The 72089-nt window shown below is 34.1% G+C and overlaps 1 protein-coding gene across 1 annotated transcript; it reads right to left on the bottom strand.

Moving 5' to 3' along the window:
- Nucleotides 1-58350: 58350 nt before the first annotated feature.
- Nucleotides 58351-70942, bottom strand: LOC143238690 (uncharacterized). Its single transcript, XM_076479150.1, has 4 exons — nt 69890-70942; nt 63170-63403; nt 60734-60992; nt 58351-58819 (listed from the first exon to the last, which is right to left on the bottom strand). The coding sequence occupies exons 1-4, from the start codon at nt 70247-70249 to the stop codon at nt 58758-58760; spliced, it is 915 nt and encodes a 304-aa protein (XP_076335265.1). The 5' UTR covers nt 70250-70942; the 3' UTR covers nt 58351-58757.
- Nucleotides 70943-72089: the final 1147 nt, after the last annotated feature.

Genomic DNA, 72089 nt, shown 5'->3' with positions numbered 1-72089 from the left:
AAACAGACAAGAAGGAATTAGATAAGAGTTTTATTAGCTAGAGTAAGTTTCTAGTTTAGATAACATTTACATTTAGACGTAAAGGTATAATTAAATACGTATGGGAACTACAGATTTTTATAACTGTTTTCTTTAAGTAACAAAAACATGAATTTGATTCACTTATCAGTTCTTATTCAAGTCACGTAACATTTAACTCACCAGATTAACAATAGAATTGATACTGAATGTAACTACAACAATAAACCAATGTAGTAAATTAATAGCTCATTCCCTGCTTTTGGATGGGGGGGGGGTGAGAGGCTAAAACGTAACAGTAGCGAGACATCTGGTTTTGTACAAATCTGATGCTGTGTTAACATCAGTGAACGGGTTTATCAACTGGCCAAATTTCAAATCCAGGTTTAATTTAAGTGAAGCACAAACTGCGCTTATAAGTACCTTACGGGTATCTATTTGTTTGCCAGATACTTCAATATATAGGTTTTTATATCTTTAAAGAAGTAATTCAACATCATGTGAAAAATTTTTGATCACAAAATATGGTCAAGAAACTGAAAACACAGACTTTTTTCTCAAATTTTCATAACATTTTGTAGCTCTGCGCGAAATTCAAAACAAACCATTACATTGAAATAATGTTTGTTTCTTGTTTTGGAATTAAGCACAAAGTAGTTCTCGAATTTTCGAAGAGCTAACTGGCCTTCTTTTCAAAGTCGCATTGACATTACACTTCAGGAAATTATTTCCAACATCTTGTATCTTCCCTTCGTTCTGCTTGTTTCCAAAACATTCCAACTATTAACTATTCTCCACACAAATCACCTTCGCCTCTTAAAGCTATTTATCTGAGAATTTCGACATTCCAGGGATCCAATGATCCCTTGACAACGTAAGTGTCTTCAGCAAATTGCTTGTAATATTTTTGTTGCAACAAAGAGACTAGAGTGACAGAAAAATACGTTAAATGTGTGACGATTCCTGTTTTCTCATGATACTGGACTCAAATTAAATTACTAGTGGGCCGATTACAGTTTTATGTTGATGTGACACATGCACAGGATTTTACTTTCACATATAGAAACATTCCATCCCTTGATGGTAAAGCGTCAAGTCTACGGACATATAATTCCAAATTCCAGGATTCGATTCTACATGGTGGACGTAACAGATAGCCCATTGTAGCTTTGCCATTAAATAAACAAAAAAATACTCCAAGATCGTTTCAATTCTTAAGTCCAGTAACCTCCTTCACTGATGACCTGTTTTTCACCTTATTAGTCATACCAGTGTTTTTGGTGAGACATTTGAATTTGAGTAACCTGCCTATCCTGAAAGAAGGGGTCAAGATTGTACCTGAACCTTCTAGGTGCACCCAAAAGATATAAATACCGACAATTAGAAACAATGTACATCTCTTTCAATATGAAGATGACTAAGCCATTCTTGCTGCTCGCCCTACTATCTTCAAGAATATGTGAATCGGTTTTTTCACGGGTGTAAAAATTGGTGTCCTACAGCGAACGGTTCTAAAACTAGAGGTATGGTCCAAGCTATAAGACATTTAGTCCTTGTTTCTTAGACCACTGGTTGGCCTGAAGATGACCTAAGAAGGTGAAAACGTTGTTCTGTACTTTATTTTAATTAAAGTTTTAATATCCTTATCAGCCATCTTTAAAATACATTTTTACTTCAAGTGGGTTTCTCGTCATCGTGAAGTTTAGTCCTTGTTATGATCCTCGATTTTTTCAGTTTCCGTGTTGATCATTTTTTCATTCAGCTTTAAGGATCTGTCTCATATCTCACCTGAATATCTCAGTCTTACTATAATTTGCTCAAAAGTTCGTTAAGTGAATCAATCTTGTGCGATGCCTCTTATTGATTTTTACAAGAGGGCTAGCTATCCCTAATTTAGCAGTGTGAGAATATAGGGAAGGCAACTAATCATCACCACCTACCGCCAACTTTTTATACCAACGAATATTGGGATTGACCGTAACATTATAACGCCCCCACGGCTAAAAGGGCGAGTATGTTTGGTGCGACCATCGGATTACGAGTCGAGTGCCTTAACTAACTGGCTATGCCGGACCGACCTCTTTTCGAATCTATTGGGTATTGAATTCACCTTTTTTTACTCTATACTTAGAAATTCTCTTTATGGCCATTTCTCATACTTCATAGGTAACTAACTCCCTTTATATATTATTATCGCATGATGTCTCTTGTGTCTCTGATACTTATGGTAAGCCTCGCACTTCACAGGCGGAAGTAACATGGCGCCATGACACACGATGGAGGAAGTTGAGCAGGTCATATTTCCAAGTTTTACCACTAGAGGTTGTGTCGTTAAAGAAGTGTTACTAGTCTGCCATTACAGGCAGCCATAATATTAAAATTGTCACCAGAGGGAGAGTCGTTTAGAACGAGATTTTCGGCCGCCATGACAAATGGCCATGACTCGTACAATACGTGCTTCATCATGTCGATAATTAATAATTAATTTATTAAAACGTCCTATAAAGTACGCTTAACAATAATTCATTGAACCATTTATATTAAAACTGTTATACGAAAGGACAATTAAAACTAGTTAATTCATTCTAAAGAGGTCGCTAGAATAATTAACACTTATTGTTTAAAGATTTTCAGTGATAAATTATTAGTTAATGAATAATTATAATTAAATAGTCCTAAAAAGAACATAACGATAATTAAAACTTAATCAATCAAGAATTTAAATGGCATGAAATATTATTTATTGTGACATGATCTCAACGTACCTTTTACCAAGCACACAATACATGTCTGTAGGTTTAACTCGATATGATGCACTAATTAAAACATATACTTTTAGTATTTTGACTTTATGTAACAAAATAATATACACGTGTTACTTTATCTCTTGTTTTACAAAGAATGAGTTATAAAAATTGTGGGCAGAGCACAGATAACCCATTGTGTAGCCTTATGCTTAATTCTAAACAACAACAACATATCCTAAAAATAGACATTCAGTTTCCTTACCATTAATTACTCATACAAGAACAATAGAATAATTAAAATTTTCATTTTGGTTTTATAGAAAAAAAATTACATCGTCAATAAAACGTTTATTATCTAATAACACTTTAATAATTTGTGACAAAATAATACTATGTGGACTTTCACATATAATCACTATTATTACCATAAGATTTTAACAAATATACTGTAACATTACTTCTACAAGTCACCAACGTTTAGATTTACTTGTGGTAAAACAATTATTTTGCATGTTTTAACATCTGCACTAATATAATTTGCTACAGCTAAAAATAATTTTCTAAATAACCAATTATTTCTGGTAAATGTACACAAAACTTGTGAAAGTATGGAATACATAAGTTATTTCAATGTTCCCTATGACACTTACTGTTTCACTAATCACACCTAACCAATAAACGCCCCACAATTAAATATAATAAATGAATGGTATGCTTGTTATTATTATGTATTACACCATACCTTATTTGTTTATTTGTTTTTGAACTTCGCACAAAGCTACACGAGAGCTATCTGCGCTAGCAGTCCCTAATTTAGCAATGTAAGCCTAGAGGGAAGGCAGCTAGTCATCACCACCCACGATCAAATAGTGGGAGTGACCGCATATTATAACGCTCCCTGGGTTGAAATGGTGCATATATTTGGCGTGACGAGAATTCAAACTCGTGACCCTCAGATTACGAGTCGAGCGCTCTGGTCACTTGGCCATGGCTTAAAACAGAATGAAAGTTTTGTTCTACTTGAAGATGAGACATTTACAGTATATTTACAGACATTTACAGTATATTTACAGAAATTTACAGTATATTTACGCAAACTTTTATTAAAACAGAAGATTATTATAACACAAAATTGCTATCTACGTGCCCCCCGCCAGTATAGCGGTAAGTCTACAGACTTACAACGCTAAAATCAGGGGTTCAATTCCCTTTGGTGGGCTCAGTAGATAGCCCAATGTGGATTTGCTGTAAGAAAACACACACACACGCTATCTACATACTTATAATATACTTAATGTTTACGGGAAAACTTTCATTAAAATAAAAGTTAATTAAATCTACTGTCGCTGTCTATATTTGTTTTGTTTTTGAATTTCGCACAAAGCTACTCGAGGGCTATCTGTACTAGCCGTCCCTAATTTAATAGTGTAAGACTGGAGGGAAAGCAGCTAGTCATCACCACTAACTCTTGGGCTACTCTTTTACCAACGAATAGTGGGATTGACTGTCGCGTTATAACGCCCCCACAGCTGAATGGGCGAGCATGTTTGGTGCGACCGGGATTCAAACCCGCGACCCTCAGATTATGAGTCGAACGCCTTAACACGCTTGGCCATGCCGAGCCTGCCCTATCTATGTATTTACAATATATTTAAAATGGATGGTTCTCTATAAATGTGTAGTGACACATATCAGTAATTTAGTTTTATATTTAATTAAACTGTACCTTTCTGAAATGATGAAACACTGTCAATCCAATAGAAGTTTCATAACGTAGTCATACAAAACACGAGCTGTGTATTTTAGTTATCTCGTGTTTAGAAACATTGTTATATAGTACACGAATATTCCAAATCATTGTCAGTGACCAGTTTTGTTCTACCTAACATAAGCGATAAGTTTAGTTTACTTTTTTTTAAATCAAAAGAAGATAAAGTTTTTGTTTCCATCAGGATGTATTACACTCACAATCAATGTCATAATAATTACACACAGAAAATATCAACTGTCCAAAATATCTTTGGGAATACCAATCACCTCCGAAATTATAAAAAAAAACAAAAAACATACACTTTCACCTTTGAATCATTTGTCTAATAATTCCCTCTTGCTACAACTAAAAATAATAAATCAATGAATTATTGGTTATCCGTATATTTTCTATATAAAATTTACGAAACATTGAAACTAACTTATAAACGTGGCTCGAACAAGTGTCAAAGATGATGTCGTGGTCACTTATGCTGTGAACGAAGGATGATGATATATTTATCTTAATGACATTATCATTGGTTAGAAAGAATAGGTTGTAACTATTTTAAGGGATCTTCATACATTATTCTTTGGACAATTAATTCACTGATACTTAAGTAGCAAAAGTACCATTTCCATTAAATAGATTCTTCTATTTAAGTTTAAGTAATACCATATCATAAATGTAAGACGTAAAACTTTGAAGCCATAATTCTATGTCAATAAAATTCACTAAATAAGTGTCAAATCCAAAGCCCTGATTGATCAACAATATTTCAATTAAACAATGACACTTCTCTATTGTTAGGTTGTTACAACAATTGAAGATTAGATTGTTACAACAATTGAAGATTAGGTTTCCCTTGTGTCCAGTAAGTGCTGTAGATACTTGTTTTATAACACAGATAAATCACAACATTATCAAAAAGTTAATAGATAATCATGAACGTAAACTAATCTTAACTTATAAATCAAGTCATTATTCTTCGACTGTTACAAATCAGTTAATCTTCTCAAGTGCATTTTAAAGTTGTTACTACGACATGAATTATCTTTCGTTAACACTTTATCAAACGTATAAAAATCACCACAGTTTTATGATTTTCTCATATGAAATTCATTTCTTATCTTAGACTAATATACTATCTTTAACACATATGACTAAAATGTCGGACTTAAGTCTCACACTTATCAGAACATTTTTTAATAAAACTACAAAATACACAATGATAGTATTCACGAAAATGTCTTAGTTTATAAATATATGTCAAGCTTAGTCTTTCATGGTTAAGTCACACATCATTAGTATTAGTTTCTAGCAGCCCTCTATTTGATATAGAAAACGCGTGTTTCATAACCTGACTTGAAAGTGTTGATATATATATGTCAAAATCAGATATTTAACAAACATACCGAAACATTTATGAGCAAAAATTTCAAGATACACTAGTATGTTGTTTACTAAGTATATCTGCAAAAACGGCTCGTTTGGGTTGAGAAAATATTTTACATAGAAGAGCGAACAACGTTTCGACCTTCTTCGGTCATCGTCAGGTTCACAAAGAAAGAAAGAGCTAACTGATCGGAAGCTGACCACATGTTTGAAAGGGGTTGTGTAACTGTGTGTCGGAATGTAGAGGGCGGTGTTACATGTTTAAATATATAATTTATTTATTTTATTATATTAATATAGGTATAAAGGCGTTCCTTTATATTGGTTTATTTTGGGTTTAAGTTGTTGTATATTGCGTTTGTTTATGTTTGTTTCTTTATTTAGTATCTGGGTGTTTTCTATGGTTATGTTGTGTTTATTTAACTTGCAGTGTTCGAAAACGTGTGAAGGTAACTTTTTATCTTCTTTGAATCTGGTTTCCATTTTTCTTCTTGTTTCTCCAATATAGAAGTCGTGGCAGTTATCACATTGTATTTTATAAATAATGTTGGTGTGGTGTTTGTCAGTGTAGTTTTTACATAGTATAAACCTCAGTTTTGTGCCTGATTTTTGAATAAATTTGGTATTAACTGGAATGTCATATTTTGTTACTAGTTTTTGCCAAATGTTGGTTATTTGTCTGCTGATGTTGGGAATATACGGTATGTAGCAGTATATGGTTTCGTGATTTTTTTAATTCGTGGGATATATTTACTTTTGTTGGTTGATTTTGCTTTCTGTCTAGATGTGTGCGTATAATGTTTTCTACGGTTTGTGGAGGAAACTTATTGATGTTGATGAAGCATTGTTTTATTTTGTCTAATTCATCGTTAATTTTATCTGGTGAGCAAAGTTTTATGGCTGTGTTTATTTGGTTTCTTAGTATGTTGAGTTTTTGTTTTGTTTCATGTGCTGAGTCCCAAGGAATGTATAGTCCAGTATGGGTGATTTTTCGGTGGATTTCTGTTTTGAATTGTGTGTCGGTTCTTGTAATTTTGAGGTTAAGAAATGATATTTGATTGCTTTCCTCCTGTTCACAAGTGAAGTTAATGTTGGGATGTATAGAGTTAATGTGATTGAAAAAATTAAGTATGTGTTCTGTAGATTTGAATCCCGCAACCGTGTCATCTACATATCTGTACCAGTATAGTGGTGGATGTAATGCTGTGTTAATTGCTTGTGTTTCAACTTGTGTCATAAAAATATTGGCTAGAACTGGTGATACTGGGTTGCCCATGCTTAGGCCATTTGTTTGTATATAGGTGTGGTTGTTGAACATGAAGTTTGTCTTTATCGTGGTGAATTCTATGAGGGTTGCTAATTGGTTGCTGGGAATGTCTATAGTTGGGTTAGGGTCTCGGATATAGAGTTCTAAGACTATCTTGCAGGCTTCAGTGGTTGGAACTTCTGTAAAGAGGGATATAACATCGAAACTGGCCATTAAGGCTTTATGATTAAGTTGATTAAGATTAGACTTGAAATTAAAAGAGTCTTTGATGAATGAGCTGGCTGATGTTACATATTTGGAGAATGCCCATGCTATGTATTTACCAAGATTGTAATTAAACGATTCATATGTGGACATTATTGGTCGTAATGGACAATCTGGTTTATGAGGTTTGGGGATGCCGTATATTTGTGGTGTGCGTGAGTCGGTTTTACGTACGTAGGAATAAAGTGTTTGTGAAACTGTGTTGGCTTTTTTCATTTGTAGTAGTAATTTGTTCAGTTGCGTCTCGTGTTGGATTTGTGTGTATTGGTTTAAATTGTTAGTGTCTGATGGGATCTTATTCATTTTTTGGATGTATTCATTCGTGTTCATTATGACTATAGTGTAACCTTTATCTGCTTTTAGAATTTTTATGTTTTTGTCTTGTTTAGGTTTTTAATGGAATTAATGTCTCTTTTTGTAAGGTTGTTTTTCAGTTTTCTGTTTTGTGAAATTATGTTGGTTGTTTTGTGAGAAAGTTCTTTGAAAAAATCGTTTAAGATGTTGTTTTTAGGTGTTTCTGGAAAATATAAATTTGTAGTTTTACCTGGAAAGTTTGGCTGTTGGGTGTCAATAGAATTGTCAAAGTTGTCTTCTTTCTGTTGGTTGTTTTCTTGTTTTTGTTTTCTGTGGAAAGTACCACAAGTCTCCTGGCTAGGTCTTCCAAACATGTTTTAATTTCTAAGGTTGGAATGTACCTAGGTGATATTGCAAAGTTTAGTCCTTTGTTAAGTAGATGTATCTCATCTGTGTTTAATTGTCGGTCGGATCTGTTAATTATGAGGTTAGTCAACGGTTTGCATCTTAGTTTTTCTAGTTTTTTGTTGTGGCAGATCTTTTTGTCTCTGTCGTTCTTAGTATTGATTTGGTTTATGTTTCGTTGTACAAGTCTGTAAATCTCTGGTTTGATGCAGCATGCCAGTTGATGGTCTAGGTTCATTTTTTGTTTTTGTAACTCATGTAGTTCTTTGTATTTTGTGTTCAACATGGCTTTAAGTAGTTTTTTCTGTAAATTTTGAATAATGTTTGTGTATTTATTAAAATTTTTGAAAGTTTTACATTTACAATTATATATTCAAACATCTAACACCGCCCTCTACATTCTGACACTCAGTTACACAACCCCTTTCAAACATGTGGTCAGCTTCCGGTCAGTTACCTCTTTCTTTGTGAACCTGACGATGACCGAAGAAGGTCGAAACGTTGTTCTCAACCCAAATGAGCCGTTTTTTGCATATATATTTCTCTACCAGTGGATGTTCTCGACATCACTGGTTGTTTACTAAAACTCCTTAGTTTATAGAAAAAAAATAAGTCCACGGATGAGAGAGCGGCAAGTATTCCGATTTATAACGCTAAAAGTAGGGGTTCGATTACCCTTAGAAGACGCAGCAGATAGTTCGATGTGACTTTGTTATAAAGGAAACACACGCATTATAACATACTGATGTACCCTTGAATGTAATAATACCTGCTATATATACATTTTTGATGTAGATAACCATAGACGGCCCTGTATGGCCAAGCCTGTTGAAGCGTGCGACTCGTAATCTGAGGGTCGCGGGTTCGCATCCCCGTCACTCCAAACACGCTCGCCCTTTCATCCGTGGAGGCGTTATAATGTGCCGGTCAGTCCCACTAATCGTTGGTAAAAGAGTAGCCCAAGAGTTGGCGGTGGGTGGTGATGACTAGCTGCCTTCCCTCTAGTCTTACACTGATAAATTAGGAACGGCTAGCACAGATAACCCTCGAGGAGCTTCGTGCGAAATTCAAAAAAACAAAACTTACCATAGATAAAACGTAAGGGACAAGTAATTAGTTTATTTATTTTCGAAACGATACAAAACATTTAAGATCCGAACTGCCTGTCCATCCGACGTGCTGACCTTGACATACAACTACCGCACGACTTAAAACAGATGTATGTTAAGCATCACACCTACATATGTTTGGTGTCTATTATTACCTAATAAACTAAAATAAAATGTATGTCAATTATACATTATCTCTGACAATAGTATTGTATCAAAACGAACTTGTATTTATTACACATTACGTATCATCACACAAAACTAAATGCATGTGTATTCACAATGTTTGATGATTACACTTTACGTATCATCACACAAAACTAAATGCATGTGTATTCACAATGTTTGATGATTGCACTTTACGTATCATCACACAAAACTAAATGCATGTGTATTCACAATGTTTGATGATTGCACTTTACGTATCATCACACAAAACTAACTGCATGTGTATTCACAATGTTTGATGATTGCACTTTACGTATCATCACACAAAACTAAATGCATGTGTATTCACAATGTTTGATGATTGCACTTTACGTATCATCACACAAAACCAAATGCATGTGTATTCACAATGTTTGATGATTGCACTTTACGTATCATCACACAAAACTAAATGCACGAGTATTCACAATGTTTGATGATGGAACAGTAAGTTACTTTTTACTTCTAAGTTACCAGTAAACTAAATCCCCGCCACACCAAACGTGCTCGCCCTATCAGCCGTGGGGGCGTTATAAAGGACGATCAATCTCACTATTCGTTGATAAAAAAAAGTAGCCCAAAAGTTGGTAGTGGGTGGTGATGACTAGTTGTCTTGCACCTTCCCTCTAGTTTTACACTGATAAATTAGGGACGACTAGCGCAGATAGCCCTAGAGTAGTTTTGCACAAAATTCAAAACATACTCTTTTATCCATTGGTTATATTATCATCAAAAATCAAATGTTTATTTTTTAACTTATGATCATCTTCGCCTTTCGTTCATGTTTTCGTGCTTATCCATTGTGTATGAAAACAATAAAAACAAGTAATACAGTTCTATATTACGTACATCACGTTCAGAAGTTTTATAATGACACGTTCTAGGTTTATTTAGAACACCAGTATCTATAGATTTCTAGACGCAGTTTTCTATCTTTGGTTTATGTGTTTTGTAACATAAATCAGAATATTTAATGATTGAAAGCTTCTAAAGCTTGTCAGTGTGCTTTTCAATGTTTTAGCGCGACGCATTTTTTTGTGAATAAAGAACAGATCTGATATTACATGACACTGTATCATTTTCCATCACAATATAATCCACTCGGATCCAGATTTTAAAAGCAACTTTTATGAGGCTTAGCAGAACATCACCATGCAGTAACAAACAAAAAATTCATGTACTTCTTTCATAGCCTTTCTCACTCGACCGATGAAATATTGCTTCGCGTTAAAACGTTATGTCTTCATTAATATTATTTTACTTTTCCTCTCAACTCTGATTTCTTTATACCCAGCTACTCAGAGTTACTTGTTTTAACTTACCTCATAAATATTTTATTTTGGTCGCTCAATAACGATGCCCAGAATTTAGGTTAACGTTGTTCGGTAATCTTTGAGTACAGGTTTTTTTTACACATGTGGCTTTTAACATATTGAGAAAAGAAACCAAACATTATAAATGTCGTTTCTCTCGTCATAAATAAACGTTTAAACTACTAATAGACAAAGGTTACATATCTTCCAGGTCATCAAAGTATTATTACACTGTTAACTGTTATACAGTTAACAAACAAAGGTTACAGATCTTCCAGGTTATCAAAGTATTATTACACTGTTAACTGTTATACAGTTAACAAACAAAGGTTACATATCTTCCAGGTCATCAAAGTATTATTACACTGTTAACTGTTATACAGTTAACAAACAAAGGTTACATATCTTCCAGGTCATCAAACTGTTATTACACTGTTAACTGTTATACAGTTAACAAACAAAGGTTACATATCTTCCAGGTCATCAAAGTATTATTACACTGTTAACTGTTATATAGTTAACAAACAAAGGTTACATATCTTCCAAGTCATCAAAGTATAATTACACTGTTAACTGTTATACAGTTAACAAACAAAGGTTACATATCTTCCAGGACATCAAACTGTTATTACACTGTTAACTGTTATACAGTTAACAAACAAAGGTTACATATCTTCCAGGTCATCAAAGTATTTTTACACTGTTAACTGTTTTTTAGTTAACAAACAAAGGTTACATATCTTCCAGGTCATTAAAGTATTATTACACTGTTGACTGTTATACAGTTAACAAACAAAGGTTACATATCTTCCAGGTCATCAAAGTATTTTTACACTGTTAACTGTTTTTAGTTAACAAACAAAGGTTACATATCTTCCAGGTCATTAAAGTATTATTACACTGTTGACTGTTGTACAGTTAACAAACAAAGGTTACATATCTTCCAGGTCATCAAAGTATTATTACACTGTTAACTGTTATACAGTTAACAAACAAAGGTTACATATCTTCCACGTCATCAAAGTATTATTACACTGTTAACTGTTATACAGTTAACAAACAAAGGTTATATATCTTCCAGGTCATCAAACTGTTATTACACTGTTAACTGTTATACAGTTAACAAACAAAGGTTACATATCTTCCAGGTCATCAAAGTATTATTACACTGTTAACTGTCTTTTAGTTTACAAACAAAGTTTACATTTCTTCCAGGTCATCAAAGTATTTTTACACTGTTAACTGTTATACAGTTAACAAACAAAGTTTACACATCTTCCAGGTCATCAAAGTATTATTACACTGTTAACTGTTATACAGTTAACAAACAAAAGTTACATATCTTCCAGGTCATAAAAGTATTATTACACTGTTAACTGTTATACAGTTAGCAAACAAAGGTTATATATCTTCCAGTTCATCAAAGTATTATTACACTGTTAACTGTTTTTTAGTTCACAAACAAAGTTTACATATCTTCCAGGTCATCAAAGTATTATTACACTGTTAACTGTTATACAGTTAACAAACAAAGGTTACATATCTTCCAGGTCATTAAAGTATTATTACACTGTTAACTGTTATACAGTTAACAAACAAAGGCTACATATCTTCCAGGTCATCAAACTGTTATTACACTGTTAACTCTTATACAATTTAACAAACAAAGGTTACATATCTTCCAGGTCATCAAAGTATTTTTACACTGTTAACTGTTTTTAGTTAAAAAACAAAGTTTACATATCTTCCAGGTCATCAAAGTATTATTACACTGTTAACTGTTATACAGTTAGCAAACAAAGGTTATATATCTTCCAGTTCATCAAAGTATTATTACACTGTTAACTGTTTTTAGTTCACAAACAAAGTTTACATATCTTCCAGGTCATCAAAGTATTATTACACTGTTAACTGTTATACAGTTAACAAACAAAGGTTACATATCTTCCAGGTCATTAAAGTATTATTACACTGTTAACTGTTATACAGTTAACAAACAAAGGCTACATATCTTCCAGGTCATCAAACTGTTATTACACTGTTAACTCTTATACAGTTAACAAACAAAGGTTACATATCTTCCAGGTCATCAAAGTATTTTTACACTGTTAACTGTTTTTAGTTAAAAAACAAAGTTTACATATCTTCCAGGTCATCAAAGTATTTTTACACTGTTGACTGTTATACAGTTAACAAACAAAGGATACATATCTTCCAGGTCATCAAAGTATTATTACACTGTTAACTGTTATATAGTTAACAAACAAAGGTTACATATCTTTCAAGTCATCAAAGTATAATTACACTGTTAACTGTTATACAGTTAACAAACAAAGGTTACATATCTTCCAGGTCATCAAAGTATTATTACACTGTTAACTGTTATACAGTTAACAAACAAAGGTTACATATCTTCCAGGTCATCAAACTGTTATTACACTGTTAACTGTTATACAGTTAACAAACAAAGGTTACATATCTTCCAGGTCATCAAAGTATTATTACACTGTTAACTGTTATATAGTTAACAAACAAAGGTTACATATCTTCCAAGTCATCAAAGTATAATTACACTGTTAACTGTTATACAGTTAACAAACAAAGGTTACATATCTTCCAGGACATCAAACTGTTATTACACTGTTAACTGTTATACAGTTAACAAACAAAGGTTACATATCTTCCAGGTCATCAAAGTATTTTTACACTGTTAACTGTTTTTTAGTTAACAAACAAAGGTTACATATCTTCCAGGTCATTAAAGTATTATTACACTGTTGACTGTTATACAGTTAACAAACAAAGGTTACATATCTTCCAGGTCATCAAAGTATTTTTACACTGTTAACTGTTTTTTAGTTAACAAACAAAGGTTACATATCTTCCAGGTCATTAAAGTATTATTACACTGTTGACTGTTGTACAGTTAACAAACAAAGGTTACATACCTTCCAGGTCATCAAAGTATTATTACACTGTTAACTGTTATACAGTTAACAAACAAAGGTTACATATCTTCCACGTCATCAAAGTATTATTACACTGTTAACTGTTATACAGTTAACAAACAAAGGTTATATATCTTCCAGGTCATCAAACTGTTATTACACTGTTAACTGTTATACAGTTAACAAACAAAGGTTACATATCTTCCAGGTCATCAAAGTATTATTACACTGTTAACTGTCTTTTAGTTTACAAACAAACTTTACATTTCTTCCAGGTCATCAAAGTATTTTTACACTGTTAACTGTTATACAGTTAACAAACAAAGTTTACACATCTTCCAGGTCATCAAAGTATTATTACACTGTTAACTGTTATACAGTTAACAAACAAAAGTTACATATCTTCCAGGTCATAAAAGTATTATTACACTGTTAACTGTTATACAGTTAGCAAACAAAGGTTATATATCTTCCAGTTCATCAAAGTATTATTACACTGTTAACTGTTTTTTAGTTCACAAACAAAGTTTACATATCTTCCAGGTCATCAAAGTATTATTACACTGTTAACTGTTATACAGTTAACAAACAAAGGTTACATATCTTCCAGGTCATTAAAGTATTATTACACTGTTAACTGTTATACAGTTAACAAACAAAGGCTACATATCTTCCAGGTCATCAAACTGTTATTACACTGTTAACTCTTATACAGTTAACAAACAAAGGTTACATATCTTCCAGGTCATCAAAGTATTTTTACACTGTTAACTGTTTTAGTTAAAAAACAAAGTTTACATATCTTCCAGGTTATCAAAGTATTTTTACACTGTTGACTGTTATACAGTTAACAAACAAAAGTTACATATCTTCCAGGTCATAAAAGTATTATTACACTGTTAACTGTTATACAGTTAGCAAACAAAGGTTATATATCTTCCAGTTCATCAAAGTATTATTACACTGTTAACTGTTTTTTAGTTCACAAACAAAGTTTACATATCTTCCAGGTCATCAAAGTATTATTACACTGTTAACTGTTATACAGTTAACAAACAAAGGTTACATATCTTCCAGGTCATTAAAGTATTATTACACTGTTAACTGTTATACAGTTAACAAACAAAGGCTACATATCTTCCAGGTCATCAAACTGTTATTACACTGTTAACTCTTATACAGTTAACAAACAAAGGTTACATATCTTCCAGGTCATCAAAGTATTTTTACACTGTTAACTGTTTTTAGTTAAAAAACAAAGTTTACATATCTTCCAGGTCATCAAAGTATTTTTACACTGTTGACTGTTATACAGTTAACAAACAAAGGATACATATCTTCCAGGTCATCAAAGTATTATTACACTGTTAACTGTTATATAGTTAACAAACAAAGGTTACATATCTTTCAAGTCATCAAAGTATAATTACACTGTTAACTGTTATACAGTTAACAAACAAAGGTTACATATCTTCCAGGTCATTAAAGTATTATTACACTGTTGACTGTTGTACAGTTAACAAACAAAGGTTACATATCTTCCAGGTCATTAAAGTATTTTTACACTGTTGACTGTTATACAGTTAACAAACAAAGGTTACATATCTTCCAGGTCATCAAAGTATTATTACACTGTTAACTGTTATATAATTAACAAACAAAGGTTACATATCTTCCAGGTCATCAAAGTATTATTACACTGTTAACTGTTATACAGTTAACAAACAAAAGTTACATATCTTTCAGGTCATCAAACTGTTATTACACTGTTAACTGTTATACAGTTAACAAACAAAGGTTACATATCTTCCAGGTCATCAAAGTATTATTACACTGTTAACTGTTATATAGTTAACAAACAAAGGTTACATATCTTCCAAGTCATCAAAGTATAATTACACTGTTAACTGTTATACAGTTAACAAACAAAAGTTACATATCTTCCAGGACATCAAACTTTTATTACACTGTTAACTGTTATACAGTTAACAAACAAAGGTTACATATCTTCCAGGTCATCAAAGTATTTTTACACTGTTAACTGTTTTTTAGTTAACAAACAAAGGTTACATATCTTCCAGGTCATTAAAGTATTATTACACTGTTGACTGTTGTACAGTTAACAAACAAAGGTTACATATCTTCCAGGTCATTAAAGTATTATAACACTGTTAACTGTTATACAGTTAACAAACAAAGGTTACATACCTTCCAGGTCATCAAAGTATTATTACACTGTTAACTGTTATACAGTTAACACACAAAGGTTACATATCTTCCAGGTCATCAAAGTATTATTACACTGTTAACTGTTATACAGTTAACAAACAAAGGTTACATATCTTCCAGGTCATCAAACTGTTATTACACTGTTAACTGTTATACAGTTAACAAAGGTTACATTTCTTCCAGGTCATCAAAGTATTTTTACACTGTTAACTGTTATACAGTTAACAAACAAAGTTTACACATCTTCCAGGTCATCAAAGTATTATTACACTGTTAACTGTTATACAATTAACAAACAAAAGATACATATCTTCCAGGTCATAAAAGTATTATTACACTGTTAACTGTTTTTTAGTTCACAAACAAAGTTTACATATCTTCCAGGTCATCAAAGTATTATTACACTGTTAACTGTTATACAGTTAACAAACAAAGGTTACATATCTTCCAGGTCATCAAAGTATTATTACACTGTTGACTGTTGTACAGTTAACAAACAATGGTTACATATCTTCCAGGTCATTAAAGTATTTTTACACTGTTGACTGTTATACAGTTAACAAACAAAGGTTACATATCTTCCAGGTCATCAAAGTATTATTACACTGTTAACTGTTATATAGTTAACAACAAAGGTTACATATCTTCCAAGTCATCAAAGTATAATTACACTGTTAACTGTTATACAGTTAACAAACAAAGTTTACATATCTTCCAGGACATCAAACTGTTATTACACTGTTAACTGTTATACAGTTAACAAACAAAGGTTACATATCTTCCAGGTCATCAAAGTATTATTACACTGTTAACTGTTATACAGTTAACAAACAAAGTTTACACATCTTCCAAGTCATCAAAGTATTATTACACTGTTAATTGTTATACAGTTAACAAACAAAGGTTACATATCTTCCAGGTTATCAAAGTATTATTTCACTGCTAACTGTTATACTGTTAACAAACAAAGGTTACATATCTTCCAGGTCATTAAAGTATCATTACACTGTTGACTGTTACACATTAACAAAAAAAGATTACACATCTTCCAGGTCATAAGAGTATTATTACACTGTTAACTGTTTTTTAGTTAACAAACAAAGTTTACATATCTTCCAGGTCATCAAAGTATTTTTACACTGTTAACTGTTATACAGTTAACAAACAAAGGTACATATCTTCCAGGTCATTAAAGTATTCTTACACTGTTAACTGTTATATAGTTAACAACAAAGGTTACATATCTTCCAGGACATCAAACTGTTATTACACTGTTAACTGTTATACAGTTAACAAACAAAGGTTACATATCTTCCAGGTCATCAAAGTATTTTTACACTGTTAACTGTTTTTTAGTTAACAAACAAAGGTTACATATCTTCCAGGTCATCAAAGTATTTTTACACTGTTAACTGTTATACATTTAACAAACAAAGTTTACACATCTTCCAGGTCATCAAAGTATTATTACACTGTTAACTGTTTTGCAGTTCACAAACAAAGTTTACATATCTTCCAGGTCATCAAAGTATTATTACACTGTTAACTGTTATACAGTTAGCAAACAATGGTTACATATCTTCCAGGTCATAAAAGTATTATTACACTGTTAACTGTTATACAGTTAGCAAACAAAGGTTATATATATTCCAGTTCATCAAAGTATTATTACACTGTTAACTGTTTTTAATTCACAAACAAAGTTACATATCTTCCAGGTCATAAAAGTATTATTACACTGTTAACTGTTATACAGTTAACAAACAAAGGTTACATATCTTCCAGGTCATTAAAGTATTATTACACTGTTGACTGTTATACAGTTAGGAAACAAAGGTTACAGATCTTCCAGGTTATCAAAGTATTATTACACTGTTAACTGTTATACAGTTAACAAACAAAGGTTACATATTTTCCAGGTCATCAAAGTATTATTACACTGTTAACTGTTATATAGTTAACAAACAAAGGTTACATATCTTCCAACTCATCAAAGTATAATTACACTGTTAACTGTGATACAGTTAACAAACAAAGGTTACATATCTTCCAGGTCATCAAACTGTTATTACACTGTTAACTGTTATACAGTTAACAAACAAAGGTTACATATCTTCCAGGTCATCAAAGTATTTTTACACTGTTAACTGTTTTTAGTTAAAAAACAAAGTTTACATATCTTCCAGGTCATCAAAGTATTTTTACACTGTTGACTGTTATACAGTTAACAAACAAAGGTTACATATCTTCCAGGTCATCAAAGTATTATTACGCTGTTAACTGTTATATAGTTAACAAACAAAGGTTACATATCTTTCAAGTCATCAAAGTATAATTACACTGTTAACTGTTATACAGTTAACAAACAAAGGTTACATATCTTCCAGGTCATTAAAGTATTATTACACTGTTGACTGTTGTACAGTCAACAAACAAAGGTTACATATTTTCCAGGTCATCAAAGTATTATTACACTGTTAACTGTTATACAGTTAGCAAACAAAGGTTACATATCTTCCAGTTCATCAATGTATTATTACACTGTTAACTGTTTTTTAGTTCACAAACAAAGTTTACATATCTTCCAGGTCATTAAAGTATTATTACACTGTTGACTGTTATACAGTTAGGAAACAAAGGTTACAGATCTTCCAGGTTATCAAAGTATTATTACACTGTTAACTGTTATACAGTTAACAAACAAAGTTTACACATCTTCCAGGTCATCAAAGTATTATTACACTGTTAACTGTTATACAGTTAACAAACAAAAGTTACATATCTTCCAGGTTATCAAAGTATTATTACACTGTTAACTGTTTTGCAGTTCACAAACAAAGTTTACCTATCTTCCAGGTCATCAAAGTATTATTACACTGTTAACTGTTATACAGTTAGCAAACAATGGTTACATATCTTCCAGGTCATAAAAGTATTATTACACTGTTAACTGTTATACAGTTAGCAAACAAAGGTTATATATCTTCCAGTTCATCAAAGTATTATTACACTGTTAACTGTTTTTTAGTTCACAAACAAAGTTACATATCTTCCAGGTCATAAAAGTATTATTACACTGTTAACTGTTATACAGTTAACAAACAAAGGTTACATATCTTCCAGGTCATTAAAGTATTATTACACTGTTGACTGTTATACAGTTAGGAAACAAAGGTTACAGATCTTCCAGGTTATCAAAGTATTATTACACTGTTAACTGTTATATAGTTAACAAACAAAGGTTACATATCTTCCAACTCATCAAAGTATAATTACACTGTTAACTGTTATACAGTTAACAAACAAAGGTTACATATCTTCCAGGTCATCAAACTGTTATTACACTGTTAACTGTTATACAGTTAACAAACAAAGGTTACATATCTTCCAGGTTATCAAAGTATTTTTACACTGTTGACTGTTATACATTTAACAAACAAAGGTTACATATCTTCCAGGTCATCAAAGTATTATTACGCTGTTAACTGTTATATAGTTAACAAACAAAGGTTACATATCTTTCAAGTCATCAAAGTATAATTACACTGTTAATTGTTATACAGTTAACAAACAAAGGTTACATATCTTCCAGGTCATTAAGGTATTATTACACTGTTGACTGTTGTACAGTTAACAAACAAAGGTTACATATTTTCCAGGTCATCAAAGTATTATTACACTGTTAACTGTTATACAGTTAGCAAACAAAGGTTACATATCTTCCACGTCATTAAAGTATTATTACACTGTTAACTGTCTTTTAGTTTACAAACAAAGTTTACATTTCTTCCAGGTCATCAAAGTATTTTTACACTGTTTAGTGTTGTACAGTTAACAAACAAAGGTTACATATCTTCCAGGTCATCAAAGTATTATTACACTGTTAACTGTTATACAGTTAACAAACAAAGTTTACACATCTTCCAGGTCATCAAAGTATTATTACACTGTTAACTGTTATACAGTTAACAAACAAAGGTTACATATCTTCCAGGTTATCAAAGTATTATTTCACTGCTAACTGTTATACTGTTAACAAATAAAGGTTACATATCTTCCAGGTCATCAATGTATTATTACACTTTTAACTGTTATACAGTTAACAAACCAAGGTTACATATCTTCCAGGTCATAAGAGTATTATTACACTGTTAACTGTTTTTTAGTTAACAAACAAATTTTACATATCTTCCAGGTCATGAAAGTATTTTTACACTGTTAACTGTTATACAGTTAACAAACAAAGGTTACATATCTTCCAGGTCATTAAAGTATTATTACACTGTTGACTGTTATACAGTTAACAAACAAAGTTTACATATCTTCCAGGTCATCAAAGTATTATTACACTGTTAACTGTTATACAGTTAACAAACAAAGGTTACATATTTTCCAGGTCATAAAAGTATTATTACATTGTTAACTGTTATACAGTTAGCAAACAAAGGTTATATATCTTCCAGGTCATAAAAGTATTATTACACTGTTAACTGTTATACAGTTAACAAACAAAGGTTATATATCTTCCAGGTCATAAAAGTATTATTACACTGTTAACCGTTATACAGTTAACAAACAAAGTTTACATATCTTCCAGGTCATCAAAGTATTATTACACTGTTAACCGTTATACAATTAACAAACAAAGGTTACATATCTTCCAGTTCATCAAAGTATTATTACACTGTTAACTGTTTTGTAGTTCACAAACAAAGTTTACATATCTTCCAGGTCATCAAAGTATTATTACACTGTTAACTGTTATACAGTTAACAAAGAAAGGTTACATATTTTCCAGGTCATAAAAGTATTATTACACTGTTAACTGTTATACAGTTAGCAAACAAAGGTTACATATATTCCAGGTCATAAAAGTATTATTACACTGTTAACTGTTATACAGTTAACAAACAAAAGTTACATATTTTCCAGGTCATAAAAGTATTATTACACTGTTAACTGTTATACAGTTAGCAAACAAAGGTTACATATCTTCCAGTTCATCAAAGTATTATTACACTGTTAACTGTTTTTTAGTTCACAAACAAAGTTTACATATCTTCCAGGTCATCAAAGTATTATTACACTGTTAACTGTTATACAGTTAACAAACAAAGGTTACATATCTTCCAGGTCATTAAAGTATTATTACACTGTTGACTGTTATACAGTTAGGAAACAAAGGTTACACATCTTCCAGGTCATAAAAGTATTATTACACTGTTAACTGTTATACAGTTAGGAAACAAAGGTTACACATCTTCCAGGTCATAAAAGTATTATTACACTGTTAACTGTTATACAGTTAGCAAACAAAGGTTATACATCTTCAAGGTCATAAAAGTATTATTACACTGTTAACTCTTATACAGATAGCAGTTATTATATTATTTTTTATAATTTGGGACTTCTAAGAGAAATTTACACTTCTAAAGTACACGGGAGCAGACATTTCACGACAAACTACGTTTTGGACTACACCCAAATATAATATCTTTTATATGTAATCGCACCAAACATGCTCGTCCTTTCAGCAGTGGGAGCGTTATAATGTGACGGTAAATTCCGCTATTCGTTGGTAAAAGGGTAGCCCAAGAGTTGGCGATAGGTGGTGATGACTAGCTGCATTCCCTCTAGTCTTAGACTGCTAAATAAGGGACGGCTAGCGCAGATAGCCCTTGTGTGGCTTTGCGCAAAATTAAAAAAAATTATGTATAAAGTTTCTGATAAGAGCGTTTTAGCGTCATCTATATTTAATTTTTCTGAAGAGAACAATTCGCGAAAAAGTCAACTGATTGTTTGCAAACAGTAACAAAATATGAAATATTTTACAGAAATTATTAGAATAAATATTATTAACACCAGTAAGTTTCATAAAGAAACAAATCAGAACCTGTTTGATTATTTGTTTGTTTGTTTTTTTAATGAGAAGAGTACGTCCCTAGGAGGTAAATAAGGGAAAGATGCGAACTTCGATACTTCTGTGTCACTCCATGGAAGCTCTAAGGAGACAAATCATGTTCGACTTATGGCTTTCGAGAAGGAACGCTCATAAGAAACATTGTTAAGATAGCATAAAAAAGAAGACACATGACATCGAAAAATGATAACAGTAGAAACCTAAACCTTGCACAGCAGAACGTTTGAGACAGTTACAAGATCCGAAACTAAACCAATCTGGAGCACCTTACTCATTTCTAAAGCGGAGGCTCTGACTACGAAAGAAAACCCTCAGACACAAAACGCCATTGCTATGTAAGGTAAAAAGTAGTTTGGATGTCATAAGCTCTAGAACCAGTTGTTTGCTACCAAGAACCACTCAACCTACCAACACTTTCATACATGTTTACTGGTGCTTGTCGGAATACAAGAAATACTCACCGATACAGATAATTATATTAATATCTTCATTACACATATTTTAGGATATTCATCAAACAGATGTTAGGGCGTCTATTATAATGATGTTAGAGCATATATTATATTGATGTTACAGTGTCAATTATACCGAAGGTATGACATTCATTGTATTGTATTTAGAGCGTCAATTATAATGATGTAATAATACTTTGATGACCTGGAAGATATGTAACCTTTGTTTGTTAACTATATAACAGTTAACAGTGTAATAATACTTTGATAACCTGGAAGATATATAACCTTTGTTTGTTAACTGTATAACAGTTAACAGTGTAATAATACTTTGATAACCTGGAAGATATGTAACCTTTGTTTGTTAACTGTATAACAGTTAACAGTGTAATAATACTTTGATGACCTGGAAGATATGCAATCTTTGTTTGTTAACTGTATAAAAGTTAACAGTGTAATTATACTTTGATGACTTGGAAGATATGTAACCTTTGTTTGTTAACTGTATAACAGTTAACAGTGTAATAATACTTTGATAACCTGGAAGATATGTAACCTTTGTTTTTTAACTGTATAACAGTTAACAGTGTAATAATACTTTGATGACCTGGAAGATATGCAATCTTTGTTTGTTAACTGTATAACAGTTAACAGTGTAATTATACTTTGATGACTTGGAAGATATGTAACCTTTGTTTGTTAACTGTATAACAGTGAACAGTGTAATAATACTTTGATGACCTGGAAGATATGTAACCTTTGTTTGTTAACTGTATAACAGTTAACAGTGTTATAATACTTTAATGACCTGGAAGATGTGTAACCTTTGTCTGTTAGTAGCTTAAACGTTTATTTATGTCGAGAGAAACGACATTTATAATGTTTGGGTTTTTTTCTCAATATGTTAAAAGCCACATGTGTAAAAAAAAACCTGTACTCAAAGATTACCGAACAACGTTAACCTAAATTCTGGACATCTTTATTGAGCGACCCAAATAAAACATTTATGAGTTAAGGTAAAACAAGTAACTCTGAGTAGCTGGGTATAAAGAAATCAGAGTTGAGAGGAAAAGTAAAATAATATTAATGAAGACATAACGTTTTAACGCGAAGCAATATTTCATCTGTCGAGTGAGAAAGGCTATGAAAGAAGTACATGAATTTTTTGTTTGTTACTGCATGGTGATGATCTGCTAAGCCTCATAAAAGTTGCTTTTAAAATCTGGATCCGAGTGGATTATATTGTGATGGAAAATGATACAGTGTCATGTAATATCAGCTTTGTTCTTTATTCACAAAAAAATCCGTCGCGCTAAAACATTGAAAAGCACACTGACAAGCTTTAGAAGCTTTCAATCATTAAATATTCTGATTTATGTTACAAAACACATAAACCAAAGATAGGAAACTGCGTCTAGAAATCTATAGATACTGGTGTTCTGAATAAACCTAGAACGTGTCATTATAAAACCTCTGAACGTGATGTACGTAATATAGAACTGTATTACTTGTTTTTATTGTTTTCATACACAATGGATAAGCACGAAAACATGAACGAAAGGCGAAGACGATCATAAGCTAAAAAATAAACATTTGATTTTTGATGATAATATAACCAATGGATAAAAGAGTATGTTTTGAATTTTGTGCAAAACTACTCTACGGCTATCTGCGCTAATCATCCCTAATTTAGCAGTGTAAAACTAGAGGGAAGGTGCAAGACAACTAGTCATCATCACTTATCGCCAACTCTTGGGCTACCCTTTTACCAACGAATAGTGGAATTTATCGTCACATTATAACGCCCCCACTGCTGAAAGGACGAGCATGTTTGGTGCGATTACATATAAAAGATATTATATTTAGATGTAGTCCAACACGTAGTTTGTCGTGAAATGTCTGCTCCCGTGTACTTTAGAAGTGTAAATTTCTCTTAGAAGTCCCTAATTTTAAAAAAATAATATATCTGTATTATACTTATGTAAATTTCTTGTAAACAAATTCTGATTGGTAAAATATGGGAAATCCTGTTTTATTTGTACTTGCTTGTGTTTACCTTTGTTTTCAATCAGGTTTGTTTCTTCTCTCATACTAGTCAGTTGTGTTACAGCTATCGCGAAATACAATCTTTAATCTTTAATGAGATTTTGCCAAATTCTTATCTGAGCTTCATTCAGATTCTAAGTCCGAATTATTTAGATTATGAGAAACAATTCGTATTTGATTGTTGTTTAATATGTTTTTGTAACATCCGACTTTCACCGAGCCTTTTGTAGTTCCTTCAATATTATCTTGTGCTTACAACTACTAAATCAGAACTAAATAAATATTATCTCGTGCTTACAACTACTAAATCGGAACTAAATAATGGAATATGATTTAAAAACTAACTTCAATAATGGTCGTAAAACGAGCAGACCCGGCATGGCCAGGTGGGTTAAGGCGTTCAACTCGTAATCTGACGGTCACGGGTTTGAATCCCGGTCGGACCAAATATGTTCGCCCTTTCATCCGTGGGGGCGTTATAATGTGACGATAAATCCCACTATTCATTGGTAAAAGAGTAGCCCAAGAATTGGCGGAGGGTGGTGATGACTGGCTGTCTTCCCTCTAGTCCTACACTGCTAATTAGGAACGGGTAACACAAATAGTCCTCGTACAGCTTTGCGCGAAATTCAAAACAGACATCACTCACCAATCAAATTCAGTCATAGAAAACTACATGTACACAGTTTTTTTTTTGGTTTTTTACAGCAGTTAAGTTGTAAGGTTCCATCCGTTAATTATTACAAATACTAAAAGTATTTCAAACGAATAATGTGGAAAAAAACGTTTTAGTTTTCAGGTGAACCAAAATGCGTCATTTTCAATGAATATTTACTACTTTGTATATAGCTGTTAAACTTAAAGAAGGAAAACAATATTTGCTCGCACTAATTTCACGGAAATGAACAATGCTTTTCATTACGTAATGCTCTTGCAGGTTACAAAGAAATCTCTTTATTTTCTAATTAGCATCCGTGATCATTTTAATCATCCTTAAAAGCAGCAAAATGATGTTAATTTTCGTTGAACAAATGCGAAAGTTGATCCTAATTTCAAGTTGATTACAAATTAAGATTAATATTACTTCATGTGAATAAACGTGCGCATAAGACAGACAAATATAACAGAATTCTTGCTTGGAGCTGCACATGTGTACAAGTAATTATATCTGTAATGTTCGTATCTGTGTCTTGTTGATTAAGAAAGAGACGTAATTCCCAAAGTGAAACTCTGTTAAATGGACGTTCTGTTTACAGTCTGAATACGATTTACTTTCCTCTGCAAATTATACTTTTAGAAATTGTGTCGACGTAAATCCCAGTTGATATCTGGTTTAAACTATCATCGCTGTTTCGAAAGTTTTGTTATCGATCGTAGAAAATAATTACTGCAAATTTTCAGAAAAGACAAGGTTCCTTTCCGAGGGGCCCTGAATGGGTTAATGTGTTCGACTTGTAATCTAAGAGTTGCGGGTTCGAATCCCAGCCGCACCAAACATGCTCGCCCTTTCAGCCATGGGGGCGCTATAATGTGCGAGTCAATCCCATTATTCGTTGGTAAAAGAGTAGCCCAAGACTTGGCGGTGGGTGGCGATGACTAGCTGCCTTTCCTCTAGTCTTATCACTTCTAAATTGGGAATAATTAGGTCAGATATATTTTGAGTAAATTTGTGCAGAATTGAAAAAACAAACAATTTATATAACGTTCAGATTAAAAAAAACACCAACTAATAGTTGGAAACCACAGTCACAACCATTTCATATTTTTCTTCTACAACAGTAGATATATGCATTTTGATAGATTACTTGGAGAGTGCTTTAAGACAAACAAACACCATTATTATTTAATAATGCATTTTGATGTAATAATAATGAAATACTCCCTATGTCAAGTAACGTTTATGTGAAGAAACACAGAGGCTGGTTAACAACAATGCAAAAATACACACAATGGTTGGTTAACAACAATGCAAAAAGACACACAATGGTTGGTTAACAACAATGCAAAAAGACACACAATGGTTGGTTAACAAAAAAGCAAGAATTGTTTTGGGTTTCTGCATTTCACGCAAAGCTACTGTGGTCACCCACCACATTACCGTTACATTATAACGTCCCCACGGCTGAAAGGGTGAGTATGTTTGGTGCGACGGGGATTCGAACCCGCGACCCTCAGATTACGAGTTGAACGCCTTATCTCACCTGGCCATGCCGGGCCACACAAAGTACGAAGAATCACACAGGTTTGTTTACAACAAAGCAAGAAGAAACACAGTGGTTTGTTAATAACAAAGCATTTTTTAATGAAGCTTGACAACAGTATATCTGAAATGTTATTACATACATCCATTTAAATTCTCTACCTAAAATATATTCATGAATATAATCTAATCTCTGTCTTTCCGTTTTTTTCGGCTGTGGGCTTATTATAAAATTGAACAACGGTCATTAGTTAATGTAATCGTTTACAAAAAAGGTCAGAAGTCTGAACATCGTTGACAGCACCGAGTAACAGCGTCGTGCCTCGTATTATTAAGAATATCTTCCTATTATATAAGCATAGATAATTTTTTCACCACGTATGTAATGAACCTTAAGTTTAACCTGACATTAAATATTAATTGAATTTCTCATAACTTGATACGTTAATTGGAATGAGCTTTTCTAAACTATAATGGTACAAGTTATTATCCACGTGATTGCGTTTTTCTTATACATTTGATGCAGCCGAAGTTTGTTTGTTTTGAATTTCGCGTAAAGTTACAGGAAGGCTATCTGCGCTAACTGTCCCTAGAGGGAAGGCAGCGAGTCATCACCACCCATCGCCAACTCTTGGGTTACTCTTTTACCAAAGAATAGTGGGATTGACCGTCACATTATAACGCCCCCACGGCTGAACGGGTGAGCATATTTGGTGCGAAGGGGATTCGAACTCGCCACTCTCAGATTAACAGCTGAGTACCTTAACCACAAGGTCATGCCGAGACGAGGTCAGTGTATTTGTCATTTAGAGTCCACGACTTTGTGAATCATTAAAGTTACGTCCGTTATTTCTTTCTAAATGTGATCATAGAAAATAAGTTGAAACTTAGTTTTGAGAACGTAACTTACAAAAGAGCCTTCTCAAGTTAATGTTATTAATTTATCTTATAAACATACACGATTATAAAATAAATACAGATGTTTAACCGTTAATCTGTAAAGTGAGATGTTTCATGAAAAACAGAAATTTATCCTCACTCGCTAAATGTTTAATATTTGTCGATGACTATAATACCGCCATTTTGGTATTTAAACATAACTTCTGATCAAAATGAAGCTACCATAGTGGCACAACGGTAGTCTGGGAAAGCACATTGCAAAAAACCGGGTTTCGATACCCGCGGAGGGCAGAACACAGCAAGCTTATTGTGCAGTTTTGTGTTTAATTCAAAATAAACATAACTAAGCTAATTAAATATGAAGCATAAGAAATAACTTACGAATTAACAATTCTGTACAACACATCAGTAAGGGCGACAAAATGTCATAATTCAATATACTCGGATTCTGTATACATCCAGTTACAAGTTAAACACCCGTTATATTAACAGTGTTTATCTTGTCATTATCCTTTATCTAGTCTATTTTTAGTTGCATTATCATGCTAAAATTAGTTAGGTGTTTTAAATTGTTAATTAATATATGATTGAAAACAGTATATGCGATATTTATATTGATTTTTCAAAAGAAATACGGCCATTTCAAAAGTATGCGCTACATTCTTCGTCTATGAAGTCCAAATACTAAAAAAGCTCGGAACAAAATCTAAGTTAATTTTTGAATGATTATATTTTACGCTTTGGACCTAACGCTAAGCTGGAACTAATTTTAAGCCCTAGTGTCATTTTAATAAGATGTAATTAGATTTTGACATCAAAGATATTTATTTGTAAACACAGAAATGAGAGTTTGTTTTGTTTTTTAATTTCGCGCAAAGCTACACGAGGGCTATCTGCGCTAACCGTCCCTAATTTGGCAGTGTAAGACTAGAGTGAAGGCAGCTAGTCATCACCACCCACCGCCAACTCTTGGGTTACTCTTTTACCAACGAATAGTGGGATTGGCCGTCACATTATAACGCCCCCACGGCTGGGAGGACGAGCATGTTTGGTGCGATTACATATAAAAGATATTATATTTAGGTGTAGTCCAACACGTACTTTGTCGTGAAATGTCTGTTCCCGTGTACTTTAGAAGTGTAAATTTCTCTTAGAAGTCCCTAATTTTAAAAAAATAATATATCTGTATTATACTTATGGTAACGCTGGCTATAATTTCTTATAAACAAATTCTGATTGGTAAAATATGGGAAATGCTGTTTTATTTGTACTTGCTTGTGTTTACCTTTGTTTTCAATCAAGTTTGTTTTTACTCTCATACTAGTCAGTTGTGTTACAGCTATCGCGAAATACAATCTTTAATCTTTAATGAGATTTTGCCAAATTCTTATCTGAGCTTCATTCAGATTCTAAGTCCGAATTATTTAGGTTATGAGAAACAATTCGTATTTGATTGTTGTTTAATATGTTTTTGTAACATCCGACTTTCACCGAGCCTTTTGTAGTTCCTTCAATATTATCTCGTGCTTACAACTACTAAATCAATATTAGTACAAAGGTTACAAGATATGTAACCTTTGTCAATTAGTAGTTTAAACGTTTATTTATGTCGAGAGAAACGACATTTATAATGTTTGGTTTCTTTTCTCAATATGTTAAAAGCCACATGTGTAAAAAAAACCTGTACTCAAAGATTACCGAACAACGTTAACCTAAATTCTGGACATCTTTATTGAGCGACCAAAATAAAATATTTATGAGGTAAGGTAAAACAAGTAACTCTGAGTAGCTGGGTATAAAGAAACCAGAGTTGAGAGGAAAAGTAAAATAATATTAATGAAGACATAACGTTTTAACGCGAAGCAATATTTTATCAGTCGAGTGAGAAAGGCTATGAAAGAAGTACATGAATTTTTTGTTTGTTACTGCATGGTGATGATCTGCTAAGCCTCATAAAAGTTGCTTTTAAAATCTTGATCCGAGTGGATTATATTGTGATGGAAAATGATACAGTGTCATGTAATATCAGCTCTGTTCTTTATTCAGAAAAAAATGCGTCGCGCTAAAACATTGAAAAGCACACTGACAAGCTTTAGAAGCATTCAATCATTAAATATTCTGATTTATGTTACAAAACACATAAACCAAAGATAGGAAACTGCGTCTAGAAATCTATAGATACTGGTGTTCTAAATAAACCTAGAACGTGTCATTATAAAACCTCTGAACGTAATATACGTAATATAGAACTGTATTACTTGTTTTTAGTGTTTTCATACACAATGGATAACTACGAAAACATGAACGAAAGGCGAAGACGATCATAAGTTAAAAAATAAACATTTGATTTTTGATGATAATATAACCAATGGATAAAAGAGTATGTTTTGAATTTTGTGCAAAGCTACTCGAGGGCTATCTGCGCTAATCATCCCTAATTTAGCAGTGTAAAACTAGAGGGAAGGTGCAAGACAACTAGTCATCACCACCTATCGCCAACTCTTGAGCTACCCTTTTACCAACGAATAGTGGAATTTACCGTCACATTATAACGCCCCCACTGCTGAAAGGACGAGCATGTTTGGTGCGATTACATATAAAAGATATTATATTTAGATGTAGTCCAACACGTAGTTTGTCGTGAAATGTCTGCTCCCGTGTACTTTAGAAGTGTAAATTTCTCTTAGAAGTCCCTAATTTTAAAAAAATAATATATCTGTATTATACTTATGTAAATTTCTTGTAAACAAATTCTGATTGGTAAAATATGGGAAATCCTGTTTTATTTGTACTTGCTTGTGTTTACCTTTGTTTTCAATCAGGTTTGTTTCTTCTCTCATACTAGTCAGTTGTGTTACAGCTATCGCGAAATACAATCTTTAATCTTTAATGAGATTTTGCCAAATTCTTATCTGAGCTTCATTCAGATTCTAAGTCCGAATTATTTAGATTATGAGAAACAATTCGTATTTGATTGTTGTTTAATATGTTTTTGTAACATCCGACTTTCACCGAGCCTTTTGTAGTTCCTTCAATATTATCTTGTGCTTACAACTACTAAATCAGAACTAAATAAATATTATCTCGTGCTTACAACTACTAAATCGGAACTAAATAATGGAATATGATTTAAAAAACTAACTTCAATAATGGTCGTGTAAAACGAGCAGACCCGGCATGGCCAGGTGGGTTAAGGCGTTCAACTCGTAATCTGACGGTCACGGGTTTGAATCCCGGTCGGACCAAATATGTTCGCCCTTTCATCCGTGGGGGCGTTATAATGTGACGATAAATCCCACTATTCATTGGTAAAAGAGTAGCCCAAGAATTGGTGGAGGGTGGTGATGACTGGCTGTCTTCCCTCTAGTCCTACACTGCTAATTAGGAACGGGTAACACAAATAGTCCTCGTACAGCTTTGCGCGAAATTCAAAACAGACATCACTCACCAATCAAATTCAGTCATAGAAAACTACATGTACACAGTTTTTTTTTTGTTTTTACAGCAGTTAAGTTGTAAGGTTCCATCCGTTAATTATTACAAATACTAAAAGTATTTCAAACGAATAATGTGGAAAAAAACGTTTTAGTTTTCAGGTGAACCAAAATGCGTCATTTTCAATGAATATTTACTACTTTGTATATAGCTGTTAAACTTAAAGAAGGAAAACAATATTTGCTCGCACTAATTTCACGGAAATGAACAATGCTTTTCATTACGTAATGCTCTTGCAGGTTACAAAGAAATCTCTTTATTTTCTAATTAGCATCCGTGATCATTTTAATCATCCTTAAAAGCAGCAAAATGATGTTAATTTTCGTTGAACAAATGCGAAAGTTGATCCTAATTTCAAGTTGATTACAAATTAAGATTAATATTACTTCATGTGAATAAACGTGCGCATAAGACAGACAAATATAACAGAATTCTTGCTTGGAGCTGCACATGTGTACAAGTAATTATATCTGTAATGTTCGTATCTGTGTCTTGTTGATTAAGAAAGAGACGTAATTCCCAAAGTGAAACTCTGTTAAATGGACGTTCTGTTTACAGTCTGAATACGATTTACTTTCCTCTGCAAATTATACTTTTTAGAAATTGTGTCGACGTAAATCCCCAGTTGATATCTGGTTTAAACTATCATCGCTGTTTCGAAAGTTTTGTTATCGATCGTAGAAAATAATTACTGCAAATTTTCAGAAAAGACAAGGTTCCTTTCCGAGGGGCCCTGAATGGGTTAATGTGTTCGACTTGTAATCTAAGAGTTGCGGGTTCGAATCCCAGCCGCACCAAACATGCTCGCCCTTTCAGCCATGGGGGCGCTATAATGTGCGAGTCAATCCCATTATTCGTTGGTAAAAGAGTAGCCCAAGACTTGGCGGTGGGTGGCGATGACTAGCTGCCTTTCCTCTAGTCTTATCACTTCTAAATTGGGAATAATTAGGTCAGATATATTTTGAGTAAATTTGTGCAGAATTGAAAAAACAAACAATTTATATAACGTTCAGATTAAAAAAAAAAACACCAACTAATAGTTGGAAACCACAGTCACAACCATTTCATATTTTTCTTCTACAACAGTAGATATATGCATTTTGATAGATTACTTGGAGAGTGCTTTAAGACAAACAAACACCATTATTATTTAATAATGCATTTTGATGTAATAATAATGAAATACTCCCTATGTCAAGTAACGTTTATGTGAAGAAACACAGAGGCTGGTTAACAACAATGCAAAAATACACACAATGGTTGGTTAACAACAATGCAAAAAGACACACAATGGTTGGTTAACAACAATGCAAAAGACACACAATGGTTGGTTAACAAAAGCAAGAATTGTTTTGGGTTTCTGCATTTCACGCAAAGCTACTGTGGTCACCCACCACATTACCGTTACATTATAACGTCCCCACGGCTGAAAGGGTGAGCATGTTTGGTGCGACGGGGATTCGAACCCGCGACCCTCAGATTACGAGTTGAACGCCTTATCTCACCTGGCCATGCCGGGCCACACAAAGTACGAAGAATCACACAGGTTTGTTTACAACAAAGCAAGAAGAAACACAGTGGTTTGTTAATAACAAAGCATTTTTTAATGAAGCTTGACAACAGTATATCTGAAATGTTATTACATACATCCATTTAAATTCTCTACCTAAAATATATTCATGAATATAATCTAATCTCTGTCTTTCCGTTTTTTTCGGCTGTGGGCTTATTATAAAAGTGAACAACGGTCATTAGTTAATGTAATCGTTTACAAAAAAGGTCAGAAGTCTGAACATCGTTGACAGCACCGAGTAACAGCGTCGTGCCTCGTATTATTAAGAATATCTTCCTATTATATAAGCATAGATAATTTTTTCACCACGTATGTAATGAACCTTAAGTTTAACCTGACATTAAATATTAATTGAATTTCTCATAACTTGATACGTTAATTGGAATGAGCTTTTCTAAACTATAATGGTACAAGTTATTATCCACGTGATTGCGTTTTTCTTATACATTTGATGCAGCCGAAGTTTGTTTGTTTTGAATTTCGCGTAAAGTTACAGGAAGGCTATCTGCGCTAACTGTCCCTAGAGGGAAGGCAGCGAGTCATCACCACCCATCGCCAACTCTTGGGTTACTCTTTTACCAAAGAATAGTGGGATTGACCGTCACATTATAACGCCCCCACGGCTGAACGGGTGAGCATATTTGGTGCGAAGGGGATTCGAACTCGCCACTCTCAGATTAACAGCTGAGTACCTTAACCACAAGGTCATGCCGAGACGAGGTCAGTGTATTTGTCATTTAGAGTCCACGACTTTGTGAATCATTAAAGTTACGTCCGTTATTTCTTTCTAAATGTGATCATAGAAAATAAGTTGAAACTTAGTTTTGAGAACGTAACTTACAAAAGAGCCTTCTCAAGTTAATGTTATTAATTTATCTTATAAACATACACGATTATAAAATAAATACAGATGTTTAACAAGTAATCTGTAAAGTGAGATGTTTCATGAAAAACAGAAATTTATCCTCACGCGCTAAATGTTTAATATTTGTCGATGACTATAATACCGCCATTTTGGTATTTAAACATAACTTCTGATCAAAATGAAGCTACCATAGTGGCACAACGGTAGTCTGGGAAAGCACATTGCAAAAAACCGGGTTTCGATACCCGCGGAGGGCAGAACACAGCAAGCTTATTGTGCAGTTTTGTGTTTAATTCAAAATAAACATAACTAAGCTAATTAAATATGAAGCATAAGAAATAACTTACGAATTAACAATTCTGTACAACACATGAGTAAGGGCGACAAAATGTCATAATTCAATATACTCGGATTCTGTATACATCCAGTTACAAGTTAAACACCCGTTATATTAACAGTGTTTATCTTGTCATTATCCTTTATCTAGTCTATTTTTAGTTGCATTATCATGCTAAAATTAGTTAGGTGTTTTTAAATTGTTAATTAATATATGATTGAAAACAGTATATGCGATATTTATATTGATTTTTCAAAAGAAATACGGCCATTTCAAAAGTATGCGCTACATTCTTCGTCTATGAAGTCCAAATACTAAAAAAGCTCGGAACAAAATCTAAGTTAATTTTTGAATGATTATATTTTACGCTTTGGACCTAACGCTAAGCTGGAACTAATTTTAAGCCCTAGTGTCATTTTAATAAGATGTAATTAGATTTTGACATCAAAGATATTTATTTGTAAACACAGAAATGAGAGTTTGTTTTGTTTTTTTAATTTCGCGCAAAGCTACACGAGGGCTATCTGCGCTAACCGTCCCTAATTTGGCAGTGTAAGACTAGAGTGAAGGCAGCTAGTCATCACCACCCACCGCCAACTCTTGGGTTACTCTTTTACCAACGAATAGTGGGATTGGCCGTCACATTATAACGCCCCCACGGCTGGGAGGACGAGCATGTTTGGTGCGATTACATATAAAAGATATTATATTTAGGTGTAGTCCAACACGTACTTTGTCGTGAAATGTCTGTTCCCGTGTACTTTAGAAGTGTAAATTTCTCTTAGAAGTCCCTAATTTTAAAAAAATAATATATCTGTATTATACTTATGGTAACGCTGGCTATAATTTCTTATAAACAAATTCTGATTGGTAAAATATGGGAAATGCTGTTTTATTTGTACTTGCTTGTGTTTACCTTTGTTTTCAATCAAGTTTGTTTTTACTCTCATACTAGTCAGTTGTGTTACAGCTATCGCGAAATACAATCTTTAATCTTTAATGAGATTTTGCCAAATTCTTATCTGAGCTTCATTCAGATTCTAAGTCCGAATTATTTAGGTTATGAGAAACAATTCGTATTTGATTGTTGTTTAATATGTTTTTGTAACATCCGACTTTCACCGAGCCTTTTGTAGTTCCTTCAATATTATCTCGTGCTTACAACTACTAAATCAATATTAGTACAAAGGTTACAAGATATGTAACCTTTGTCAATTAGTAGTTTAAACGTTTATTTATGTCGAGAGAAACGACATTTATAATGTTTGGTTTCTTTTCTCAATATGTTAAAAGCCACATGTGTAAAAAAAAACCTGTACTCAAAGATTACCGAACAACGTTAACCTAAATTCTGGACATCTTTATTGAGCGACCAAAATAAAATATTTATGAGGTAAGGTAAAACAAGTAACTCTGAGTAGCTGGGTATAAAGAAACCAGAGTTGAGAGGAAAAGTAAAATAATATTAATGAAGACATAACGTTTTAACGCGAAGCAATATTTTATCAGTCGAGTGAGAAAGGCTATGAAAGAAGTACATGAATTTTTTGTTTGTTACTGCATGGTGATGATCTGCTAAGCCTCATAAAAGTTGCTTTTAAAATCTTGATCCGAGTGGATTATATTGTGATGGAAAATGATACAGTGTCATGTAATATCAGCTCTGTTCTTTATTCAGAAAAAAATGCGTCGCGCTAAAACATTGAAAAGCACACTGACAAGCTTTAGAAGCATTCAATCATTAAATATTCTGATTTATGTTACAAAACACATAAACCAAAGATAGGAAACTGCGTCTAGAAATCTATAGATACTGGTGTTCTAAATAAACCTAGAACGTGTCATTATAAAACCTCTGAACGTAATATACGTAATATAGAACTGTATTACTTGTTTTTAGTGTTTTCATACACAATGGATAACTACGAAAACATGAACGAAAGGCGAAGACGATCATAAGTTAAAAAATAAACATTTGATTTTTGATGATAATATAACCAATGGATAAAAGAGTATGTTTTGAATTTTGTGCAAAGCTACTCGAGGGCTATCTGCGCTAATCATCCCTAATTTAGCAGTGTAAAACTAGAGGGAAGGTGCAAGACAACTAGTCATCACCACCTATCGCCAACTCTTGAGCTACCCTTTTACCAACGAATAGTGGAATTTACCGTCACATTATAACGCCCCCACTGCTGAAAGGACGAGCATGTTTGGTGCGATTACATATAAAAGATATTATATTTAGATGTAGTCCAACACGTAGTTTGTCGTGAAATGTCTGCTCCCGTGTACTTTAGAAGTGTAAATTTCTCTTAGAAGTCCCTAATTTAAAAAAAATAATATATCTGTATTATACTTATGGTAACGCTGGCTATAATTTCTTGTAAACAAATTCTGATTGGTAAAATATGGGAAATGCTGTTTTATTTGTACTTGCTTGTGTTTACCTTTGTTTTCAATCAAGTTTGTTTCTACTCTCATACTAGTCAGTTGTGTTACAGCTATCGCGAAATACAATCTTTAATCTTTAATGAGATTTTGCCAAATTCTTATCTGAGCTTCATTCAGATTCTAAGTCCGAATTATTTTGATTATGAGAAACAATTCCTATTTGATTGTTGTTTAATATGTTTTTGTAACATCCGACTTTCATCGAGCCTTTTGTAGTTCCTTCAATATTATCTTGTGCTTACAACTACAAAATCAGAACTAAATAAATATTATGTCGTGCTTACAACTACTAAATTAGAATTAAATAAATATTATCTTGTGCTTACAACTACTAAATCAGAACTAAATAAATATTATCTCGTGCTTACAACTACTAAATCAGAACTAAATAATGGAATATGATTTAAAAAACTAACTTCAATAATGGTCGTGTAAAACGAGCAGACCCGGCATGGCCAGGTGGGTTAAGGCGTTCAACTCGTAATCTGACGGTCACGGGTTTGAATCCCGGTCGGACCAAATATGTTCGCCCTTTCATCCGTGGGGGCGTTATAATGTGACGATAAATCCCACTATTCATTGGTAAAAGAGTAGCCCAAGAATTGGTGGAGGGTGGTGATGACTGGCTGTCTTCCCTCTAGTCCTACACTGCTAATTAGGAACGGGTAACACAAATAGTCCTCGTACAGCTTTGCGCGAAATTCAAAAGAGATATCACTCACCAATCAAATTCAGTCATAGAAAACTACATGTACACAGTTTTTTTTTTGTTTTTTACAGCAGTTAAGTTGTAAGGTTCCATCCGTTAATTATTACAAATACTAAAAGTATTTCAAACGAATAATGTGAAAAAAAAACGTTTTAGTTTTCAGGTGAACCAAAATGCGTCATTTTCAATGAATATTTACTACTTTGTATATAGCTGTTAAACTTAAAGAAGGAAAACAATATTTGCTCGCACTAATTTCACGGAAATGAACAATGCTTTTCATTACGTAATGCTCTTGCAGGTTACAAAGAAATCTCTTTATTTTCTAATTAGCATCCGTGATAATTTTAATCATTCTTAAAAGCTGCAAAATGATGTTAATTTTCGTTGAAGAAATGCGAAAGTTGATCCTAATTTCAAGTTGGTTATAAATTAAGATTAATATTACTTCATGTGAATAAACGTGCGCATAAGACAGACAAATATAACAGAATTCTTGCTTGGAGCTGCACATGTGTACAAGTAATTATATCTGTAATGTTCGTATCTGTGTCTTGTTGATTAAGAAAGAGACGTAATTCCCAAAGTGAAACTCTGTTAAATGGACGTTCTGTTTACAGTCTGAATACGATTTACTTTCCTCTGCAAATTATACTCTTTAGAAATTGTGTCGACGTAAATCCCCAGTTGATATCTGGTTTAAACTATCATCGCTGTTTCGAAAGTTTTGTTATCGATCGTAGAAAATAATTACTGCAAATTTTCAGAAAAGACAAGGTTCCTTTCCGAGGGGCCCTGAATGGGTTAATGTGTTCGACTTGTAATCTAAGAGTTGCGGGTTCGAATCCCAGCCGCACCAAACATGCTCGCCCTTTCAGCCATGGGGGCGCTATAATGTGCGAGTCAATCCCATTATTCGTTGGTAAAAGAGTAGCCCAAGACTTGGCGGTGGATGGCGATGACTAGCTGACTTTCCTCTAGTCTTATCACTTCTAAATTGGGAATAATTAGGTCAGATATATTTTGAGTAAATTTCTGCAGAATTGAAAAAAACAAACAATTTATATAACGTTCAGATTAAAAAAAAAAACACCAACTAATAGTTGGAAACCACAGTGACAACCATTTCATATTTTTCTTCTACAACAGTAGATATATGCATTTTGATAGATTACTTGGAGAGTGCTTTAAGACAAACAAACACCATTATTATTCAATAATGCATTTTGATGTAATAATATTGAAATATTCCCTATGTGAAGTAACGTTTATGTGAAGAAACACAGAGGATGGTTAACAACAATGCAAAAAGACACACAATGGTTGGTTAACAACAAAGCAAGAATTGTTTTGGGTTTCTGCATTTCACGCAAAGCTACTGTGGTCACCCACCACATTACCGTTACATTATAACGTCCCCACGGCTGAAAGGGCGAGCATGTTTGGTGCGACGGGGATTCGAACCCGCGACCCTCAGATTACGAGTTGAACGCCTTATCTCACCTGGCCATGCCGGGCCACACAAAGTACGAAGAATCACACAGGTTTGATAACAACAAAGCAAGAAGAAACACAGTAGTTGGTTAATAACAAAGCATTTTTTAATGAAGCTTGACAACAGTATATCTGAAATGTTATTACATACATCCATTTAAATTCTCTACCTAAAATATATTCATGAATATAATCTAATCTCTGTCTTTCCGTTTTTTTCGGCTATGGGCTTATTATAAAAGTGAACAACGGTCATTAGTTAATGTAATCGTTTACAAAAAAGGTTAGAAGTCTGAACATCGTTGACAGCACCGAGTAACAGCGTCGTGCCTCGTATTATTAAGAATATCTTCCTATTATATAAGCATAGATAATTTTTTCACCACGTATGTAATGAACTTTAAGTTTAACCTGACATTAAATATTAATTGAATTTCTCATAACTTGATATGTTAATTGGAATGAGCTTGTCTAAACTATAATGGTACAAGTTATTATCCACGTGATTGCGTTTTTCTTATACATTTGATGCAGCCGAAGTTTGTTTGTTTTGAATTTCGCGTAAAGTTACAGGAAGGCTATCTGCGCTAGCTGTCCCTAGAGGGAAGGCAGCGAGTCATCACCACCCATCGCCAACTCTTGGGTTACTCTTTTACCAAAGAATAGTGGGATTGACCGTCACATTATAACGCCCCCACGGCTGAACGGGTGAGCATATTTGGTGCGAAGGGGATTCGAACTCGCCACTCTCAGATTAAGAGTTGAGTACCTTAACCACAAGGTCATGCCGAGACGAGGTCAGTGTATTTGTTATTTAGAGTCCACGACTTTGTGAATCATTAAAGTTACGTCCGTTATTTCTTTCTAAATGTGATCATAGAAAATAAGTTGAAACTTAGTTTTGAGAACGTAACTTACAAAAGAGCCTTCTCAAGTTAATGTTATTAATTTATCTTATAAACATACACGATTATAAAATAAATACAGATGTTTAACCGTTAATCTGTAAAGTGAGATGTTTCATGAAAAACAGAAATTTATCCTCACGCGCTAAATGTTTAATATTTGTCGATGACTATAATACCGCCATTTTGGTATTTAAACATAACTTCTGATCAAAATTAAGCTACCATAGTGGCACAACGGTAGTCTGGGAAAGCACATCGCTAAAAACCGGGTTTCGATACCCGCGGAGGGCAGAACACAGCAAGCTTATTGTGCAGTTTTTTGCTTAATTCTAAATAAACATAACTAAGCTAATTAAATATGAAGCATAAGAAATAACTTACGAATTAACAATTCTGTACAACACATGAGTAAGGGCGACAAAATGTCATAATTCAATATACTCGGATTCTGTATGCATCCAGTTACAAGTTAAACACCCGTTATATTAACAGTGTTTACCTTGTCATTATCCTTTATCTTGTCTATTTTTAGTTGCATTATCATGCTAAAATTAGTTAGGTGTTTTAAAGTTGTAGGTAAAGTTGTTAATTAATTTATGATTGAAAACAGTATATGCGATATTTATATTGATTTTTCATAAGAAATACGGCCATTTCAAAAGCATGCGCTACATTCTTCGTCTATGGTGTCTAAATATTAAAAGAGCTCGGAACAAAATCTAAGTTAATTTTTGAATGATTATATTTTACGCTTTGGATCTAAAGCTAAGCTGGAACTAATTTTAAGCCCTAGTATCATTTTAATAAGATGTAATTAGATTTTGACATCAAAGATATTTATTTGTAAACACAGAAATGAGAGTTTGTTTGTTTTTGAATTTCGCGCAAAGCTACACGAGGGCTATCTGCACTAACCGTCCCTAATTTGGCAGTGTAAGACTAGAGTGAAGGCAGCTAGTCATCACCACCCACCGCCAACTCTTGGGTTACTCTTTTACCAACGAATAGTGGGATTGGCCGTTACATTATAGCACCCCCACGGTTGAAATAGCCAGCAAGTTTGGTGCGACTGGAATTCGAACTCGCGACCTTCAGATGACGAGTTGAATGCCTTAACCACCTGGCCATACCAGGGCCCAGAAAAGAGAGAGAAACGTTATCAATGTTTGAATTTAGATTTATTTAGACAAAAAGTCAGTAAAACCACCTTCAGAAACGAAATTTATTCAAGTTTAAATAAGTTAACTTGGTTCTTTTAAAAGATTTGTTTCTTACGTCACCGTATCCGAGGGTCGCGGGTTCGCGCCCGCGTCGCGCTAAACATGCTCGCCCTCCCAGCCGTGGGGGTGTATAATGTGACGGTCAATCCCACTATTCGTTGGTAAAAGAGTAGCCCAAGAGTTGGCGGTGGGTGGTGATGACTAGCTGCCTTCCCTCTAGTCTTACACTGCTAAATTAGGGACGGCTAGCACAGATAGCCCTCGAGTAGCTTTGTGCGAAATTCCAAAAACAAACAAACAAACAAACAAACTTACGTCACCGTACTTTATTTGTATACAGTTATGCAATTGGCTTTCTGCGCTGTGCCCACACCGCGTTTTAGTGCTCGGATCTTTGCATTATAAGCCTTCATATATTCTGCTGAGCCACTGAGGGGGCGCGACAGTACTTAAAGCACACGCTTTATAAAATATATACAACAAATCAGTGATGTCGAGAAACCCACTTGTTGAGAAATTTATATGCAAAAACGGCTCGTTTGGGTTGAGAAAATATTTTACATAGAAGAGCGAACAACGTTTCACTCTTTCACAAAAAGGTTTGTGACCCTGACGATGACCGAAGAAGGTCGAAACGTTGTTCGCTCTTCTATGTAAAATATTTTCTCAACCCAAACGAGCCGTTTTTGCATATAAATTTATACACAACAAAACAAATTAAGGACTCAAGTATTACCAGTAAATAGTAGCTAAATTAAGCCTTGTAAATAATTACTAAGAGAGAAATATATCGTTGTTTTAAATAAAAATCACAAAGGCCAAGCTGTCACATGCTGTGAAGGCAAACGTCTTATAAACGAAACGCAGTTTGGAGGGAACTACGCTGACAGCAACATAAATATAGATTATACGTTAGCAAGAGGAATAAGTAAACATCTGCTACTATCGATGTTCTAATATAAACATTAGTATGGAAGCTGCTTTGAAAGCTTTATTCTGTAGTTACGAAGCCTTGTCAACCATTGTCATGTCTTCCTTCCACTAAGAACATGAGACCTAAAATAACTTTCACGAAGATGATGACTTGTCCTCCCAGAAAAGTATGTAGCTACTTTCGTATCTAATGCTCATAGAGGGGTCGGCGTGGCCAAGTGGTTGGGGAACTCTATTCGTAATCTGAGAGTCGCGGGTTCGGATCCCGGTTCCACCGAGCATGTTCGCCCTTTCAGCCGTGTGAGCGTTAAGATGTTATGCTCAATCGCTTGGTAAAAGAGTTGCTCAAGAGTAGGCGATGGGTGATTATGATTATGACTATCTGCCTTCCCTCTAGTCCTACACTGCTAAGTTAGGGACGATTAACGCAAATGGCCGTCATGTAGCTTTGCGCGTAATTTAGGAAACAAACAGACAAAAAATAAACAAAACACCAAAAGGCTAAGTTGGTATTAGAAGTATATCTTAATCATTATTTTATATTAACGTGTATCTGAAATCAATGACTTGTAACAGATTATCATAATATATTAATAACAATTGTTTCTTAATGCGAAAGTTCAGAGGTTATGTTCTCTGTGTGAATATTCAGTTCAAAGGCTATGTTCTCTGTGTGAATATTCAGTTCAGAGGCTATGTTTTCTGTGTGAATATTCAGTTCAAAGGCTATGTTCTCTGTGTGAATATTCAGTTCAGAAGCTATGTTCTCTGTGTGAATATTCAGTTCAGAGGCTATGTTCTCTATGTGAATATTCAGTTCAGAGGCTATGTTCTCTGTGTGAATATTCTTTAACAAAACTCGGGAATTTCTCATTCAGATGGCTTCCGTGGAGTTTAGGTCCATCTTTCTCTCTAATGGTTATTTTGTTGATAAAATGAACTGATTTGGATTTTTATGCGTGTGTGGAGATCCACCTACTGGATCCATTATACACTCGTCTTTTCCGTAAAAATGTTTTTATTTGAAGTCACACTTTTCACATTGGCTTTACGTTTTCTCATTTTCAGTCCTACATAAGTTTACTGATTTACAGCACAAACAAATTGATGTTCAATTTCCCTTTGTGAACAGAACGTGGCCAGTTGTGTAGCTTTGCACTATAATACAAGATCAACTAATTTTTACCCAATAAAAAATAAAGTTTTTTGGTTAGTCACGTTTATCAGATGACTCAAAACTTTCAATGCTTATCGTATTTCACTGACCAGTAGTTGCTATCTGTCTATTTTCATACACTAAGCATCGGGTTTCGATACCCGTGATAAATACAGCACCGATAGCATATTGTGTAACTTTGTACTTAACAACATACAAACAGATAAAGTGTTTTTACACGCAAAGTTTCACTGAGTTTAATACGGTACTTGTTTCCCTAATTTTGTCGGTCTGTTTTATGACAGTTAAAAAAAATGGGCTATCTGCTCTGTGTCCACTGAGGGGAATCAAATCCTGAATTTTGGGGTCTCAAGAACTTAAATGTTCCGATAACCCGATGGTGACATTCCCTTAAATAAATACAAATTTTACCAGTATTATCACAACGGTATTGAATGGAAAACACAATTCAGTTGAATGAACTTCTCAGTATAGTTGTTATAATGAGGGATAGATATAAGGAGGGGATGGATGTCTTTTTTCACTGACGGATTTTATTATTCTTGTCCCCCAAATTGCTGACGAAATCACACATGCTGTTTTTTTTTTTCTTTATAATAGACTTTTGAAGATTAGTACAACAAACTTGGTAAGGGCTGTAAGAAAATAGTCCTTTACACACTTTTGCGCGAATAACCAAAAGTAGGCTGATTCCGGATTGTGAGACTTAAATAAATAATATTTAACATTATTAAATTGAACGGACTAGCGACTTTTGTAAAAGAAAAGGAAATCATTGGAATATATCAAAATCTTTCTTCAAATCTTTCTTCTCTTTCTCTTAATTCAATAACGATCTGCACGTGAGATTTGACTGAAATATTAAACTATTTAAGTTCATTAAAACTTCAAACATAAATTCAAATTAGTTTCGCAAAATTAATCATCCGCGTCCGATTAACTTTGCATTAGCGCTTCAAATTGCAGGTAAAATCGAAAGGACAGAGGTAGATTGAGTTAAACTCAACGACCTGTTTCATCCATGATATTTCAAGCGTGTTAAGGCGTGCGACTCGTAATCTGAGGATCGCTGGTTCGCATCCCCGTCGCGCCAAACATGCTCGCCCTTTCAGCCGTGGGGCGTTATAATGTAACGGTCAATCCCACTATTCGTTGGTAAAGGAGTATCCCAAGAGTTGGCGGTGGGTGGTGATGACTAGCTGCCTTCTCTTTAGTCTTACACTGCAAAATTAGGGACGGCTAGCGCAGATAGCCCTCGAGTAGCTGTGCGCGAAATTCAAAAAACAAACAAACAATACATGATATTTAATACCTTGTAAGGAAGCTCCGTATTCTGTTCATACTTCAAGTATTGTTTTCTTTCGCTAAATCAAGTGTTTTATGATCGGAATTTTAATTTCTAATTACACCTTGATGAGCTCAAATTCTATGGAATGTACGTTGAGCTAATAGACGATCATGTATAAACAATTATATCGATATAAATCTTCAAAATCAGCTATCATATAAAGAACTGTGTACGGACATTAATCAGGCCTCATATCGTATAGATAGTTGTTAAAAAAAAACGTTGAAACCAAATGCTATATTCAAACAATCGTAATATGAAGAATTCTATAAAATATCTTATGTATTTCCTCGTTATAAAACATTTATCATATAAAGAATTTCATACAGGTAATGAAATCAATTCATCTCTAATGTTTCTCGACTTTCTTTTACTAGCGTCTTTAAACAGTGCGTTTGCGTTGTGCATAATTTCAACAATAGAAACATTTCACGTGTCCATGTTCAATCAAATAATCGTGATGGTAATTTGACACTAAACTCAAAGTTTAGGATCAAAAGTAAACGACAGTGCTCAGAAATGCATTTCTCTTCACACAGACTCCAGAATGGCCAGGTGGTAAGGCACTTGACTCGTAGTCTGAAAGTCACGGATTCGAAACCCGGCCACATCAAACATTCTCTCCCTCTCAGCCGTGGGGGCGTCACAACGTGACGCTCAGTCCATTGGCAAAAGAGTAGTCCATGTGTTAGCGTTGAACCTCTAGTCTCACACTGCTAAATTAGGAACGGATAGCGCAAATAGTCCTCGTGTAGCTTCACGTGAAATTCAGAACAAACCAACTCTTCGCCCAACTCGTGGATAAATGTTGTTAGAAAATGGCTACTCGAAAAATTAGCAACTGTAATTAGTAAGACAATTAACAAACAAACAAAAAACACCTGATCAGAAACTTTGTGACTAAAGAAAAGCACAGCCCAACGGGTGGAGATCTGAACATCTAATACAAGTTTTAATGTGCGAGTAAAACGAGTGTACACCGAGAAAAACGTGCTTTCAGTACGCGATGAACGCCGAATAATCTACCGGGATAGTGTCTGAATTATGTGGCTGAAACGAAGCAGAAAGGCCAGCGAGCTATAACTACCACACTACAATATCCAAGTATCCTTAATATAAGTTTATCACGCTATGAAATGTCAGGAAACGTGACTTACTTTAATAATAGCATATAATTCTCATTATAAAGAACAGTGCATTAAAAACTGCAGTCGATATGCACGCTAAGGACTACGAAGAGACATGAGCTAATCCTCATTAACAGACACACAAAGGACATGAAATTTGAGTGATTTTTTTATATTAGCACCAGAACATAATTAACTCTTGTCAGTGAGTTACATACAGTAGAGCTCTTTATAGGTTATATGATTTATTCAACCCGCCTTGTAGTAATGAACCAAATTAGCGACAGTGTAATTTTAAGAATAATTTATCACTGTTATTTTTTTACACGTGTAATTATTTTATGTCATTTCAGTAACAGAAACGTGTTCACCGGCTAGACTAAAATACATCGTAACTTATTTTTTGTGAGAAAAAAAATGTTCTTCTGTTTTAACATTCTATTGAAATTTTGTTACATGATCTTTCATTGGCCACTCGGAGCAAATACGATTCGTGGCGGCGACTTTTAAGCAGATTTTCATAACAAAAACTTTTATTGTTCATTTCTGGACAAGCGTAGCCTAAAGGCCAGCATGCTCAAACTGTGAATTGGATGATTTGTGATTCGCAGCTCGTTCCAGCAAAATGCACTTAGCACTATGTAGCTCAAGTGTGCTTTAAGAATAACAGCCAAAACCCACATGTTTGTGAGACAAAAGCTCGGAAGAATAATGTTTGCAAATTGTCTTTCTTCTGTTTCTTTGTGTTGAATTTTGCGCAAAGCTACTCGAGGACTATCTGCGCTAACCGTCCCTAACTTAGCAGTGTAAGACTAGAAGGAAGGCAGCTAGTCATCACCACCCACCGCCAACTCTTGGACTTGCCGTTTATCCATTTGACCAGTTTAAATATTAAAACGGATATGTTTAGGTGCTATCAATATAACCACACACAGCGACGTAAGTAAACCATATTTTACGTTTAGCTTTCACAGCTTAAATTTTCATTTTTTTTAACCAATACTGTTTGTTAACAACATTTACAACTATACGTCACATTAAAATTCAGTCTTGTTTGTGTGTATATATATCAAATGCAGTTTCAGTTTCTAGCACGAGGAGTTTATTTCATGTTACCGGCGTCGATATGGTACGAAACTGGAAACGTGCTTTTCACGTGCCACAGAATATAAACTTCAGTTTTATTTGGTGATGATTCAGAAAGTTTCCTAAGCCTTATATTTTAAATGTATGTATCAAAATTGTATCATAAGTCTGCATAGAAAGCATCTCACAAATTACAGAAGAAACGTAATGTAGGCCGTTGAACACGATATACAAACAGATACGGTTAAAGAATGTTACTATTGAAACTAATTATGGTGCTTGATTTACCTTTACCAAAGGGCCCGGCATGGCCAAGCGTGTTCAGACGTGCGACTCGTAATCCGAGGGTTGCGGGTTCGCGTCCCGGTCGCGCCAAACATGCTCGCCCTTTCAGCCGTGGGGGCGTTATAATGTTTCGGTCAATCCCACTATTCGTTGGTAAAAGAGTAGCCAAAGAGTTGGCGGTGGGTGGTGATGACTAGCTGCCTTCCCTCTAGTCTTACACTGCTAAATTAGGGACGGCTAGCGGAGATAGCCCTCGAGTAGCTTTGTGCGAAACTCAAAAACAAACAAACAATCAAAAACCTTTACCAAATACGCACCATATGTAACAAGCGATAACATTGTCGCTAACGGCACCAAAACAGTAATAACCTAATATGGTTTCCATCAAGTAAATTAAATACCTAACTGAATACCATAATACTCGAGATATTTCTGTCAAATGTGTTTCATCCGATTAAGTTTAGTTCACAGCGTTAACAGCGAAATAACTAACTTGTCACAAGGCAAACTCATTGTCAAAGATGTAGGCCTGCCATGACAAAATGTAATTTACGGAATGAATTCCCATATTTATACGATAAAGTTCTTGTTTGTCACGCAAAATGTGACATGACTCAGAGTGTAAGCTTATCACGTAGTAGGATATTCAGCCCTAGCTCAACAATAAGCTTCTTATTACGTAGAAGGATAGTCAGTCCTAACATACCGTTCGCTCCACGCAACATAAGCATCATTGGCTCTCAAAAAGAAATTATTTTATGTAATCTTTCACAGACGTTTCTTGGGTTTTCGGCACCGTACCTTTTTACTGATTGTTTGTTTTTTGAATTTCCCGCAAAGCTATTCGAGGGCTATCTGCGCTAGTCGTCCCTAATTTAGCAGTGTAAGACTAGAGGGAAGGCAGCTAGTCATCATCACCCACCGCCAGCTCTTGGGCTACTCTTTTACCAACGAATAGTGGGATTAACCGTTACATTATAACGCCCCAACAGCTGAAAGGGCGGGCATGTTTGGTGAGACCGGAATTTAGTTTTTACTAAATACAAACACATAACTTAAGAATGAACTAAATAGCGACCTCTCTTTTAAAATCGTGTTTATTGCTTTAAGCTATATGATTCTAAAGAAATCGCTATTTGATGTGTTGAATCGGCCTCGAAACTACGTGATTTTCCAGCTTGCTTTGTTTTTTGTTGTTGTTGTTGTCTGTTTGTTTCTTTTAGTTTTTAGTTTATTAAAACAGGGGTTTTATCGCTGACCAACAGACATACGTTTTCCACCATATTGTTATCACATCAAATTCACATCACAAGTTAAAACAATTATTTCTACGATACAATAAAGCATAGTACGGATGACAAAAATATGTTAGAGTTATACGCAACCCGTGGAATTGTGTACATAAGATAACTAAAAGTCATCTGGCGAAATTAGCGAACTTGAGAATCAGCTAGTCAAGGAACGTTTGGTGGAAGATTATGGAATGTTCGTTTGTTGGATTTCACGCAAAGCTATTCCAGGACTAGAAGGAAGGCTAGCCAACATCATCCGCCGCCAACTCGTGGGCTACTGTTGTCAGATTGAATAAAATAAGTGGGATCGAACTGTTACTCTTATAACGCTTTCACGGCCCCTTTAATGTAGGGAGAATATTTCGTTCGTTTGCTACTAACGTGTTTGATTGACCGTCACATTATGGCTTATGACTGAATTATTTTTTTGTTTTTAAAACTGCTTTAATCTTGACGAGTTTGGATCACAATTCGGTTCAGAGAACAGTTTTAACCGTTTTCACTTGTGGTAAGAATCAGTTGTTTTTAACACACGTAATTTTAGTTCCTATACATTCCACTTCAACAAACTAAATCACTGAAGTGGAGAACTGATAAAACTTGGAATACAAATTATTAATTCAAAGTTGTTACTGTTCTATCTATTAAAGTGTTTCTGATATTCTGTGTATATCCTACTCAATATATGATATACCGAAACCATCTTTTTCTTTGCCCCACGTGACTCAATAGAAAAAATGAGGGCTTCTAATGATAACATTTGAGTTCAATACCCATTGTGGGCACCACTGTGTATCTTTACGCATGCTTAACAAGAAGCAAAAAAATATAATTATTTTCTTTTTTGAACTTACACGGAACGGATATGGATTAGAACCTGAGAAATACGTTGGAAAGTTAGTTGTTGATAAAAGAATGAACATAGTATCTAATTATAAAAATGGAATAAAATAAATATAATATAAAGAATGTCTTTAACCACATTACATGGTTAAACTAACAAAATTAAAATGTTTGATATTTCACTACCAATCAAACAAGCGTCTAAAATAAAGAAATATAGATTTTCAGTATTGTTACGTAAGTCTAAATCATAACCACAATAAATTTCCTTTAGAGATCCTACAGCATCTCTTTTCATTTTCCATCAATTCCTGTCTAGATTTTTAGACCCTTTTTGTTAAAGGGATCGCATTTTGTTTCACATAATGTTTGAGGCCTGACCAAACATTGTCAGTAAGTTTCTGAATCTTTAAATACATTCAGTGAAGGTTTTATGAGCTCAACTAAAAAGTTTGTGTGTGTTCAACACAGATCGTGTTTTTAAATAGTTTGATGTTTCACTACACAAGAAACGTGAAACATTCAATTTGCTCCTGGAAATGTTTGTTTGTTTTAGAATTTCGCGCAAAGCTACACGAGGGCTATCTGAGCTAGACATCCCTAATTTAGCATTGTAAGACTAAAGAGAAGGCAGCTAGTCATCACCGCCAGCTCCTGGAATAATGTTTTGCCAACGAATAGTGGGAATCACCGTCACATAGTAATGCCTCCACGGCTGAAAAGGCAAGCATGTTTAGTGTGACGGAAATTCGAATACGCGACCCTCGGATTACGAATCGAGCGCCTTAACCCACATGGCCATGCCGGGGCCTGATGCTGTTAAGTCTAACCTAATTACAACACATTTGTGTTTATTTCTGAAACTGGTTATTATTTGATCCCAAACGATCTGGTTCACGCTTTTAACAAACGATTTCAGTTTGATTTGTAAAGAAAAATCCTCAAAAGCTATTTTAGGCTAAATAATACTCAAAAAACAGTTTTCAGAAGATATGAAAAAAAAAACGTGATTTGTATAGTAATACGTCTCAATAAACGCGTGCATGACACCGAATAGTTTTTAACATGCTTCATAAGTTACGAGATCCATTTTAGAAGTTGTGATTCCTTTATTAACATGCTTCATAAGTTACGAGATCCATTTTAGAAGTTGTGATTCCTTTTTTAACATGTTTCATAAGTTACGAGATCCATTTTAGAAGTTGTGATTCCTTTGTATTGGATTTAACAAATTTCAACTGTAATAAAAGTAGAAGAGATTGTTAACTGGTTCCTGCGCCTATTTATATGTAGTCAGTAGCTCAAACATAGGGGCAGATATATCAGAAATCAACGAATCTCTGTTAATATTCAAAACGTTTCACTTCCAACTGAGTCTAAAATACGTTACGCTATACTTGTAGCAACAAAATGTTATCCATGTTCGTGTTAACAATTAGTACTAAAGCCACTTTTAGTTCAGTTATTGTTAGGTTGCATTAAAAAAAAACCGGTACTGTTCACAGAAAATATGATGCAAAACTAAAGAATTCCACAACTAAATCTTTTTTATTTAAACCAAGAAAGTTAAAAGATATGATATCTTATCAAACAGTTACAAGTCTTTATAGCTCACATCATGTTTTACCGTCCCTTACTATTTTTAAGCCAGAACGCTTTCTTTTTGGAAACCTCGTTATTGTGGACGACACCAATGCATCTCTTTATTTAATTTGTTACCACAGTGGAACATCGTTACAGCTACGTGAGCGTACCTTGCAAAAAAAAAGTGAACTGTTCGAAACCGCTCGAGTTTTGGGTCCCGTTTGAAAGCCATTACAACATTTGTATGTGATCCTTCTTAATTCTTAATCAGAATTACCGTAACACAATGTTTCTTTTGGTTTTCGTGCTGTTCTTCTAAAAAAAGTTCCTATTTGATGCAGCGAGAGTGCAACAAATAAATAGCGCCCTCTATCATCGTGATGTAATATTTATTGATTTATTTTGAACACAGTTCATGAATAATACTTCGACGAAATGTTTAAGTAAAATATATATTTGTTTGTTTTTTTCTTTCTATACGGCCCGGCATGGCCAGGTGGCTAAAGCACTCGATTCGTAATCTGAAGGTCACGGGTTCGCATCCCCGTCACCCCAAACATGCTTGTTCTTTTAATCTTTAATGAGATTTTGCCAAATTCTTATCTGAGCTTCATTCAGATTCTAAGTCCGAATTATTTAGATTATGAGAAACAATTGCTATTTGATTGTTGTTTAATATGTTTTTGTAACATCCGACTTTCACCGAGCCTTTTGTAGTTCCTTCAATATTATCTTGTGCTTACAACTACTAAATCAGAACTAAATAAATATTATATCGTGCTTACAACTACTAAATCAGAACTAAATAATGTAATATGATTTAAAAACTAACTTCAATAATGTTCGTGTAAAACGAGCAGACTCGGCATGGCCAGGTGGGTTAAGGCGTTCGACTCGTAATCTGAGGGTCACGGTTCAAATCCCGGTCGGCCCAAATATGTTCGCCCTTTCATCCGTGGGGGCGTTATAATGTGACGATCAATCCCACTATTCGTTGATAAAAGAGTTGCCCAAGAGTTGGCGGTGGGCGGTGATGACTAGCTGCCTTCCCTCTAGTCTTACACTGCTAAATTAAGGACGGCTAGCGGGGATAACTCTCGAGTGGCTTTGCGTGAAATTCCAAACAAACTAAAATCTTTCTATACAGAATTTCGGGAAAAGGTACGTGGTCCATCTTCGCGTAGCTGTCTCTAATTTTGAGCTGATAGGTTACAGGGAAGACAGCTAGCTAAGGTTACCATTCAGCCTTGGTTTATCTAATGGTGGGATATGACCTTCACTTTTATAACACATACATAACTCTGAAGTTTGGTTGTTGTTGTTTTTCAGCCACACTCAACACCAACGGGGCTTAGAAGCTGATATTTACGCACTCGGAAAATTTAAGACAAAAATTGTGGTGTTGTTGAATGATCTCGGTCATCAGATTCAGCACAATACACACTTAGTAAGACCAATGGCCAAGCGTGTTAAGGCGTGCGACTCGTAATCTGAGGGTCGCGGGTTCGCATCCCCGTAACACCAAACATGCTCGTCTTTTAAGCGGTGGGGGTGTTATAATGTGACGGTTAATCCCTCTATTCGTTGGTAAAAGAGCAGCCGAAGAATTAACGGTGGGTAGCGATGACTAGCTGCTTTCCTTCTAGTCTTATACTGCTGAATTAGGGACGGCTAGCGCAGATAGCTCTCGTGTAGCTTTGCGCGAAATTTAAAAACAAACAAACAAATTCTTTATCTATTTCTTTAACTTTAGTTAATATAGTTTTCAATTTTTTCCTCTAATTTGCAAACTTTACATATAAATTAACATATTCACTTCTAACTTCCTTAAAAGTGCACAGTTCTCCGGAGTTTCTCTCACACAAAAGAAAATCATTGTGCCTATCGCACCTAACAAACTGGAAACGCTTATCCCCGAATTAGTCGTAATCAGTTTATTATTTGCAGAATTAAAATAAACACTCGATACTATAATTAAATACCACCGTTAAGACTAAGTGTTACAATTAACTAGTTTTATACTGCATTTATTAAATAAAACAATGTATTGAATTTGTCTTATGATCTTACTGGAAGTTGAATTATAATTAAACCTGAAGCCTAATCTAGAGTCATACTACATGTCACGTTACTAAAGTCTAAATTAAAAGCTTTTACTTACTGTTTTATCCACCAATCTTACTAAATCTAATTATTTGTTTATTATTAAACGCTAATTTCTAAAAGTAAAATAATAAAACGAAGTAATATTTAGAAAATCCACAATATTATAGGAACTTAGTTTTCTAACGTCTTCTTTTACTAAATATAAAAAAACTAGGGATAACATTAGTTTTAAAAGCAATGCAGGACGTTAGTTTAATTTCTGTTTGTTGCTGGGTCTTTCTTCCTTCAGGGAAACAAACACATTTATTCGTAAATCTGTTGAACTTCCTTAGAAAAATAACATATTCTCTACCTTACTTATTTGATTAAAAACAGTTGCTACAAATAAAATAAATACAGTTATGTATAAAATATAACACGTTAAATATTTCTTAACGCAATCTCAACTTACTGTGACAAGTGTACGCTTCCATAAATGTAGTGAGTTTGGGGATTTTTTCCATACGCAAAGTAATTCAATGGCAATGACGAGAATCGAACCTCAGACTCGATTTCTTACTGATAATTCACTGTAACTAAACGTAAGCAAAATCATTCAACAGTAGAATACGTTGAACATCTAGAGTTGATAGGTCACTGACTTGACCAATGAAAGGTTTTTTAAAATGTAATTGTTGCGAATGCGCTGTGTAGATTTCCTCACAAACTTATTGCTAAATGTAATCGCACTGGACAGATCTCCAATAGTTTAGAGTTTACTTTGTAATAATAGCGGAAATTTTGTTTATTCAAACGGTTCGGTTTTTGGAATTTCGCGCAAAACTACACGAGGGCTATCTGCGCTAGCCGTCCCTAATTTTGCAGTATAAGACTTGAAGGAAGGCAGTTAGCCATCACCACCCACCGCCAACTCTTGTGCTACTCTTTTACCAACGAATAGTGGGATTGACCGTAACATTACAACGTCTCCACGGCTGAAGGGGGAGCATGTTTGGGGCGACGGGGATGCGAACCCGCGACCCTCAGATTACGAGTCGCACGCCTTAACACGCGCCATTGGTCTTACTAAGTGTGTATTGTGCTCAATCTGATGACCGAGATCATTCAACGACACCACATTTTTTGTCTTAAATTTTCCGAGTGCGTAAATATCGGCTTCTAAGCCCCGTTGGTGTTGAGTGTGGCTTACAGTTAGCGTGTTCGACTATAAATCTGAGGTTCCGTAGTAGCTGGTGTTACATTGTCGCCAAAAAAAAATCGGTCCCCGCACTTTGGAATCATCGGTGAGTTATAGAAAAACACGATTTAACCCTACTGTTCGGTGTGACAAGGTTTACTGACGGTAGGTGGTGCTGATTAACTGCTTTCCTTCTGGTCATTTACTTCAAATAGCCCGTGAGCAATTTTGCGCGAAATACAATTAAAACCACAACAGTATATTTGAGCTAAATGGGATAGGTATTTGCTGTGATTCCAATTTTATTGGCCATATTTCTTATTAAAATTGTCGTTGCTTTTACGTTATAGCTAGAAGCTCGTAAGCCGTAGTCAACTTTGTTTATTATTGGTTTTGTTTAGAACATCAGGAAATGTTTCTAGTTTAATATCACCAGCTTTTGTTAACACGTCTTTATTGTAACCATAATTTTTATTTTGCAGGTGAAAATACTTCACCAAATTGTTTGTTTTTTTTTGGAAAAGATTTAAACTTTTTTTCCTTCGAATGTTGTTTTTTTGATAATATATTTTTTTAAGAACCTTCCTTATTGATGTGAGAATTTCCTTTCTGGGAAAGTATTACATATCTACTCAATGAAAAAAAAATGCACCGTCAGGTGACATGAAATTCGCTGTGAACAAAATATATGTGTAGGTGTTAACCATGGATTCTACGGTATGCAACGTAACACATCACTTCTTATCTCCCTATACATGCAAGTTGTCGTTTTAATATATATTTCATATTCGTTCCTACCGAATGGTTGTATGACTCGTTGGGAGTTATGCTTATTGAAAAAATTGCCGTCACAAAAAACAGAGAGAAACAACCATATTACTTACTCAAAACTTGGAACTTGACAACACTGGAAAGGGAAGATTAGTCCACTAGTCCGTTGGAGTGTCACACTACACGTATCTACTCCCACGAAGAACAGCAATAAGCTGATCGTGGATTATTGCTCAGATTTCTTGGAGTATAAATTCGGGAGTTCATGGTTTCCCGACCTGTTGCTTTATAAGCATGATCGGCGCTTTGAGCCCTCGGATGCGTTACATGAGGAATGGTCAAATGACACTATTCGGCTATAAAAAATGTAGCCCAAGAGTAAGCGGTTGGTACTGTTCACTAGTTGTTTTCTCTGAAGTCTATTAATTGAAATTTAGGGACGTGCATCTAGTTTTAGCACCTGCATTATGCGATAAACAAAGAATGTAAATTAGATTACCTAATGTACCACTTTACTAGCCAGTTATCTCTAGAAGCAACAAACTGTAGCACATGACTTTAAAAAGCAAACTAAATATTGATGTAAGTTGTGAACTTTTGGTAAAGATTTAAAATAAATTAGTGACTGAAGTTCAAACATGACATAAAACAAACATTTGATATAACAACTTGCTAATACTTGTCCATAGGTTAAATAAAGTGGGCAAAACGTAGTCTAGTGTACATAACTGTATGTCCATTTACCTCCCGTTGCAATGAAACTGTGTTCGGCACTTTAGAGTCTTGGGGGGTTATGTGCCTGACGTTCAAAACCCACTATTCGATTAGTCTTCCAAGAGAGGGCACTCTCTGTTTTTCACTTCGTTCTATCACATCAAAAGTTTAGATGCCTTTGTTTGTTTTGAATTTTCTCGCAAAGTTACACGAGGGTTATCTGCGCTAGCCGTCCCTAATTCAGCAGGATAAGACTAGAAGGAAAGCAGCTAGTCATCGCTACCCACCGTCAATTCTTCGGCTGCTCTTTTACCAATGAATAGTGGGATTAACCGTCACATTATAACACTCCCACCGCTTAAAGGACGAGCATGTTTGGCGTTACGGGGATTCGAACCCACGACCTTCATATTACGAAGTCTCGTGTCTTTACCACTTGACTATAGATTCAGGTCATCAATGTGTATGTTGTTTGAGTGTATATTTAATTACGCATGTTTCTTTTTTTCATAGAAATATGGCCTATGTAAGCCCATGTTGAGGGAAATGTCTCACGAAACAAGGCGTCGCATAATATTAATGAGGGACAGCACACTAGATACGTAAGATATGCGGATGGGTAGGGACTTACGGGCCACCCTGTATATATATATACAAGTTATTTTAATGTTATTGTGTCCACGTTTGAGAGTTTTCTTTTAACGGATAAAGTGATTGATTAAACTTTGTAATTCTTGATAGTTCAGTTTGAATGGTGTGTGAAGAGGTACTGTTAACTTGCAGAAAATTTGTTTGTTTGTAGTTAGGCACAAGAGAGCACAATGGGCTGTCTGTGTTCTACTCACCACGAGTATCCAAATCCGGTTTCTAGCATTCATGCCACTGTGGTACTGGGGAGGGGAGGGAGGGAAGTTGCAGAAATTACAATGAAATATGAGTTGTATATTGTAAATCCAGATTCATTGGTTGGCAAAATTTCTTGCTGTCAAATGTGACATGGTAGCCTTACAATATTGTTTGCGATATTCGTTTGATTTCTTGGACTTTAAACGCCACCTTCTTAAACAATACAATTTGTTTATCGTAAATAGCTTAAAGCTATTTTGAAACAAGCCTAATGAATAATCTTGCCATATAAGTAGTAAGTCACTTGGCAAACATGCAACTGACATTAGTGTACAAAATTACCTACCCCATGAGCATACCTTCTGAAGAATTGTTATTATTTACTAGGAAACAAAACTGTTTTCCAACAAAACCCAAAACTGGAAAGGAAAGGCATGTTAATAAACAACAGAAGTCATCAAAGTTAAAGTATTTATTCAAAATCGATGAACGGTCTCAAATGACTCATAATATCGGTTCATCAATAGTTTGCTTTTTACCTGATGGCTTCATACAAGAGCTTCAAAACGTTGTAAATATTAGAATCAGCACTCGCCTACTGCAAAAGTCACTGTTATGGTATTTTTGGAATTCATTATTTATTTCAGTAAGGCCCTCGTTAATGTAACCAAATACTGTTAGTTTCATAATGTCTCGCAAATTTCAAAAGCTACTCGAATCTGTGCTATATGTCCCTATTTTGTAAACTCAGCTATCATCACCACCCACCGCCAACTCTTGGGCTACTAAATATAACCGTCTTTATACACCCCACGGAATCTTTTCTATAGGACAAATATGTTATTTTAAACTCCATACTTACTAAATATAACCTCTTTCGGAATCTTTTCTATAGGGAATTTTTACTGTAATTCACACATTTTGTCGTAAAATTATGAAGTAAATGAATGATTTCATTATCTTTTACTCATTTTACTTTCACTTCATTGAGTGAATCAAACTCGTCTTGGATATAAATACGTTCACTGTTTGCTGGGGATAGTAAGCTATTTTGTTCAAAATATCTGAGAAAATGTAACATAATTATTCATTCTGTTAACAATGAGTTGTTCTCCAATCAACAATATAATTATATGAAACGTCAAATGTAACATAATTATTCATTCTGTTAACAATGAGTTGTTCTCCAATCAACAATATAATTATATGAAACGTCAAATGTAACATAATTATTCATTCTGTTAACAATGAGTTGTTCTCCAATCAACAATATAATTATGTGAAACGTCAAATGTAACATAATTATTCATTCTGTTAACAATGAGTTGTTCTCCAATCAACAATACAATTATATGAAACGTCAAATGTAACATAATTATTCATTCTGTTAACAATGAGTTGTTCTCCAATCAACAATATAATTATATGAAACGTCAAATGTAACATAATTATTCATTCTGTTAACAATGAGTTGTTATCCAATCAACAATATAATTATATGAAACGTCAAATGTAACATAATTATTCATTCTGTTAACAATGAGTTGTTCTCCAATCAACAATATAATTATATGAAACGTCAAATGTAACATAATTATTCATTCTGTTAACAATGAGTTGTTCTCCAATCAACAATATAATTATATGAAACGTCAAATGTAACATAATTATTCATTCTGTTAACAATGAGTTGTTCTCCAATCAACAATATAATTATATGAAACGTCAAATGTAACATAATTATTCATTCTGTTAACAATGAGTTGTTCTCCAATCAACAATATAATTATATGAAACGTCAAATGTAACATAATTATTCATTCTGTTAACAATGAGTTGTTCTCCAATCAACAATATAATTATATGAAACGTCAAATGTAACATAATTATTCATTCTGTTAACAATGAGTTGTTCTCCAATCAACAATATAATTATATGAAACGTCAAATGTAACATAATTATTCATTCTGTTAACAATGAGTTGTTCTCCAATCAACAATATAATTATATGAAACGTCAAATGTAACATAATTATTCATTCTGTTAACAATGAGTTGTTCTCCAATCAACAATATAATTATATGAAACGTCAAATGTAACATAATTATTCATTCTGTTAACAATGAGTTGTTCTCCAATCAACAATATAATTATATGAAACGTCAAATGTAACATAATTATTCATTCTGTTAACAATGAGTTGTTCTCCAATCAACAATATAATTATATGAAACGTCAAATGTAACATAATTATTCATTCTGTTAACAATGAGTTGTTCTCCAATCAACAATATAATTATATGAAACGTCAAATGTAACATAATTATTCATTCTGTTAACAATGAGTTGTTCTCCAATCAACAACATAATTATATGAAACGTCAAATGTAACATAATTATTCATTATGTTAACAATGAGTTGTTCTCTAATCAACAATATAATTATATGAAACGTCAAATGTAACATAATTATTCATTCTGTTAACAATGAGTTGTTCTCCAATCAACAATATAATTATATGAAAAAAAGAACGTGTGAGAGTTCGTTTATTAAAATTCACAAAATACAAAAACACAAGCTTTTACACCATCCTTCACCTAGATGTTGTTCATAATAAAACCATCTGTCCTTTAGAAGATAACAATAAACATATCCATGCGTAATAATAACTTTGAAAAAAGAAATTAAAATGTACCTAAGTGGTGAAGCTTGTGAACGTGTAACGCCTCCATACGTCAACGTTTTTTATAGTTTTAATTTTAAACAGGTTTTAATTAAAGATATATGTTTCGCTTTTCTCGTAACTTGTTGAATTTGTACTTTATTACTTTCTAAAGAGACTGGCAACCCAAAAGTAATTAAAATCAGTTTATTACTTAAAGTTAAAAAGTGTGGTGAAGCAAATGCACCATTCCATATCGTCTGCAAAAAAACCACAAACGACTAGTCATAAACGTTTATAGTGTTTCAGCGCTTCATGGACAGACCTCCAGGGAAACTCAGGTAAAGCTGGAAAAGGAAAATATTTTTGTAAATAAATTAATTAAAACTTCAACGTGTTTTTTTTTCTTCTAAAAGCTCTCTAGAAGGTTCTAGTATAGTAACTATTATTTAATTATCTATTTTAATTCTATCACAAGTAATTGTATCTTGATTTTGTAATTTGTATTATTAACTTGATTTTTATGTTTGGTATAAAGAATAAACAAATACTACAATATGACATCTTAGTTTTGATGTCAATACTTCCGTACTATAAAAACAGCCTGGTGTCTATTGAAATTATTGTTTATCCATGTTTTTACGGATTGATCATATGAAGAACCTGGTGTCGAGAGTTTGTACTCTGATATTTCGTCAGCATTAGTTTCTATCTATTAAATAAGGTAGATAATAAACGACAAGACTCTAAATCTGAAAATTATGGTTTTTAAGAAAGGATAATTACATATTTGCGTACTATGTGTTATGACCTTATTTGTAAGATATACTTTTCACAATCTTATTTTTAATTACATTGGTTTGTTTTGAAGTTCGCTCAAAGTTATCTGAGGGTTATCTGCGCTGGCCGTCCTTAATTTAGCAGTGTAAGACTAGAGACTAGAGAGAATGCAGCTAGTCATCACCACCCACTGCCAAGTCTTGGGTAACTCTTTTATCAATTAATGGTGGGATTGACTGTCAAATTACAATGCTCCCACAGCTGAAAGGGCGAGCATATTTGGTATGATGGGGATTCGAACCCATGATCCTCGGATTACAAGTCGATAACCCTAGCAACCTGTCCATACCGTGCCCTCTGTTTTAGAAGGGACAGTCTAGACTCTAGAGAAAAGGCAGTTATTCAACACCCCGACCACCAACTCTTGGGCTACAACTATACCAACGAATAGTAAGATTGACTGTAACATTGCAATATCTTCATGGCTTAAAGGACGAACATGTTTGGTGTGCCGGGGATTCGAACCCGCGACCCTCGGATTATGAGTCGATTGCTTTAACCACCTGGCCATGCCAGGGCTTCAATCTATGCCAGGCCGATTTTAATTGGAATATGCAAACGAAAGTTACTTTGACATCATATGATATCTTTCATATCCATCTCAGACTTTACAAATACTTCGTAATACATTATTTCCGGTTTAATTCGGTTTTTCAGAACATGTGTATTACGCTGCAAAGAAATTAATATGAAGCCAGTTCCAACTTTTTTTTTAAGAAATTAGCATGCTGGGAGCTGCGCAATTAAAGTTTTATTGTGTTTGTTTTCTGTTTTAATTAGCGTTTATACACGTTGAAGTAAAAAATAAAAAGGGATTGAAACAAGCACAAACATACACATATTATGTCTATAAAGCTTTAAAATTTCAAAATGTACAGATTATGTTTATTTCTCACATTTTATATGAATTATTTGACCTTACTCGATACTTCCCCACTGGAATAGCTGGGCCCGGCATGGCCGGGTGGTTAAGGCATTCGACTCGTAATCTGAGTGTCACGGGTTCAAATCCCCGTTCCACCAAACATGCTCGCCCCTTTCAGCCGTGGGGGCGTTATAATGTGACGGTCAATCCCACTATTCGTTGGTGAAATAGTAGCCCAAGAGTTGGTAGTGGGTGGTGATGACTAGCTGCCTTCCCCCTAGCTTTATACTGCTAAATTAGGGATTGCTAGCGCAGATAGCCTTCGTTTAGTTTTGCGCGAAATTTAAAATCAAAACAAATCTGAATAGTGGGATTGACCGTCACATTATAACGCCAGTACAGCTGAAAGGACGAGCGTATTTGGTGTGACGGGGAGTCGAACCCATGACTCTTAGATTCAGGAGATATCCCTGTGTGGCCTTGCTCTAAATCTATTAATCAACCTCACTCAATAGCAGTGTTCAAAGAAGTTAAACAAGACATCTGATACTCTTACTGTTTCCAAGATGTCTTCCTCTTCTGCCATGCCGGGAACATAACATTCCATAAATTCTTAGGCCAGGTATGCTTGCAAGAGGTGGATCTTTGTGTTGAATAGGACCCTCAAGGTTCCCGGTCTGGGGACACTGACAAATCACCAGATATTGAGCCTTTCCAGTTCGTAGGCTTTGCATTGCCAACAATGTCCATTCCTTTTCTTCCTGACACACCTTAATTGTTTCTACATGCTCGCACATCTTTATCTGAGTTCTCACCTGTGTGAAAGAAAAGAGAACAATCCACTTCAGTATTAAGGTGTAAAATAAATAATCGAAATGTTTCCAACAATGTATTACGTGTGAAGTGGTGATTTTCAGATACTGTGATACTTTTGCAAACAGGAAAAGCAATTTTAAATCATTAGGTTGATGTACACTAGCCGGAATACCCGTTCCCTGGACAGAAGTTGTGTAAAATCTTAGATAATTACAAGTTATCTTAGCACATGAAAAGCTGCTACATGTATTTGTAACTAAAAAAAAAAACACGCAGGAACTTTCATACAAACCGCAAAATACAAAGTTTTTGAAACTGTAAATTCGCACATATATATCTGTAGGGATCTACCAGTTTTCGTTGACAGGATTTGGTTTGGTTCGTTTTGAATTTCGCGCAAAGCTACACAAGAGCTATCTGCGCTAGCTGTCCCTAATTTAGCAGTGTAAGACTAGCGAGAAGGCAGCTAGTCATCATCACCCATCGCCACCCCTTGGGCTACTCTTTTATCCCAATAATGGGATTGACCGCACATAATGACGCCCCCACAGCTGAAAGGTCGAGCATGTTTGGTGTGACAGGGACTCGAACTCGCAATCCTCGGATTACGAGTACAGTGTCTTAACTACCTGGCCATGCTGCGCCTGACATCAACAGGGAATGAGATAGTTATAAAAAAAATCGTTAAACCGCCAGTAAAAATCACACAGCGCAAAATGCAAAACTGAATATGTATTTGTATTTCCCTACGGATCTAAGAAACTTTGACGCCACATTTAATGAATATCCATCATAAAAACGCAAGGTAAAAAAACGCAAGAAAATTCTCATAAAAATTGCAAAACGCAAAACTTAAAATATGTATATATATCCTCTAATGGAGTTATTGAACCTCCATATCAATTTTGGTGAAGATACGTCCACACCCTGCGAAACAATTGCACAGATATATAACAGAACACAGTGTAATTTTATTTATACAAATACCTCACATACACTTTGGAGTTTTCAGTTGCGTATAGTTTATTATAAGAAAATTCAAACGTATTGTTGTACATCTTTGCTGAGTTCAAGCCAGAAGCATTCGACCACATTTCCTCGTGACGCAGTAGCATGTCTGCATACTTCCAACGCTAGTAACATTGTTCCGGTACCCGTAATGGGTAGAGCACAGATAATCCTTTGTGTAGTTTGGGGCTTAACTACAAAAGAAAAACACATATAAAGTGATATTTTAAGCTTAAAAAGCTCTAATGTTGAAGAAGCTGAAAACGAACAATGATGATTGGATAATAATAAAATTGTGTGGATTTATTACGTAACAAAGAGAGTTGTATTGATCGCTGATACACCTTCCACCAATATTTCGAGGCCCAGCATGGTCAGGTGGTTAAGAAACTTGACTCGTAAGCTGAGGGTCGCGGGTTCGAATCCTCGTCGCACCAAATATGCTCGCCCTTTCAGCCAAGGGGACGATATAATATGACGGCCAATCCCACTAATCATTGGTAAAAGAGTAGCCCAAGAAGTGACGGTGGGTGATGATAACTAGTTGCCTTCTATCTAGTCTTACACTACTAAATTAGAGACGACTAGCGCAAATAACTCTCGTGTAGCCTTCCGTAAAATTCCAAACAAAGCAAACCAATCAAAACTCCTTTATTATTACTTTTGTTTTACATGCAAAGCGTATCGTAAAGACATTGGTTATTACTTCACTGTTGTAATTTGTTATGCCCATAACGAGTATCGAGCCAAATTTGTTTGAGTTATAAGTAATAAGTTATAAAGGACGTTAAATGTATGTGGAATATTAACAGTTGCTATAGAGAATAAATACTCTAACCCTACAGGTTCAATAGGCAGCTAAGGTTATGTATTTAAATAGCTGAAATGTGATAGATGCTTGAAACCGTTGGACTTAATCACATGAACTGGAAAAGACAACTGGTATTTCAAAAATTGGGTAATAAATCGAAAGTCAAATAAACAAAGTAGCTAATCTATAAAAATAAGACTTTGTTCTATATTCAGTTTCAAATGTCAATGAATGTGCCGAACCGTTTCACTAATAAATAATAATCGATTATTCATCTGTCTTTTCTTCGCCGTCACTCGTGAATTTTAAGTTTGTAAAAAGACAATAAGGAACAATAAGTGGCTAGTCATTATCTACCTTTCTGTTGTCGTAATGCACGAGTTTAATAGTATGTCCATCCCGGGGATCGATAGATTTGGAACAGGGATCCGTGAAGGATAGGGGACAACTACACATCTGCTGAACGTGGTTCAGGGCTAAAAACAATGTGTTACACACTTGTTGTGGAACACACTCAGGAAGGGCAAACTGTCGGCCCTGGGAGAACAAGCTGTCTTCTTTTCTCGGTTTAACAGGAGACATCGACGACGTCTGTGGAAAAGAATCGATAAACATAATTCAAGAAAAGCTTCAAAAATTATTCTATTCAAAATCAGAATTATCATCGGTGACATGATTTATCATGAATAAACAAATAATTGAACATCAGAAAGGAATGTGTGTGTGTACCATCCTTAGAAGCATTTAGAACGTTATTCAAAGCTATATCAAACCTTGTAATTACAAACAGTTACATCAATTTAGTTCTCACATTGTGTTTTAGAATAAAATTTCAGATAGGTCTATAGGTATACAGTAATGTATATAACTTTGATCATATAGAAAGGATGGAAAAATATTAAACAACATCGACTACTTATATAATACACTGGTACTTATATAATAAACTGGTATTTATATAATACATTGGTATTTGTATAATACACTGGTACCTATATAATACACTGGTATTTACATAATACACTGGTACCTATATAATAAACTGGTATTTATATAATACACTGGTACCTATATAATACACTGGTACTTATATAATACACTGATACCTATATAATACACTGGTATTTATATAATACACTAGTACTAATATAATACACTGGTACCTATATAATACACTGGTACCTATATAACACACTGGTATTTATATAATACACTGGTACTTATATAATACACTGGTACCTATATAATACACTGGTAGTTATATAATACATTGGTATTTATATAATAGACTGGTACTTATATAATAAACTGGTATTTATATAATACACTGGTACTTATATAATACACTGGTACCTATAATAATACACTGGTATTTATATAATACACTAGTACTTATATAATACACTGGTACCTATATAATATACTGGTACCTATATAATACACTGGTATTTATATAATACACTGGTACTTATATAATAAACTGGTATTTATATAATACACTGGTACCTATATAATACACTGGTACCTATATAATGCACTGGTATTTATATAATACACTGGTACTTATATAATACACTGGTATTTATATAATACACTGGTACTTATATAATACACTGGTACCTATATAATACACTGGTATTTATATAATACACTGATGCTTATATAATACACTGGTATTTATATAATACACTGGTACCTATATATATACACACTGGTACCTATATAATACACTGGTATTTATATAATACACTGATACTTATATAATACACTAGTGCTTATATAATACACTGGTACCTATATAATACACTGGTACCTATATAATACACTGGTATTTATATAATACACTGGTACTTATATAATACACTGGTACCTATATAATACACTGGTATTTATATAATACATTGGTATTTATATAATACACTGGTACTTTCTGTGTAAGCGTTTACTTTGCATAAAACATTTCACTACGTCTTCCTGCTATCATACGGTATAACAATTCACGAGAATGGTATATTCTTCCAAATAATGAGATATCCTGTGTTGCGCCCCAAAAGTAGTCAAATTTGAATTTTTCAGTTTTTAAGATTATCTTATACAGTCTCAAGAGCTCCGTAGTGGCATGTCTGTGGACTGGGCTTCGATACCCGTGGAGAGCAGAAAGCCCATTTTTTAGCTTTGTGCTTAATATAAAAAAAACAGCTTCTAGAATGTTTGTATAGGAACTTACTGTGTGTTTGGTTGTTGTTCTTGTTTTGCAGATTAAACCATAAGCGTTAGTATTCGTTCCTTATCAGCCACTTTACCCTTAACATATCGTTTCCTCAAATTTGATCTATTTTTGAGGTCATTGTCATAACGGAAGATAAACAAGTCGTGTTCCAAAGGGAGGGGTACAAAGCTACCTGTGGTTGTTAGCGATCAGAATGTTATCGAACCTGCATGTGGGATTTGTTGACAGCAAGGGCTGAGATGCACTTCCAAACTCGTAGTAATTCCCCCGTGGGTTTTCACTGTAGGCGTTGTGTGATCAAAATGCTCTCTTGTGAAACAAAAAGTTGCTGATTTTTGCTAAGCAATTCGAACTTGAATTCCTTTGTATAGAGCACGTGTCTCCATCTTTGCTAATACAACTGTCTCTTTTGCAAAGTCTTTTCTTAATCTTTCAGTTTGGTTACCTCTTCTCAACAGCAGTTTTCAATCACCTGAACAGCCATTGAAATTACCTTGAGTTAATTTATATCTTATTCTCCTCGGGGCTATATTCACATTATACTTAAAGGAAGTTCGTCATCAAGACTTATACTTGACTTGCCTGTCAGGTGCTTGACGTCACTCTTTTTGAGAGTTCCAGGTTTCCATCTCGACCACTTCTAAGAGTACCAATTTTATGATCCCTCCTCAGAATCTTGTATATGCAGCTACTGAAACGTAAAGCCTTGATCAAAATAACAACTGTCTCCCGTAAGTTCAGCGGTAAGTCTACGGATTTACAACGCTAAAATCAGGCGTTCGATTCCCCTTGGTGGACTTAGCAGATGGCTCGCTGTGACTTTGCTACAAGAAAACACACACAAAATAGCCACAAAAAACTTTTCATACTGTATTTTATTCTTCAGAGTCGTAACTGGAATTTGCTCTGCTGTTACTGGGCATAGTATCACTGTTTTACTTTTACAGATATATCTTTGATTACATGACAACTAATCACAGTATAAATCATTGGCACGTAACTCTAATCTGATGCAGTTTATCTGCAAGCTTTAAAGGTGTGGCATTTCCGTAATATTTGACCTTTACATTTCTTTTACCTCACCATTTCCATATCTATTTCCAATAATATATATATATAAAGTTTTTTAAATTGATTTTTCTTTATCTATCAAAATTTAAATGCCCAAGCGTATTAAGGCGTGCGACTCGTAATCTGAGGGTCGCGGGTTCGCTTCCCCGTCGCACCAAACGTGCTCGCCCTTTCAGCCGTGGGGTGGTGGTTATAAAGTGACGGTCAATCCCACTATTCGTTGGTAAAAGAGTAGCACAAGATTTGGCGGTGGGTGGTGATGACTAGCTGCCTTCCCTTTAGTCTTACACTGCTAAATTAGGGACGGCTAGCACATATAGCCCTCGAGTAGCTTTGCGCGAAATTCAGAAGCAAAAAAACAAAACACAAACTATCAAAATTTAAACAAATATGTACACGTTGTTTTCCAATTCAACTTAAGTTGGACCTTTCGACATGGCGAAAATTAAATAGATTTTCCATGACCTTTCCAAATAAATTTTACTAGTAACAAAGCGGTACGTCTGTAATTTTACAACGCTAGAAACGAAGTTTCGATACCCGTAGCGTCACAGCACAGTTAGCCCACTGTGTAGCTTTTTGCTTAACTTCTGACAAACAGTGAAAGATAATTATAAAAATTAAAAGAAATATGAATTGGCTTTTTTTTTCAGGATGTTTTCTAGATATGCCTGATATGCTCTTCTTTGTTTAGAAATTGGTTCATATAAATTCTTATGAAAATTAATTAGATTATATTCTAAGTGATTTATAAAAAAATCTATAAAAATTGAGAAAAATATTTTCGATTGGATGTCTTAAAACCTGTATCACTAAGAGATTTTTTTATAAAATTACTGTAACTTTGTTACGTAACTTTAAATTTTATCTTATAGACTTTCAAAATATGAACAACATTTTATTTATCCGTATCCTATCACCGAATATTTTCGCATTTTCAGTTGTGGGCGCGTTATGATATGATCTATCTTGCTGTTCTGTAGCAGTAGCCCATGGGCTGTATTTATTAACTGACTTGCCTCTGGTCTATCACTTCTAAACTATGAACGGCTAGCGCAGATAGTCTCAAGTAGCTTTGCGCAAAACTGATTAAACAGATCAAATCTATCGATTTAGGTGTTTCCATTTTGGACCTACAGTAAATATACGGACTTGGATCGCCAATAATCGGAATTTATTTTCCCTGCTGTAGAAATAGCGCGGATATTTTATTGTGTAGCTTTATGATGAAACAAAACAAACAAAGCAATCAAAAATCTGTGTATGAAACATCAAATTAATCGATTTTGTCCATCTTAAGGCGTTGACAATACATGGTTTTGTAAATCACAATTTAAACCTTATTGTTTTTAGTAATTATGTCGACAGTATATTGTCAGTCAGTGAAACAATCCTATATGTCTTCATAAGTATCTTACTATAACACTATGTAACACAGATTTTGTACCTGGATAGTATGTGTTATAACACTATGTAACACAGATTTTGTACCTGGATAGTATGTGTTATAACACTATGTAACACATATTTTGTACCTGGATAGTATGTGTTATAACACTATGTAACACAGATTTTGTACCTGGATAGTATGTGTTATAACACTATGTAACACAGATTTTGTACCTGGATAGTATGTGTTATAACACTATGTAACACAGATTTTGTACCTGGATAGTATGTGTTATAACACTATGTAACACAGATTTTGTACCTGGATAGTATGTGTTATAACACTATGTAACACAAATTTTGGACCTGGATAGTATGTGTTATTTTTTAATTGCTTATGTTGTTAAAGTACAAAAAATGGCCATTATTCCCTTTAAACTTTGCTTTTATGACCTGGATAATGAAATTTAGAAATTGGTCTATCTTCTATGTAAAAACTGGCAAATTTGTACATTTTCATTTACATAAGGTCTGAATAAAACAACATATGAATCAAGATTTACACGTATTTATACTAAAGTTATTCAAAAATGTTTAGAAGCGAGTAGTTTTTCGAGATTTGTGACTGTAATGTAAATCACTTTCACGTATCAGCCCTCAAGTGTAATCTCCCATCATGTTTTCGTTATACGCTCCAAGGTCACAAAAGCAAAGTTTGAAGAGAAAAAATAGGTCTTTTCCACTTACCTTAGACATAAGCAATTGGGAAATAATACTTTCTGTCCAGGAACAATAAAAAGTAAACATTTTGTTACATAGTGTGATGGAACTCACAGAACGTGCGATGATAACTCGACAAACAAATGAAAGTACGAATGGTATTTCTTCTTAAGAATGTCATCGTTCTTACAGTTGTAAACAAAGCGAAAACGAGACTATCGAAATATTATTATGCGTACAAAGTAATTTATGTCGTAAAATATATTTTTATTTTTATTATAAATCTTAAGACACTACTGGACCGGGCATTGACTGGTGGTTATCGCAATGGGGTGTGCATTTAAAGGTACATGGTTTGCATCCCGTTGTCTCAACGTTGTGCTCTGCAGTTTGAAGCTGGTAGTGAGTTGTAGCGATGACATTTAAATCCTACTATTTGACTAGAATATCCCAAGAGCTGATCGTGATTATTTACCAGACTTTTTCCCTCCAGTATGTCCCCAGAACAAATAAGTTGTGGACATAGCAGATGGCCTAATATGGTTTTGCTTTAAAACAAACAAACCTTCCAGTCTATCAGTTAGAAACTGAGGACGTTTGGCGCAGATAGCCTTTGTGTAGCTTTTACGCGAATATTCGAAGTAAAACCAAGACACTATTACTGCACACAGTTTATATCTGAAAACCAGAAACATATCTTTACGATATCGTGAATATTGGTGAGGTTAAGACGTAAAATAGGTTACGGGTCAACAGTAGTGAATACTTATATGTCTGAACAATAGTGAATACTTATATATTTCAATTCTCAAGTCAGGTTTATCTTCACTCATCCTGTAAATCAAACCACTTTAAATGAAACGTAAAATTATCCACACTTCATATTCGCATTCAAAGCGCAAAATACGCGGAAGTACAAACAGTGATGAGTGAACCACATGAGCAGTTTTATTACGAAATTTCATAAGGAAGAATTACAGCAGCATAAAAAACTTATGCTTGTGTAAAAAGTGTGATGACCGTTTTTACAGTCAAACGAATTAAATAAGTGTGGTCTCAATATATTGTTTCCGCGAGTTAAGTTACACAACGCTTGAAGTACAAAACGTAAGAACAGCCAGAAGGAATAAAGATACATAAGGGTTAGAAAAAATTACATTTTTTAATTTATTTTATAACTTATTTGTAACGACTTTTCAGACGTGCAGAAATTAAACTTTGTTCTATAAAAACCTGAAACACGTTGAATTAATTAATTTTAAACTACATTTATGTCCTTGTCTCACAGGAATTGCTAGTCTTATCACGTAAATGATTTTTTTTTCTTTTCGTGGACGTGAGTTGTACCTAAACACCTCATGATTTCCACGAGATAAATTATCATCAATAACTTGTTTAATTATAGTTAGATTTTTGTAGCAATTTATAGTCTTTTATCTTGGATATATTTTATAACAATTAACATTGTAGTATTATATATGCATGATATATGTGCGTTTTCTTTAAAGTTCAATATTTGTTTTCTTACACAGTAAGTTAGTTAAAGTTGAGGTTATGAATAAAAATCGTGTATTTTCGGATTCTCTTAATAAAAGAGTCAACTGTTATATTACAAAGTATAATGTAATAAATCCAACCTTACCCTAATGTAATAAATCCAACCTTACCACTTTATTGTATTTTTTCTCGTCGTATGGATCTGTGATGTTCAAAGACACGTCGCCTTCTTGTAATGCACTTTCGTTTGTTTCAGGAATTACCATAGCAACCGTGTCAGTTTCTTCTTCTGTCCAAGGTTTAGTTGTTATCGCAGAGACATTGATATTATCAGAAACTCTAGTGGTCAAGTACTGGACTTTTTCATCAGCCCACATCACGGTTGTTACTTCAGTTTTTGTAACGTAGGGAGTTTCGGTGACTGCTATGTTGAAACGGTAAGTTTGATCGTCAACACTTGATTGAGTCACCATAGCAATCCGAAATTCTTGAAACAAGAAGAGAAACCCACACATTAAAACGCCTTTCATGCTGTCCACCAGACTATTTGCGTGTTTCCTTTTTATTATTATTATAATTATTTCGTTTCGAAACTTTATGAATATTCCCGTGAAAGGTTAGGTGTTAAGAAGAGATGTCTAAATTTAAAACTACACTAAGAGATAGAATTAATTTTGAAACATTCTATACGAAATACTAACACACCAGTTTGTTTAACACCATGGTCAACGCACATTTCAAATATCAGTTGTTGTTGTTTTTGTCGGAAGTTTCAATACCTGCTAGTCCAACACTGCACGATATTGCTTGGAATACCAAATATATATGTCCAAATCTGAACCGTTATGTAAAGCCTCAAAGAACGCTCAACATACGGAGGTAGGTTCTCAAGCGAAAAGGTGTGTGTGTGACTTAACTTCTCGCGTTGTTGTTGCTATACATCGAGAAAAGGAAACAGAGCTGATAACGCCTGAGTTTGGCTAGACACCATTTCGGCCTTTGCGATACTAGAACTTTCCGTTCAAGCAGAGAATGTACGATCAGAATAATGATAGCCAAGCGTAGTGTTTCGACGAATGTCCTCCCGTGTTTCCTAACTTTCATTTCCTTCCTTTTTTTTATGTTTCAAGTGCATCTCTTAAAAGCTCATTATTTCTGCCATAAGAGCACCGGTGTCCGTGACCACTCGTCCGGAAGAGCCATTGCCCAGTGAAAGTGAAGAATACCGAATACCTCATTTATAACTGATATTTTGACGTTTCCTGGGGCGTCAACAAACTAATACGGATATTTTAGAGAAAAAAAAAACATTTATCGCAAAGCTTGTTTATTTGCTTTTTTATTTCGCGTAAAGCTACACGAGCGCTCTCTGCGCTAGCCGTCCCTAATTCAGCAGTGTAAGACAAGAGGGAAAGCAGCTAGTCATCACCACCCGCCACCCATTCTTAGACTACTCTTTTACCAACAATAGGGCGAGCATGCTTGATGTGACGGGGATTCGAACCCACGACCCTCAGATGTCAAGTCAAGCACCTTAACCATTTAGTCATGCCAATATCGCAAGACTTAGTTCTTAAACAGAATTGACATTTTTGCGTTTCATCATAATCAGAACTAATAGATAGATTTCCAAAAAGGCTCATCTTGGTTTGAATTTCGCGCAAAGCTACACGAAGGCTATCTGCGTTTTCCGTCCCCGATTTAGCAACGAAATATAAGAGTGAAGGTAGATAGTTATCACCACCCACCATCAACTCTTAGGCTACTCTTTTTATCAACGACTAGCGGAATTAACCGTAACATTATAACGCCCCCATGTTTGATGGAAAAAACCCACGATCCTCAAATTGCGAGTCGAGTGCTCAAATCATCTGGCCATGTGCCAGACTTGAAAATGATCAGAACGACTATGCTCGAAAGTGAAGGTTTTTAAATCACATACTTTTATCGGTGGCAGCAAGCCTGTAATATAGAATTTATTTAGAAATAACAGATAAAAGTACAAAAGAATTTTCTGCGCATATTTGATAAACCTATTTCATTCTAACAGAAAGGCATAAATTTCAGTGCTTTCTCTTATCTTTATATTTCAGTCTAACACTAGAAAGTAATATTTTACGTATCGTACGATTTCATGTATTCCATTGAAGATTTTTAGCAACTGTTCGAGTGGAAGTATGAACCGTGATAATGATTTATGGTAGAGATCGTAAGTAATTGCAAAAATTCCTAATATAACGTTCGGGCAAAAGAAGCCTTAAACAGTAAAGATTCGGTTCGAACAACACTTTAAAACTTTACTATTGACTGCTAAGGCTGCACACTTATATAGATGCACAAATAAAACGCACATAATAGACTTAGAAGGAA

This window comes from Tachypleus tridentatus, chromosome 2 (genome assembly GCF_004210375.1).
Source record: "Tachypleus tridentatus isolate NWPU-2018 chromosome 2, ASM421037v1, whole genome shotgun sequence".
In the NCBI taxonomy this organism is placed as follows: Eukaryota; Metazoa; Arthropoda; class Merostomata; order Xiphosura; family Limulidae; genus Tachypleus; species Tachypleus tridentatus.
The sequence above is the reverse complement of the archived record's forward strand: the minus strand, read 5'-3'. Positions and strand labels throughout refer to the sequence as shown.

Bases quoted from the DNA above. Each gene is read 5' to 3' on its own strand.
- LOC143238690 (XM_076479150.1), bottom strand. From the start codon at position 70,249: ATGAAAGGCGTTTTAATGTGTGGGTTTCTCTTCTTGTTTCAAGAATTT. The intron at 63,404-69,889 runs GTAAGGTTGGAT...TCTTTTCCACAG, and splicing joins AGAAAAAATACAATAAAGTG to ACGTCGTCGATGTCTCCTGT. The intron at 58,820-60,733 runs GTAAGAGTATCA...TTCCTTTTCCAG, and splicing joins AGGAAGACATCTTGGAAACA to CTTTACCTGAGTTTCCCTGG.